Source organism: Prionailurus bengalensis, chromosome A1 (genome assembly GCF_016509475.1).
Source record: "Prionailurus bengalensis isolate Pbe53 chromosome A1, Fcat_Pben_1.1_paternal_pri, whole genome shotgun sequence".
Lineage (NCBI taxonomy): Eukaryota > Metazoa > Chordata > Mammalia > Carnivora > Felidae > Prionailurus > Prionailurus bengalensis.
In genome coordinates, this window is record NC_057343.1 from 9,601,552 (window position 1) to 9,652,698 (window position 51,147).

General features: G+C 48.1%; 1 long non-coding RNA gene across 1 annotated transcript; it reads right to left on the reverse strand.

Annotated features, from left to right (window-relative positions):
- Nucleotides 1-22,515: 22,515 nt before the first annotated feature.
- Nucleotides 22,516-45,684, reverse strand: LOC122481107. Its single transcript, XR_006296753.1, has 2 exons — nucleotides 45,505-45,684; nucleotides 22,516-23,800 (listed from the first exon to the last, which is right to left on the reverse strand). It is a non-coding gene; the product is annotated as an uncharacterized LOC122481107 (long non-coding RNA).
- Nucleotides 45,685-51,147: the final 5,463 nt, after the last annotated feature.

A 51,147-nucleotide genomic window follows, 5' to 3' on the forward strand; every position in this document is an offset into this window, starting at 1 on the left:
AAGAAGCTAGCTGGGATAGCCACTTGGAGTTTCCTCCGTCTCCCATAATTCCGGGGTACGAAAGGAGACAGATGCCACGGGGATCAGCATTTAGAAAGAGCTACCCTTCTTTCCTTTTCTCTGACAACAGAGACAGGGGAGATGAACTCCCCAAATCCCCGGGTAACACCGAATACCCAGCAAAAGGGGTTTCCTTTGAAATTACATCTGCCTGCAGAAGAGGGTCACCGAGCCTGCATTTTAATGCTGAAATAAGTCCAGCTATTAGAGCTGCTCTGATGCTAAAAGATTTTTGAAGAGGACAAAGCAGAAAGCTTCTCCATATGACAAAGAATTTGTCAGAAAGGACCGGGCACAAACAAGGTGCTGATGTATTTTTCCCTATAAAAGGGGTGGGTGCCCTTGAGAAATTGCCTCAAGTCCCTGAGAAGACACAGACAGCCTTTTTAGGTCGAAAAGTTTCTCTGTACCGAGTGGCCACTGAGTCTCTCAGGATCTGTAAGTCAGGGCATTTTCTCTCCACCTTCTGCGTTTTCCCTAGTGCTAGAGAATCTGGAAATCCATATGTAATTGGCAAGTTGTGTAGAGGTCACAGAGGGCAAAATTCAGTGCGGTTTGCTCTTCCTGGGCTGATTTCAAATCACTGGATTACCAAGAGCCCACACTGACTTTTCGCCCCCAATTACACTGTATTTAACTGGTGTTTTAAAAATAACATGGAGATAGATAATTATGTAAGATCTTCTGTTTTCCAAAAATGTTTTCTGGCTGTCACCTTTGGCCGTCCAATCTTATCTCTGCCATATGCACAGCGCAAGCTTTGCCGCTGTGATATCATTTATGCCTTGTCATTATCAATCAAGGCGTCCAGATAAGTTGCTTAACAGAGAAGCAGCAGAGACCCCGCTAAGCCCGTTCAATAACGATCCAGCCGAGAAAAGAATCTTCGTTCACTCACCCCCTTCTGTCCCGGACAGAACTAGGTGGCTTACGTTCGCAAGCAGCACACTTGCAAATAGCTTCTCTTGGCTGAATGTGCCTCTCGCTATTGCATCATCCTATAATGATGAAAGGATAAATACAGAAAAAGAGCAGCATCGCTTCTACGATCCCCCCCCCCCCCCCCCCCCCCCCGGTTGGGCACCGACCGTGTACCTGCCGCGGAGCATGCGTGCTCCCCTCCCCCAACAACTGCACAGGCACGCATTTTTCATCCATTTTTACAGCTATGTAAACTAAACTGCAGGAAGTTAAATAACTTGCCTCGGCTCATACTTCTGGTATGAAGTGGAGGCTGGCTTCAAGCCCAGCTCTATTTGCCTCCAGTGCCTCGTTCTTCCCAATCTTCCACAATGCCTCCCTCAGTAACTAGCCGGGGCTGACCGAGCATTTTCCGTGGCTGTCCCTCAAGCACATTTATTTGCCTCTTTATGTGACCCCTTTCCCACCTCTTTCAAAACTGTTGCTTTTCACTGTAATCGCACAAGGAAGACTTGAAAGAAAAATGTCAAGTTGGGGGTGTCCCTCTCTTCCACCACTGGCTTTAGTTTTTGTATTTTCTTCCAGTCTTCGTCCACGCAGATTGAACTGGTACATCGTTCTCAAATGCGAACAATTTTATCCCCTTTTTGCACTTAACATTACACCATGAACACATTCCTATGTTTGGGCGTCACCATTATAGTTACTAATTTAACAACTGCAGACAATTCCATTAGGTTGATACACCTCAATTTCTTCAACCATTTCTCCTATGTCAAGTCGTTTGTTTCCCTGGTATAAGTAATGTTACAATAATTTTTTTTAATGTTTATTTACTTTTGAGAGAGAGAGAGAGACAGAGCATGATCGGGGGAGGGGCAGAGAGGGAGGGAGACACAGAATCCGAAGCAGGCTCCAGGTTCCGAGCCATCAGCCCAGAGCCCGACGCGGGGCTCGAACTCACAAACCGCGAGATCATGACCTGAGCTGAAGTAGGATGCTTAACCGACTGAGCCACCCAGGCGCCCCTAAATTTTATTTTTTAAGTAATATTTACACCCAGTGTGGGGCTCCGACCCACAACCCCAAGATCAAGAGTCGCACGCTCCACCAACTGAGGCGCCCCTACAATAAGCTTTTTTCACATACATGTGCTTTTTCCTCTTCCTGGGAATTTTCTTTAGGCTAAATTCCCAAAACTATAATTACAAAACCACAGGGGTTGCCTGTTGTACGTTTGACCCTTGTTCCTCCATCTTGAACACGTGAGCTTCGACCTTCTTCTCGTCTTAGGAACACAACCTGCCAGAGCCAGATTCGATTCAGCGTTTCGTTTCCCTCACGCCTGGTGGGTGCTGGGTTAAAGTGGAGCCTGCTGACACTCACAGCTGTGGCCAGTTGGTGACTGTAAGCTGCACTTCAAGAATTCTTATGTTTCCCGTTCAAATACAGGCCAGAAAGATTAAAAAAAAAAAAAAAATTCTCGTGCCGGCAAGGGCAGGAAGAAATAGACACACTAATAAATTTCACTGAGTATCAACCGGTATAGCCTCTCTGGAAGGCAGTTTGGCAATATGTCGAAAAAGCTCTAAAAATGTACAGATGCCTTAATCTAACCGTTCCACCTTAATAATTTATCTTAAAGGGGAAAAGTCAACGACAGGTACAAATATTTAGCTACGTGCTGAATCTATAGCATTTCTTTACAGCATCTCTTTCGTTAGCAAAAATGGAAATAAACGTATATCCAAGAACAAGGAAATGGCTTAAAAAGGCACGACACATAATGGGGTACTGTGCAACCATTTAAAACTATAATTGTAGGTGAGAGGTGCCTGGCCAGCTCAGTCAGTGGAGCCTGCAACTCCTGATCTCGGGGTTGTAAGTTCGAGCCCCACATTGGGTGTAGGGATCGCTTAAAAATAAAATCTTAAAAAAATATATTTAATAAATAAATAAAATTAAAATTGTAGATGATATAATACACTAATGGCATAAACACAGGCTCATACTATACTTAATTAAGAAACAATTTGCAAAACGGCACTCATTATATTACCTGTTTGTGTAACACAGATAGATAGAAATAGTTGTAGAAATGCTCCAGTTGCTAATAGTGTTTATATCCAGATAGTGAAATTACGGGTGTCTGATGGTTTTGCCTTTTTATTTTTTACACCACAGATATCACTGCTTTTGTAATTAAGAAAGCGAGAGAGAGGTTCTTATTTGGACCAGTTTCTAAAGCCTGCGTGTGCACAAAAAATGTTTTCCATGCTCCACCCAGCTAGAACAGGGACAGAAAGAACTGTCTGCGTCATCCTCTAGATTCTATGTGTGCTTTATCATCCATCCATGCAAAGGAACATCATCAAAGGAACAGACAAGGGATTAGAAGTGTACGATGACTGGGGTGCCTGGATGGCTGAGTCAGTTGCGTGTCCAGCTCTTGCTCTCAGCTCAGGTCATGATCTCACAGCTCGTGGGCTCGAGCCCCATGTCAGGCTCCGCACTGACGGTGTGGCGTTGGCTGGGGATTCTCTCTCTCTGCCCCTCCCCCCGCCAGAATAAATAAATAAACTTTAAAAAAAGAAGTGTATGATGATGAGTGTAAGGGAAATATCATTCTAGATCTCATTCAAAACACCAGTACCCCCGGTTCAGCAAAGGAAGCGAAGGGGATTCAACTCCTCTACCAGAGACCTATAGACAGCTGAGATCAGCAGGAGGCAGGCACCATGAGGCGCCATCTTGGAGGTGGCCTACCGCATCCCTCAGTCAAGATGCCGCAATGCTGAAACCCCTCAGCAAGAGAAGCGGGGGCCCCGGAACCTAAAGCCGCCAAAACGAAATGAGGTTGGAGGACCAGGCTCGCAAATGTATCTACAACATTTCTACCAGGTAAATTTTTAATTTTATTAACACGAAATAACAGACAATACAGTAAATAAAGAGCTTACCAATGCCATTAGATTAGAGGTACTTGGTACCATACAATTAATTTCCATTTTGTTAATGCTTTGCTTTACCAGAACCTTTTTCAGGTTTCCTTGCCAGGAGTTTCAAGGAGATTTTCATAAATCTATTTTGCTCAGATGCAAACACTATACACATCAAGAAGGTTTTTTCCTCTGCATCTGGTCCCACGTATGAGGGCCACTCCCGCTGATTTCCTCTGAGTCTTGCTCTGGTCAGTGCCCTACGTTACCTTCCACTACTGCCTTGGCTTCCTCTTCACCTCCTTTTCCATTTCTTGCTTCCGACTCATCGTTTAGATTGTTGCCAACAAGACTGACAATCTCCCTACACCATCCCCTAAATTCTAGACCCTAATCAAAGGTATCAAGGCAAGCGAAGAGTAGAATTTGTACAAGAATTAGTGTGGCCCTTTAAAGTCTTCTAGTGACTTGAATGTAAGCTTGTTGTATACCCTCAGGGCTTAAAGCAGAGTCTTTACCAGCCTTGTTAACAAATAAATGAATTAACAATGGGAGGATTCACGTATGCTTACTGGCCCCAGTTTGGCAAAATAAAAATCAGCAACTCTGTTTTCCCCTACCCCTACCCCATAAGAAAAAAAGGAATTCTACCCGTGAAATTGTGCAGTCTGGGGACCCTTACTGGGCCCGGTACTGCCATCATGTCATTTGTACTGTTAATACCAGGACTGTTCTGCCTCTTGAGGTCAGAAGACTAAGTAATGCATATCAACTCTAAGAGGTCCACATTAGGAGGCTTGAGCCAAGTAAGAAGAAACAGAGAAGAATCTTATGGATGAGATACAGAACGTGCTTAGAAGGGGAAGTAGATGGGAATGCAAGCTGGTGCAACCACTCTGGAAAACAGTATGGCGGTTCCTCCAAAAAAAAAACCAGTATGGCGTTGGGGCGCCTGGGTGGCTCAGTCGGTTGAGCGTCTGACTTTGGCTCAGGTCATGATCTCACAGCTCTGTGAGTTCGAGCCCCACATCGGGCTCTGTGCTGATGGCTTGGAGCCTGGAGCCTGCTTCGGATTCTGTGTCTCCATCTCTCTCTGCCTCTAACCCACTTGCATTCTGTCTCTCTCAAAAATAAATAAGCATTTAAAAAAAAACAAAAAAACAGGATGGTGTAGAACTGCCCTACGACCCAGCAACTGCACTACTAGGTATTTATCCAAGAGATACAGGTGTGCTGTTTCAAAGGGGCACATGCACCCCCATGTTTAGAGCAGCACTATCAACAATAGCCAAAGTATGGAAAGAGCCCAAACGTCCATCAACTGATGAATGGATAAAGAAGATGTGGTATATATATACAATGGAATATTACTCGGCAATCAGAAAGAATGAAATCTTGCCATTTGCAAGTAATGGATGGAACTAGAGGGCATCATGCTAAGTGAAATTAGCCAGAGAAAGACAAATATCATGACTTCACTCCTATGAGGAATTTAAGATACGAAACAGATGCACATAAGGGAAGGGAAGCAAAAATCATATTAAAACAAGGCAGGGGACAAAACAGAAGAGACTCTTAAATACAGAGAACAAACTGAGGGTTGCTGGAGGGGTTGTGGGTGGGGAGATGGGCTAAAGGGGTAAAGCGCATTAGGGGGGACACTTGTTGGGGTGAGCACTGGGTGTTATAGGGGATGAATCACTGGAATCTACTCCTGAAATAATTATAGCACGACATGCTAACTAACTTGGATGTAAATTTAAAAATAAATAAGTAAATAAAAGGCAAAAAGAAGTGGAAGAAAAGTTGTACCATGGGGAGAATTTACCTGCTTACACACCTGGGTAAGTCCAAGGGACCCGATGGTGGGCTCTCCTATCCTGGTAAATATGGTAACGTCTAGCATCAGGATAGCAAGATATACGTGGAATATTACTCGGCAATCAAAAAGAACGAAATCTTGCCATTTGCAACAACGTGGATGGAACTAGAATGTATTAGGCTAAGCAAAATAAGCCAGTCAGAGAAAGATAAATATCATACGATTTCACTCACACGTGGAATTTAAAAAACAAAACAGAAGAACATAGGGAAAGGGAAGGAAAAATAAGAAAAAAAGAGAGAGGGAGGCAAGCCATAAGAGAACAAATACAGAGAACAAACTGAGGGTCACTGGAGGGAAGGTGGGTGGGGCATGGGCTACATGGGTGAGGGGCATTAAGGAGGGCACTCGTTGGGATGAGCACTGGGGTGACGAATCACTAAATTCTATTCCTGACACCATTATTACAACATGATAACGAGCTTGGATTTAAATGTTTTTAAAAATTAAAAATGGATAGCAAGATGTGTAAGCACTATATTGTCCAGAACTCACCCACTGGTCAAGTGACAAAAGCTGAACTCAACCAAATTGGCTTAGATAAGAAAGGCGGGGACTGGGAGGCAAGGATTTGAATGCCCTCCGAATTCTTTCTCCCCCTCCTTGTCTCTGCTTTTCTCTGGAGAGGACTGCATTCTCTCCTCCTACAGAGAGCTCTTCTTCACACAACATGGGAGTCCACCTCACCGGGTTCGCAGTCGAACGACTCCGCGACCAGAGAAGAGACGGTTCTTCGGCGAGGCCCTGCGAGGAACGTCCAGCGTTGGGACTCTGTTGGGTGACATCCATGTCTACACCAGTCATTATAACCAAGAGGCCAGCTGTGCTTACGTAGTCTCCCTAAGCCTCACTTCCCTCATCTGTAAGACAGGGAAAATGTCAACACCGGCCACAAAGTGTTGCTGTGAAGGTTGAAATAAACTAAATGAGAGTGTATATCGAGTCCTGAAGCCTGTACCGGGCACACAGTGACGGTTCACAAGGTCCATTGCCTATTTTGGCAATCGTTAATGCTCTGTGATCTGCTCAACATGGAGACCAAACCACAATGATCTGGTCTTCCATTCTTGCCGACGCTCCCGCAGTCCTCCAGCCAGACTGGAATTCTGTTGAACCACATACACAAAACCATGCATTCTGGAAGGTGTGGGAGGGTCAACAAAGGCCAAAACCAGAATCGCATAGTTTAGGACTTAAAGGAACTCCTTGATATTGCAGATAATAAAACCGTACCCTTACCTGGCTAGGTATAGGCAGCAGGCGCAAATTGGTGCCTAAATCCTGTCATGGAGAGCTTGCCCACGGAATCCGCAGGCTGGAAAGCTAGTTTCAGCAGCTGTGGATTTGCTTCAAGGCCTGTTTCTTCCATCTGTAAAATCAGGATAGTGTTATTCCCCTTCTATTCCCACACGAGGGTGTGGTGGGACTTAATGAGGCGCTGTTGGTAAAATGCTTTGGGCTGGGCTAAAGAAAGTGCTGTGCAAGCGCTCACATTATCACACGGACCTTTGGTGGTCATGCATGTTTGGAATAAGAAGTTGGTTGGCACCACTTCAGAGAACTGCTAAGAAATGGAGATATACTGGGGCGGCTGGGTGGCTCGGTCGGTTAAGCGTCCGACTTTGGCTCAGGTCATGATCTTGTGGTTCACGGGTTCGAGCCCCGCATCAGGCTCTGTGCTGACAGCTCAGAGCCTGGAGCCTGCTTCCGATTCTGTGTCTCCCTCTCTCTCTGCCTCTCTCCCAGTCATTCTCTCTCTCTCTCTCTCTCTCTCTGAAATAAATAAACACTAAAAAAAAAAAAAGAAGAAGAAAGAAATGTAGATATCCTAAATGGTCTTCAAGACTGAAACTAAATCAGAACAGAAAGGTTGGCCAACTCACTACCTTGTCCTAGTAAGACCTCATGCCTAATCGTGTTGACATGACTTCCCTCGGAGTACTACCCATGGGGACTGATGACCTCCCCACACCTTATTTGAGCTTAACTTTTCTTTTTGCCCCTCAAATCAAGCATCATTTCCTTCGAATGAAGTGTCATCCTTTCTTCTGCATGTGAATCCTGCATGGATTACCACTGTGTTAATAATACACGAGTCACATGTCAATAAAACTTGGGGAAAACCCCAGTATATGAGGAAAGGTAATTATGTGCAGGAGAGCAGCTAGTGGCTCGTGAAAACTGATTGTGAAATTTGTAGGAATTCTTTGAGCCGGTTGTGAAATACAGCCAGTTTAAAAACTAAATTACATATGCCTAAAATATTTTAAATTATATTAAAAACAAACCTAACAAACTCTCCGCACTTACTATTCATAGTAATTTTATAATTATCTACTCTGTTGAGGTCATTTAGGTCTACTGTTCACAGCTTTTGTGCCCACACGGCGGAAATACAGAGAGTCCCCAACTGACAACGTTTCGATGTAAGATTTCTTGATGTTATGATGGTGTAAACGCAATTCTCATCTGCTGGAAGCCAGGCTTCAGATTTTGAATTTTGATCTTTTCCTGGCTTAGCGATACGCGGTACAATCCTCTCTCCTGATGTTGGGCAGAAGCTCCCAGTCAACCCCGCGATCACGACAGCCAACAACCCATACGCTGGCAACCATTCGGTCCCCAGACAACCGTTCTGATTTTCACTTTCTGTACAGTATTCAGTAAGTTCCATTATATATTCAATGTTTATTATAAAACAGGCTTTGTGTTCAACGATTTTGCCCACTGTCGGCTAATGTAAGAGTTCTGAGCACATTTAAGGCAGGCTAAGCTATGCTGTGAGGACCAGTAGGTGAGGTGTATTAAATGCATTTTCAACTTACAATGGGTTTACCAGGCTGTAACCCCACTGTAAAGTCAAGGCAGATCTGTATTATATAATGATATGCAACTCTGCATTTCTTCCCATCTGCATGTTCAGCGATGTCCTTTCGGTAGCTTGAAATTAGCCACAGTAGGAGTATTTATACCACAGAAACTGGACTGCTACAAATCAGGGCTCCCCCTCCCCCCAAAAGCCAGTTGCCAAACACTTAGAAGCACACCCTGTCTAGACCCATAAGGACAAGGAGAAGACAGGCACAAAACCGACAGCAAACAAAACATGGCAACAATCTTCTGGAAACGAAAAAAGCAGACGAATAAGAGGTAATTAATTTAGCAGAGAAGACAAAGCCAACACCAAGGCCACAGAAAAGGAAGCCTGTAAGAAGCAAACTAGCTACGCCACAGAACCTCACAAAGAAACAGAAATTGGTTCCCTCTGTTGCCGAACATGGTTCCCCACGGTTTTTCCTGCACCTGTGCAGCCGGACCACTGCCCCTGCCCAGCCCCGGGAGAAAAGGTTGAATCAGAGATCATCTGCGCCGTGGGCACAACGGAGAGCTGGCATGTGACTGACACACTACCGAAACGAGATTAAATGACAGTGTGCATTTTAGATTGTAAGATTCCACAGTCCCCTTCACCCTCTTGGCTCCCAGGACACTGGCAATGAGGCTTATACTCCACAGGCAAAAGAACAGATGATCCGGTTCTGGGGAAGCCAACCAGTCCAAGGGAGAAGACTTACGGAGACCAATCCAGCAGGATTCCCCCAGTGAAGCATCCAGATCACTGCAGAGTCACGGACAGGGAGCCCTCTGGTCCACAAGCTTCGCCCCCACGCACGTCCCTTTAGTGGCAGCAGTATATCGCCAGACATTGGAGGGAAGCCTCTCACATGAAGAAAAATTCTTTCCAAGGTCTAGTAATACATTCAGACAAGCTATCGAGCGCCACGGTAGACTAAAGACATTTACAAGGTCTCCAAACATTTACCTGCCACAGGCCTTTCTCAGGAAGATGTGCTCCAACAAAACAAAGAACAGACCCAGAAAGAAGACGGGAGCTCCGGGGAAACAGGAGATCCAACATAGAAAAGAAGAAAAGAGAAATCCCAGGACGATGTGGAAGGGACACTCTGAGATGGCAAGTGGGGTAGGCCCAGGAGAACCCGGCGCTGAGTTTGGAGCAGGAAGACAGCTCGGGGGGGGGGGGGTCCCCACGGGGAAGGAATTGCAACTGAGAGATTGCCAATGCGTTCACCACACTGGGGAGAGCCTGGGGATGAATTACTCATAAATACCCCCCCCCCCAAAACTACACAGTTAAATAGACCAGGCAGTTATTAGCTCCAAAGGGGAAAAGACGTAATACAAGAGCAGAAATGTAATTATAGTACACTGTGAACAATATTAACACAGTTAGAATGACGTATATACTGATCGGTGATTTAGCCAGACATTGTGATGTCCCCTAATTCACGAGATTCTACAGCGCACATAGTTTTCACATTTGAACATCCTGAAAAGCAAACTGAATCTTGTAGCCAACGCGATAAAGTATTGGACCAGGGGCTCCTGGGTGGTTCAGTGGGTGAAGTGTCTGATTCTTGGTTTCGGCTCACTCGCGATCTCATGGTTTGTGAGATGGAGCCCCAGGTAGGGGTCTATGATGACAGCATGGAGCCCCCTTGGGATTCCCTCTCCCCCTTCTCTCTCTGCCCCTCCCCCATGCACAGGCATGCACTCTCTCTCAAAATAAATAAACAGACATTAATTTGGTTCTGAACTATTGGATCATAGTGTCATTGAAAGCACTTTTGTTCTTTGGTAGTGGCTCATAAATAATGCTCCATCGTATAATGGATGGCATCTAGGATGAGAAGAAATACAGGACCTCTGTTGGGAAGTGAGGGAGAAGTTGGGGTACCTGTGTCTGGGGGGAGGACGAAAGGGCTAAAACCTCATCTTGCACAGAAATAAGTCAGCGGATGATTTCTTTCTGGTTTTGTTTTGTTTTTGGTTTTTTTTTAGTTAATCTGTTCATTTTGAGAGCGAGAAAATGCACAAGAGGGGGAGGGGCACAGAGAGAGGCGGACAGAGAGAGAGGGGCAGAAGATCCGCAGCGGGCTCTAGTGCTGACCGCAGCGAGCCCAACGCGGGGCCTGAACTCACGAGTGTAAGATCCTGACCTGAGCGACATCTGACGCTTAACTGGCTGAGCCACCCAGGTGCCCCAGGCGGCGGGTGATTTCTAAAATTAACAAAGATACAGCTTTATAAGCATATTATCCAGCAATGATCGCTGCGCATACCTGGAGTACAACTAAGATCATAGACAGCTGTTGGCTCCGGGAATCAATAAATGGAGAGAAGAATGGGTAAGGGGGGGGGGGGGGGGAGACTACTGTGTTGTGATTTCTTTATGCGCCTCGTAAACATACGAATTTTAAAACTCTTTATACATGGACCGAAAGTGAAAGTGTAGAAATCAAAGGAATGAGATGAAGCTCTCCATTTCAAGCCTTCCCCCGGCACAAGTTTTCAGACTGGGAACATCAAAAGGGATCTTTAAGGTCTCCCTCTCAGGATGAAGGGTCTAAGGGTCTAATCCGGCCCCCCTCTCGTGCGTGGTCCAGGCTGGTCTGGTTTGCAAGGCGCCTGGGGGGCTGGGGGGGGGGGGAGGTGGAGGGGGACGCGCACCTGGTTTCACAGGCCCCCACTCGCCTCCCGCCTTAGGAAACTCAGCCACCTGATTTTTCACGCTCGGGAGATGAGCTGGCTGGCCTTGGGTGAAAGTGGAAACCGCGGCGCACACGACACATTTGTCACAAGCTCGTGTTACCTCGAGCCCTCGAGAATGAGAAAGGAAGCTGGCGGTTTGGCAGGTGTGGAAGCCCTTTCCCACAGACATCTGTCAGTGGTTCTGGAAGCCCAGGCCCCTCCTCTTTACGCAGGAAGAGCCCCGGATTCCCGGGCTGAGGCATCCGGTCCGCCGGCACGTTGCAGCTGCTTGTCACCCGGGAAGGCGAGGGGGAGAAAGCCGGAGAGAGGTGCCTGCTGGTGAAGCAAGACGTGCCTCCGCTTCCGAGGTCAGACGGGAGCTCCTTCGGGCAGAGGGGGCGCCTGGCCGCGCCCGCGGGACGCTCGGGCACCGCCTGCCTCGGCAGGAGGGAGAACGAACGTGCGCGATTCTGCCAGGCTGCAAGAGGCCACCGGTGCCAGCCGTGATTCGGCACAAGCACGTTGGGGCAGCGCCAGGCGGCGGGGGAGGCGCCCGGGACCACCGGCTCTTTCCCCACCCCCACCGGGACGGCGTCCAGCCGCTGTGAACTGCGGCAGCCACACCACGTGTTCACGTGGGAACGATTCCGCACCGGGTGGTAAACAGCCACGGCCACGGCCCCGGCCCCTCCCCTGGCTGCCCCACCCCCACCCCCACCCCCGCTGCAGCCGAATTGGAACGTATGGACCAGCAGAGGGCCTCCCGGAGCCGGCGCTGGAAGCCGGGCTCTGATTGGTCAGGCCCCCGGTTAAATATTTTAAATAGCACTCCCTGCCACCAGCTCGCCCAGCCAGAGGCCAGAAAGCCGGCTTCCTGCAGAAAGCCCTCCACCTTCCCCTCCCTGCCTCCGTTTCTCCCTAGGCCGGAATCTGCCAGTTTAGGACACCTGGGAGTGTCTTTTGCAGCAAAATGGCTTTTCCTCTGTGCCACCAGAGAAGCCCCTTAACTCATTCCCCTGGGGACCTTGATGCTCCGGACTGCAAGGAAATTTTCCTATGCGCCGCTTCCTTTTACTTCCCTAACTTGTTTACCCCGATGAAATTAGGTTAACATCGTCGGGGAGAGCAGCCTAAAAGGGGAAAATAAAGTTACCATAGGCAGAAAGGCAGCGTCAGGGCCACGTACTGACGGGGAGAAACGGCCAGGGCCAGGGTGACGTGCGCAGCGCTGCTTTGCTGGAGGCCTCTGAATACCCACGTTCTTTAATCCTGGCTGCCCGAGGCCCCCTTTGCCTCTGCCTTCCCACCTCTGTCAGCTGCCATTCTGGTTTCCAGCCCCTGCGGGAGAGGGATCCCCTGGGCCCTGTGTAGGGCCCAGGCTAGGAGACTCCTGGCCCTAAGGATGTTCTGGATCCTCTTACATAGCTAAGGGGAGAGGACTTCCCTTTCCCCAGAGCGGGACGTTTAACTGGTCTCTTACCCGCTGGTGGAGGCAGGTTCAGGTGTTATCAGTCAAAGAAGAAGCCCCAGGTCCCCAGGCTCAGTGAGGGCTCTAGTCCAAGGGTACCCCACAAATAGTCTGGCACTCACCGGTGTGCATTATGAGCTGGAAATAGTCCGGTCTCTTGCATCTATCTCTATAGAAAACATTCTCATCTTTCAAAATGACAAGGCTTGGGACAATTGAGCAAAATGGTCATTTTTGCTTTTGCTTTTCGTTTTGCTTGTTTTTATGTGCAATCAAAGGCAGCCTGCAGAGTGGAAAGGGTCAGCCCGGTAAGGATGACACAGAAGACAGAGTAGGTCCTTAGTCCTTCTGGCTGAGGTCACCTCTTCCTGAAATGAGAAAAATAGTTGCTGACCGCCTTCCTCAAAGAATTGTCGTGAGTGGCACCTTCAATCCAGTTGCAAAATGCCTTAAAAAGTATAAAGGAGCCATGTGAACGTAAGCGATACTGGTTTTCTGTCTTGTTCCAGCAAATTCGTGACTGTGTGTAGGGAACATTCATGCAGTAAAGTCAGGCCATCACACACTTAGCAAAGCTTGCCTTTTCATACGCAGGCTCAGTTCCCTCTTGGTCCATATCCCACTCAAGGTCCTTCCCTCCCCCAGATACCCACTGTGAGATACCCTCACCAGGTAGCCACTATGCTCCCACTGAGTGCTCAGGACAGGGTCTCCCCGGGCAGGGGTGCGTGTCTGGGAGCCCTCTCTCTCAAGCCCCACCCTCCTGCTGCACCTCAGCGGGCGGTTCTGGGTCTGCCGGGAGAAGGGCGCTAAGATGACAGGGGCAGAACCGATGGAAATAAGAGCTTGTTTCACCTGGAGAAGAGGCAACCAGTTTAAGGGGCCTTGCGAGAGGTCTTGAAAGGCCGGCTGCAGCAGAAAAAAGATGAAAGTATTTTGTACAGTTTTAGAGGTAGAACCGGGTGGGCCCTGTCCTAGGATTTAAGAGGTCAGATTTTTTTTTTTTTTTAAGCCATCTTAACCATTTTGAAATGTACAATTCAGTACCATTAAGTATATTCACATTGTTGCACAACAGATCTCGAGAACTTTTTCATCTTGCCAAACTGGCCCTATCCCCACTAAACATGAATTTCCCCTGCCCATTCCCCAGCCCTTGGCAACCATCTTTCTCTTTTCTGTTTTTATCATTTTGACCGCTTTAGACACTTCACATGAGCGGAGTCACACTGTCCCCATCTTTATGTGACCGACTTATTTCTCTTAGCATAACGTGCGTAAGGTTCATCCACGCGGTAGCATGTGTGAGGATTTCCTTCTTTTTTAAGGCTGCGTAATATTTCACTGTGTGTATATACCACATGTCATTTGTTTCATTTGTTCATCGGTGTGTGGGTCATTTCCTGTCGGGCATCGTGAATAATGGTCTAAGGAACATAAACGTACAACTATCTCTTTGAAATCCTGCTTTGAATTCTTTTGGATATATACCCAGAAGTGGGATTGCTAGATCATATGGTAATTTTATTTTTAATTTTTTTAGGAACTTCCATACTGTTTTCCATATGGCTGCACCATTTTACATTCCTACCCACAGTGCACAGGGTTCCAATTTCTCTGCCTCCTTGCCAACAATTGTTATTTTCTTTCCTTTTGATAATGGTCCTCCTAATGGGCCTGCGGTGATGTCTCATTGGAATTTTGATTTACATATTTCTGATGATTAAGGATACTGAGCATGTTTTTATATACTTGTTACCATCTGAATATCTTCTTCAGAGAATAGCCTATTCGGGTCCATTGCCCATTTTTTAATCAGGTTATTTGGGGTTTTTGTTGTTAATGTATGGAAGTTCCTTATACATTTTTGTTTTTAATCCCTTATCACATACATGATTTGCCAATATTTGCTCCCATTCTGTGGGTTGCTTTTCACTCTTGTTTCCTTTGATGCACAGAGGTTTTTAAGCTTGATGTCGTCTCATTTGCCTATTTTTGTTTTTGTTGCCTAAGAAGACATTTTTTTTCTTTTCAAATTTTTATTTAAATTCTAGTTAGTTAACATACGATGCAGTATTGATTTCAGGAGTAGAATCCAGTGATCATCACTTACATACAACACTCCGTGCTCATCACAACAAGTGCCCTCCTTAATGCCCATCCCCCGTCTCTCCCATCCCCCACGCACCTCCCTCCATCAACCCTCAGTTTGTTCTCTGTAAGAAGACCTTTTTTTTTTTTTTAATTTTTTTTTCCAGCGTTTTTATTTATTTTTGGGACAGAGAGAGACAGAGCATGAATGGGGGAGGGGCAGAGAGAGAGAGGGAGACACAGAATCGGAAACAGGCTCCAGGCTCCGAGCCATCAGCCCAGAGCCCGACGCGGGGCTCGAACTCCCGGACCGCGAGAGCGTGACCTGGCTGAAGTCGGACGCTTAACCGACTGCGCCACCCAGGCACCCCAGAAGACCTATTTTTAAAGAAGTTTTTGTGTATAAATATTGATTGATTTTGAGAGAGAGAGGGAGCACACGTGCACACGAGTCGGGGAGGAGTCGTGAGAGGTGGGGAGAGAGAGAGAATCCGCAGCAGGCTCCGTGCTGTCAGCACAGAGCCCAATTCAGGGCTCGATCTCACGAACTGTGAGATGATGACCTGAGCCAAAAATCAAGAGGAGGAGGGTTAACTGACTGAGTCGCCCAGGCGCCCCTTAAAGACGTTTTTTAAGTGATATATTTACAAGGTAAAACCTTTCAAAAGAGAAAGGGAGGCAGGTAGAGATAAGAGACCTGTACATACACATATAAACATACCTAGATATATTCATATACATATGCACATAAAATTCTCCCATCCATCCAACACCCAGCCTCACAATTTTCTCTCTCAAAGGCCACCACAGTTGCCAGTATCTTTCCAGATAAAACCTAAAACCTATATTTGTGTCTACCCTCCTTTTTGAATTATATAAATGTGATCTGTGTTCTTGAGCCCCTTCCTTTTCCTCACGAATCAGCATGGCCGGGGTCAGAAGAACCAATAGAAAGCCTTCCCTGTCAGCATTTGAAAACAGTTTAATTGAAAAAAAAATTTTGTTAATGTTTATTTATAAGAGAGAGACAGACAGAGTGCAAGTGGGGGAGGGGCAGAGAGAGAGGGAGACACAGAATCCGAAGCAGGCTCCAGGCTCCGAGCGGTCAGCACAGAGCCCGACGCGGGGCCTGAACCCACAAACGGTGAGATCAGGACCTGAGCCGAAGTCGGACGCCTAACCGACTGAGCCACCCAGGCGCCCCGAAAATCGTTTCATTTTTTGACAGCTGCCTGATTTTCCACAAAACAGATCCTGCTCCATAATTTGTTTAATCAGTCCCCCGGTCAAACATTTAAATAATTTCCAGCCCTTCGCTCTAATGAGTATCTTTGCACACATGTCTTTGAACCCATGGGGACGGTATCTACAGGATACGGGATACAGGTTAAAAGTAGAATTGGGGCGCCTGGGTGGCGCAGTCGGTTAAGCGTCCGACTCCAGCTCAGGTCACGATCTCGCGGTCCGTGAGTTCGAGCCCCGCGTCAGGCTCTGGGCTGATGGCTCGGAGCCTGGAGCCTGCTTCCGATTCTCTGTCTCCCTCTCTCTGCCCCTCCCCCCGTTCATGCTTTGTCTCTCTCTGTCCCAAGAATAAATAAATGTTAGGGGCGCCTGGGTGGCGCAGTCGGTTAAGCGTCCGACTTCAGCCAGGTCACGATCTCGCGGTCCGTGAGTTCGAGCCCCGCGTCAGGCTCTGGGCTGATGGCTCGGAGCCTGGAGCCTGTTTCCGATTCTGTCTCCCTCTCTCTCTGCCCCTGCCCTGTTCATGCTCTGTCTCTCTCTGTCCCCAAAAAAAATAAATAAACGTTGAAAAAAAAATTTAAAAAAAAAAAAAAAAAGAATAAATAAATGTTAAAAAAAATTAAAAAAAAAAAAAAAGTAGAATTGCGGGTCAGAGGCTTTGTGCATTTTAAATTTGGTTGATATAGTCACAGAGAGGGTAGATCTGACCCCAAAATAATAAAGGATTTTACCAACCAACACTGCCCGAAGCGCTGTGCATTACTCTGTGAGGTTGTGAGTGTCTGAAAAAAAACAAGAACAGGCTATGAACCAACTTGTCTAGAATGCCATTGGATGTACTCAAGCGTTGTAAGCTCATTGACCGCAAAATTCCTTCCAACACTGATATGGTAGCTTCCTAGTAATAGGAATAGCCCAAGAGACTTGATACAGTGTTGTTGAAGATTGTTCAGTGGTAAAGCAAGATGTTGGCTCGATTTGCACTGGGAGGTCCATGAAGGATGCACGTTCATGTTAACTATGGCAAGAAAGGTCCTTGAATGAAGCAAGGCTCTAAATTAAGGCCTCCCTGTGGTATGTCTGTCCCATGTGGCCCCGGGCAAGTGGTTAGAAAGGACATTTGGAGGAGCTCCTGTCCTTTCCATCCATCATTACTCATGCCACACATCCAGAACTCCACATGTGGAAAAGTGCTCTGTAGCAGACGTGGCCAAACAGGAAGTGCTGTGTCATCGACAGCCATTAGGTCGGGGTCCTCAAAAGCAGGAACATAACACACTGGTGTGTTGGAATGCAACGTGAAGGGTGTATTTATTGCTCTTGCTAAAGAACCAAGGTTTCTCAGGGATGGAAAGTTCCCTACCTTACGTCCGCTCATTTCGGTTCCGGGAGTTGGGTTTTTTTTTTTTTTTTTTTTGAAAGATCTTTCCTGAATACCCAGAACTGAAATCTATTCCCATTATTGGTTTTAGTTTCTCCTCTCGGAGCCACCAAATACAAAATTTTTCTTCTTCTGCCTTCCAGGCCCTCAGATAGCCGAGATCAGCCAGTAGAGGCGCACTCCGTCGTCTCTTCTCTGGGTTCCTTCTCCTCGTCTTCCACCCGTTTCTTATGTGTCATGTTTTCCTGTCTTAATTGCTCTTTTTGAACACCTCCCAAGTAGTCAAAGGCCCCTGACGGTGTGCTTCCCAGAACTGGGCCTGATCCTGGCCAGGGAAGAGCAAGATGGAATCATTTCCTTGTTTTTCTACACTCTTTTAACAGTGGAGCCTAAAATCAGCATGCCAGGGATCTCTTGCTTTGGCCTGCCATGCCTTTCCACCTTTTGGGGTAAAAGTACCCAGGTTTCCCAGTAGGGAATTGACTCTCCCCCCATTCTGAGAAGTCCTGAGGGCCTGTCAGTCAAAGATTTTCCATGACCTCTCCTACTAGAAGGATATTGGTGCATAAAACCCAATCTAGGCCATTCAAGCTGGCTCCTAGGGTTTGGAACCTTTGAGAAAATAACAGAAAACACTGGAGCTTAGAAGTTCTCATGGAGGAACATAGAGTCTGTCCATTTATGCCTGCTAACAGCCTTCCTTCTTCCCGAGGCCTGGCTCTTCAGTATCCAACAGCCAACACTTCCATCCCTTTCTAGCAAAGTCCTTTTCCAATTAAGTTCATCAGAATGTCTTTCAAGTGCTTGCCACCAAAAAACTCTGACACCGTCAGGTTACCTTGTTTGGCCACAGTCCCAGCAGGGGGCTCGTTGTGGGCCAGACTCCTAAATCTGTTTCATAGCCTGTTTCTGTTCACGACACTCTGGCACCAAATGAGGGTGGGTTTTTTCCCCCCGCCGAACAGTTCCCCAGCTCTCTGGACACCAACTAGGTGTTCTACAATTTAATTCCGACACTCTGTCTCCAGAGTTAGTACAGACCCCACAACTGAAGGGTTCAGTCCCATAAGCTGCCCCAGTGGAGTTCAGAGAGCTTCCCCACCCTCTCTGGGTGCACCCCCTGCCCTCACCTTGCTGTGTTCACCAGCCTGGAAGCTCTCTGCACTCCACTGTTTGTGGAGGTTCACGGAGGCCGCGTCACAGGAGTGCGGTTGATTAAATCACTGGCCGTTGGTGATTACTTCCGTCTCCAGCCCCCTCGCTCCAATCATCTCATCACAGAGTTGGTTCCTCTGACACCCAGCTCCCATCCTGAAGGGATGACGTCACTTCCTGAGCATAAGCTCAGGTGTGGTTGAGAGGGGCTTGTTGTGACTAACAAAACAAGCTCGGCTCACTCCTATCATTTGGGAAATTTAGGCAAAGGGGTTTAGACGATCTCGTGCCAAGAACCAGGCAAGAAGACGAAGTGCATATTTCTCATCAGATCACACTATGACATTAGTGCTGCCAGTTCTGTCCTTGGAAAGTTGCTTTGGGACCAAAACACAGCCTTTGAGGAGCCGATGATCTCTCTTCTTTGTCCCTTCCCATCGGAAGATAACTGACCGCACGTCGATTTGGTTATCCTGCCGTGAAGGTCCATCGCAGTCTTTGGCAAAAATGTTAAGCCAGCTAATTACAGCCCCTGTGTTTTGGCTCCTTACTCTGTGCCACCTCTCCAGGCAAGAAACTCGGCATTCACGGAGGTTTCCCGGATGGCCAGTAAGTCATGGACCTGAGCTTCAAACCCAAATCTGTCATGCCCAAATCTCCCTCTGCAGCCGGGGAGAAATAAGAGATTCCATCATGATTCACAGCCCACTGGTGATCTGGGGGGGGGGGGGGGGGTAAGGCGTGTGTCCAACTGTTCCCGAAGACCTCGGAGAAGCGGGGTTAAGAAGCACTTGGAGCCAGCACGGGGCTGCAGGAGGTCCCGGACTCCACGTGCTACCGAACAGAATGACACAGCTAGAGACCGTATCACCGAGGGTCCAGGTGGAGGTCTGAGGTGGCCGATTACCAGTGAGACAAAGATCCGGGTGGGGAAGGGTGCTCCCAGCCAGGCTTGCTTCAGCTGGGATCAACACAGTGATGTCCCCCACATGCAAGTGCCTGTGCCAGACGTCACCCTCCTTCTGATTCAGAGGTTGCAGGAAGGACACCCCCGCTTTCTCACTGTGCCTCCTCACCCCAGCTCCCCACCTCGCTCCGACAGAGACCGCGCTTCGGGAAGGAATTAACAGCAGAAGGAATCCGACATGCCCAGAGAAAAGACAAACACTGTGGGAAAATGGGAGTTATATTAAAATAAATTGAGGCATGGCTCTTAACTGGAGCTTTTGCTCTCACCCAGATTTGGTGGTTTTAAGATCCTAATTTTATAACCTCGGTCATGGGGAGAGCCTCGACTGATTCCTATCACTTTAAACAGCCTTTTATAGCCTCGGCGTCTAGGGTACATTTCCTTTGCTTTTTCAACATATCACATTTCTTGGCAAAACCATCTAGCAGAAAGCACCACAATTTTTATAATGAGGATAAAATCAAAATTTCACACATCAGATTTGTCTTGTAGATTATTTCTTCCTGCTACATCGTTCCCTGTTTTAGCTTTATTTTAGTGGCCAACAATTTTAAATTTGAATTCAGCGTTGTTCAATCATCTTATAGGTTTTTGCTGCCAAAGGACAGTTGCTCTTTGCTCTGACTTCAAAGTTGCTAAATTCAAAGACTTTGCCAGTGTAATCACTCAGGAGCTCGGCTGCATTCGGCCAGTTGTTACCTCCCACTCGAGCTCCGGGGGGTGAACTCCGCCACGGCCTCCCCGCTCTTCCGGTCTTAGTTTAACTTGGCTTCTCGCTAAGATTTTTTTTTTTTTTTTCTATTTTAAAATGTGTGCTGTGCTCTGGATTCCAATGTAAAGGTTGTTCGCGATTGCCTCTAGGCGTAAAGATCAAGTTCAAACCCAAAAGACCGCAAGACGCACTGCAGGACCCACAGAAGGACTCTCGCTTAACTACCGAGCGGGGCCAGGAGGCCAAAGTGGCCCTGGCCACTTCAGCTGAGTCACCGTGGTCCCCCAACCTTCTGCTTTTTCCTCTGAAAATGCTTTCCCGTCTCTGCTCGGTGACTAACTCCATCACGAATGTGACCCAGTTTGTTTGGCAAGATGTGATTTTTTTTTTTTTTTTTTTTTTTTTTTTTTTTTTTTTTTTTTTTTTACTCACGTTGCTTTTCCTGGTCACGACTCTCTCACAGGCATTAAGCGGCTCCCTCTCGGCACCCGGCTGGCCCTGCTGCCCGGCTGGATTGATGGCTTGCTCCCCAGCTGTTCCCTTTCCGGCCCGCCCTCCCCTCCCCAGCAAATCCATATTCCATTTGCTTTTCTGCAGCATTTTGATACCTCCAGAGTCTCCTTAAAATAGACAGATAAACACTAATCTCCAAGGGAAAGTTGCAGGGCAGAGCCCACAGATTTGTACCAACTCAATCTGCTCTAGAAGGCAGCTAGATGAAAAGCAGAACAATGGTAGCCACCGTGCACAGGGCTTTTTATCATGTACAAAGCACGTTGGACTCACGTGGTCCCATTTAATAATACGTGTGATCACCCACGGCACGGGTAGAAGTCATCCTTCCATTTTTCAGACAGGAAACGAAGGCTCATAGAGACGAAGGAGTTGTCTGGACAGTAGGAGAGACAATTGCTATACAATTTACATTCGATAAAATGCACGGATCATCGGCGTCTTTGCTGGGTTTGGGCCGATGGATATGCTTATGTAACTACCTCCCGCAAAGGGTATAGAACATTTCTAACCCCTAGAAAATCCACTCCGGCCCTTTCCCAGAACCACTCAACCCTCAACCCTCGACCACTTATCTGGTTTCTACCCCAGCGATTAGTTTGCGTCGAACCTCAGTCTTCTGACTCCGAACTCCACGTCCCCTCTTGTCCCGTGACACCATGTTGTATCTTTGAAATTAATCGAATGGCCACCACCACAGGCGGTACCTCGCCGGACTCTACAGACACAGGACTTGGGGAAGATGGGCCATAGTCTTTCGGCTGAAAAAGCTGGTCGACTGGTAGGGTGGATCTTGGGGCTTGCAGCTTCTGGAGTACGGAGATCGATCCCCAAACAACATACAGGCCCCGCCCTCGGGCCTCAACGGCACTCCTGGTACCCAGGATTACTGAAGGAAGATTGTTATAAGGTTTTTTTTTTTCAACGTTTTTATTTATTTTGGGGACAGAGAGAGACAGAGCATGAACGGGGGAGGGGCAGAGAGAGAGGGAGACACAGAATCGGAAACAGGCTCCAGGCTCCGAGCCATCAGCCCAGAGCGCGACGCGGGGCTCGAACTCCCGAACCGCGAGATCGTGACCTGGCTGAAGTCGGACGCTTAACCGACTGCGCCACCCAGGCGCCCCCTGTTATAAGGTTTAAAAGAGAGGGATAGAAATCCAGCTTTGAGATAAACACACCAGAGTCCAGCCCGCACCTCTGCGACCTCCCCCTAACCCTGAACTCCACTGCTCTATCTGCGGCCACCAGCTGCCGGCAACACCCTGACTTCTCATACCGGACTCTTCCATACCCATCACACACGTGTAATCTGTAAACTGGAAGTTTTGGAACTGGGGGCCTCCACTGTAGGGGGCAAAAAAAACAAACGAAAAGAAATACTGAAAGGCGGGGCGCCTGCGTGGCTCGGTTAAGCGTCCGACTTCGGCTCAGGTCGCGATCTCACTCACAGGTCGTGGGTTCAAGCCCCGCGTTCAAGCCTCGGAGGCTGGAGCCTGCTTGGGATTCTGTGTCTCCCCCTCTCTCTGCCCCTCCCCTGCTTGCACCCTGTCTCTGTCTCTCTCTCTCTCAAAAATAATAAAAAATAATAATAAAAGGCAATTCTATTGCTTCCAAGAATGTACGGCAAATGGGACGAATTGCTGAGTCATGTTAAGGCAGCATTCCCATCAGGCGGTCATTCATGAAGGGATCCATAATACAATTAACCTTATCTGCTTACTTGCCCACAGTTTTGGGCTAAACTCTTTGTTCACTCTAGCTGGTCAACTGGTTCCTCTTGGATCTTGTTTGTACACGGCGGCGTGCTGGTAAATGTTTAACAGCTGATTCTCCAGGAGGGGTGGAAAAAAAAAGGCCACGATTTGATCTGGACAGTGAGTGATTGTGCGTGGCCTTGGCCCCCGTGCCTGCTCTCTTAAGCGCTCCCAGAGTGGTGTTCTCTCTTCAAAAAATGGATCGTACAGTCGAGAGCTGGCAAGGTGTTCCTTTCTCTGCTGGAGTGGAATCCCCAAATAAACCTGTAAAGTCACTCTGAAGTGCAGAATACACAGAAACTAGCCCGCGATGAATTCTTCCATATCCCCGCTCCAGGGAATCTGAAAGGCCGGCCTCCACCTTCCTTTCCTTGCTTCGGTGAACGGCACGCCTTTAAAAGGTTTTAGAATATCTCTAAACATCCAGCTTTCTTTTTTGCTTTGTTTCGTCTCTCTCTTTAGAAGACGAACTGCAGAAAAGCCCAAGCATGCAACCATTTCCTGCTCCCGGATGAGCATCTACAGCCACGCGCAGAAGAAAAGGATGTCAGAAGAGGCGCCAGGAGCTCCTTCTAGGGGTAATCCATGCTGGGACGTCCACCACTCGGCCATCCTACTCACCTATACAGCCACAACGCAACGGGAGGCGAACAGATTTGCGGGAATTTGCTGCTTTATAAAAGGAGTTGTGTGGCGCAAGGATTGCTTTTCTTTCTCACGTTGGGTCCGCCTTGCAGCTGGGCTCCTTGCTCTGCTGGCATTTACTGTTCCACGCTGTTCTCTTTAACCACGTTAATTAGCGCTCACACATCACGCGTGCCTTGCTCCTCCGTCCCCCGGAACTTGACCTCATTCTGCGCGACCTTTCCCAATTTCTTCTCCGTTTCCTGTCCCAACTTGCCCTTGCTCTCTGCTCTCTGCTCTGGGTTCTGTTTTCTGCTGTGCACATTGCTTTTGCAGGAAGGGTTGGCGTTACGTCTTCTAAGCCTTCTGATGACTTTAGACATTTCAAATAATTATCCGAGCTTCCTGTCTTGGCCAGCCCAGTCTCTTTCATGTGCCACGTTCATTAGATTCCTCTTGCTGGCACTTTGCTGACTGGTATGCAGAGATTCAAAGACATCCAAGAAGGGGTCCCAGCCCTCGGTGACTCTGTAATCTAGGAGAGGGGATAATAATAATATCTAAGCTGCATTGACGGCTCTCTGTCAGGCAGTTTCCTTCCATTACCTTAGGCCTCGTAATAATCCTTGAAATAGACACTAATGTGACACCCATTTTGCATATGTGATAACTGAGGCTCAGAGAGGTTAAGTAACCTGCCAAGGCCACAACAGCTGGTAAAATGGTGAAGGTAATTGTGATTTAAGGTTCTGGCCTAAATGATTCCCAAACCTGAGCCCCTTACCAGATAGTGACAAGTAAGTACCCATATAAAAATAAAGTGGGCGCCTGGGCGGCTCAGTCGCTCAAGCCCCAGTTCGGCTCAGGTCATGATCTCACGGTTCATAGGTTCGAGCCCCGCGCCGGGCTCTATGCTGACAGCTCGGAGCCTGGAGCCTGCTTTGGATTCTGTGTCTCCCTCTCTCTCTCTCTCTCTCTCTCTCTCTCTCTCTCGGCCCCTCGACCTCCCCCCGCCTCAAAAATAAAATAAAACATTAAAAAAAAAACAGTTTAAAAAAATACATAAGGGAGAAAGGGCTGATGGCAAAAATGAAGCAGAATTTATGGGTTGGGTGATTTTAGAAGTTGGAGATGGGGACCCAAGCTGCTTCAGGAAAGCCTTTTCTTTGTGAAGTAGTGAGCTCCCCGGCCCTGAAGGTACCCAAGCGGAAATCAGAGCTACCTTCAGTGCTGTGGGCTAGTGCCTGCATCTGGGTGAGGCCTCTCTCTGGGAGACCTTCATCTCTTGGTATGATGATTTCAGCGAACGGCCTGTGAGCTGAGCCTCGAAAGCAAGGATCGAGGGGAGAAGGGCAGGAAGAACCCAGGGGCCGAGTCCCTGGAGCTAGAACACACACAGGGGCTGCTTTTCATTTTGAGTCTGGTTCTCCCATGCCGTAAAGCTCACCCGTCACTTGGGCAAGAATATATGTATCGACACAGTTGGTGTTCGGCAGCGAAGAAAGAAGTGTCATCATTTAAGTCGGTGGTTCCCGAGGACTTACGCCGTAAGCTGGGCTCCGGGGTTCTACAAGTAAAACCTGTCGATGGCAGTTAGTATCAATTTTCCGGGGTGATGGAGTTGTACTGCTGTCCCAAGGCCCCACAGCCTTAGCGTTCTCGACTGAAATTTGTCTCCTGCATTTTTTCTGAAGACTTTGGCGACTGCTAACATTCGTCTGCCAGGGAAGACTTCTACGAGAAAACAAATAAATGAGCATAGCTAACAAAAATTAGCTGAAAAACGCAGAAATCGCCAATTAGGCTTGGTGTGACAGCTTGATTTTTTTTTTTTTTTTCATGGACAGTTGGTGGTAATTTTAGATTGCATACATATATTATAGAGTCGAACTTTCTGCCCGTAAAATTGTCTTGAGTTATTTAATAGAAATAAATAGGTCACTATTTCATGGTATTCTGCAAAGAGCATCGTGGATTCCGGGGCTCCCCCGGCCTTCCTGACGATCCCGGGTGGCTGGGTGACGATTCTATGATGACTGCAGCGGGAGTAAAAGCGTAGAAATTCTAAGTGGTGGGATTGTACCGCTGTTAGGCTGGAGGACATTTTGAAATGCTGGGAGGAAAACGTATAAGAAGGGTCCCAAGACTTCTCCCCAGTTAGCCCCGGGTCCCCCATAGCAGGGAATCTCCACCCACCCGGGGGGAAATCACCCCCAGGAGCTTTTTCAAAACGGCCCCACCCCACCCCCTCCCCAGAGGACAGCTCCCAGGCCTGTCACAAGCCTATGACCGTGAGAATCTGCAGGGAAGAGGGGGGCTTGCACAAGTTGAAGAGGCCTGGGAGGCGATTTCCTCCCCTTCACCTGCCGAAGAACCTCTGCCGAGGCCCCACCGACCAGACCATTTCACGGTGTTTCACCCGTAGTTTCAATGTTCCCATTTAAAAAAAAATTTTTTTTCACGTTTATTTGTTTTTGAGACAGAGAGAGACAGAGCATGAACAGGGGAGGGGCAGAGAGAGAGGGAGACACAGAATCGGAAGCAGGCTCCAGGCTCTGAGCCGTCAGCCCAGAGCCCGACGCGGGGCTCGAACTCACGGACCGCGAGATCGTGACCTGAGTCGAAGTCGGCCGCTTAACCGACTGAGCCACCCAACGCCCCACAATGTTCCCATTTTAAAGAGCCCACTTAGCCAGCAGGGGACTGTGACTCACATCCCCTCCCGAAGCCTACCCTTCTCCCGGGTCCTGAACCAGAACCAGCCCTGGGACACAACGTCCCAAGCCCTGAAACAGGCCTACCATCCCCAGTTCTCCCGTAAAGCCAGCCGAGGCTGCAGCATCTCTGCCCACCGGAGTTTGCTCTATTCCGGAGCCCTTGAACCTCAGAGCAACGGATGCCCTGAGCCGGCGGCCCTGCAGGGCTCCGGCCGCCAGCAGCGCCACAGTCCTTACTCAGAGCACCGGTCAGCTCCCAGCTGAGCCCACCTCTCCTCCAAGATTTCAACAATCCACCAGATGCTCGGGGCGCCTGGGTGGCTCCGTCGCTTAAGTGCCGACTTCGGCTCAGGTCATGATCCCACGGTTAGTGGGTTCAAGCCCCGCGTTGGGCTCTGTGCTGACCGCTCTGAACCTGGAGCCTGCTTCGGAGTCTGTGTCTCCCTCTCTTTCTCTGCTCCTTCCCTACTCGTGCTCTGTCTCTCTTTGTCTCTCAAAAATAAATAAACGTTAAAAAACCATTAAAAAAAAAAAAAGAGTCAGACGCTTAACCTTAACCGACTAAGCCACCCGGGCACCCCTGGCACCCTCTATTTAAATATCCATCAGGCACCTCCGACTCAATGTGTTCAAGACTGACCTCATCATCTCCTGCTCTAGCCCAGCTCTTCTCCTATCGTTTCAAACTCAGTGGCTGTACCACCACCTTCCCAGCCACCCAAGCTAGACCTGGGGGTCCACACTGAATTCTTTCTCCTCCAACCCTCCACCCGTAACCGATCAAACATCAGGTCCTGCTCAGTTTATTTACCTGGCCTTCCTATGATCACAGTCGTGGCTCCAGCTCTTACCATCTCGTCTGGATGCACTGCAGCAGACCTTTCTGGCTCAGCCTCGTCTCTCATGAATTCCACCCTCCATGCTGCTGTCAGAGGGATCCATTTAGAGAGCAACTCCTGTATCTGATGACAGCATCGTTGCTGGAGAGTCAACGAAGCCCGAGATGCTTCCTTTGGTACACACGGCCCTATCTCCCCATCTCTTTCCCCAACCTTGCCTTGCCGAAGACTTGAAGCCCCGTCAAGACAAAACCGCTCAACTCTCGCCTCCCTGTTACCTACACCTGGAATTATGCTTCCACTGCCTTCTGCCTTGGAGGCGGACATTTGGCGGATGTTACCAGCCACCTCTGACCCCACCGCTTCCTTCCCAGGGTTGGATGTCTTTCTCGAAGGTTCCATGACCCCCCCCATGCTTACCTCTGGATTACCCCTATTGATTTATACTTTCTGTTTATGGGTCTGTCTCTTCCCACGAACGTTTGCTGCTTGAGGGCAAAGGCTGTGTTTTCTACTGTCTCTGAATGGCCAGACCCTACAATAGCGATTGGCCAGTCCTGGAGCAGAATTACACAATGGGTAAAACTCTAAAGCAAGCGTCAGCACAGGACGGTTGGCATCGCTAGCCTTCTGGGAGGAAATGCCAGAGTCCCGGCTACCCCAAACCTGTGCATGCCGTCTCATCCTATAGGCATCTCTACTATAAAGTTCTCCATCACCTCCCTAGACACATGCACACAGGTCAAGTGTCTCCTCCCCGACACAGCTCTGCTCCCACGTAACCCCCATCAAGATCACCCCGTGGCCTCCAGTGTCCCACCACTGGCGTGGTCCTATTGGGCAGCAACACGGTGGCATCTCACCAACCCCCCCACTGACGCTGGCTTGACACCTGGCCACACCTCTGGTTTCTCCACCTTCCTGAGGCCACAGAGAAGCGACTTGCCCTTTGAGAAATAAACAGTACTACTAGACCTTTTTTTTTTTTTAAGTTTATTTATTTATTTTGAGAGAGACAGAGCAGAGAGGGGCAGAGAAAGAGGGAAAGAGAGAATCCCAAGCAGGCTCCACGCTGCCAGCATAGAGCCCGATGCGGGGCTCAAACCCACGAAACCGCGAGATCATGACCTAAGCCGAAACCAGGAGTCAGAGGCTTAACAGACTGAGCCACCCAGGCGCCCCCCCCCCTCCCCGGCACCCACCTCCTCAACCACGAAGGCTGTGTGTGCACTGCCTGAATCCCCTCAGCTGCGGAGCCAGCTCTCCATTCCCAAGGGTTACACTGAACAAGATATTCTGCATCCTTGTGTAGATAATGCTTATCTTTTTAGTAGGAAACACGCCCTAAGCTGATTCCAAAAAAGTAGGAAATGTCTCATACCAAAATGCAGTCCTTTTTATGAAAACAAAACAAAACAAAAGCAAACAAACATCCTTGCCAACTAACACCTGAGCAAGCCAGTCCCTGAACAGGAAACTGATACGGTGGCTGAACAACAGCTCAGGGTTCCAAGCTTTGACTGGGTGTTTTCAACGGGCACCTCCACTCCGCCCTGGGAGTATCGGAGAGCTGTGCGCTCAAGGACGGTGGCTGCAGATGGGGCACGGGTATCTTCAGCTGCCAAAGGTCGCCTGGCAGGAAGCACGTTGGTGCCCCGGCGGTTTCTGGGGCCACGTGATCTAACTGCCTGGTTAGACTTCTGCACTTATAGCCCCCAGGGACCCACCTGAAACAGACATTGGTTGCTATAACTGAGAAAGGCTGAAGCTATAGCTCTTCGGCTAGGAGGGAAAACTTGGGAAGGAAAAGTTTACTTTAGCTCAGGTTTTGTGGTGACAAACAGCACGATAAGCAAGACTATTGCAGCCGGATGATTAACGAGGCACAGGAACCTTTGCATTGGGCTTTGAAAGATTATAAACACACGGGGGACAAGCGCAGCCAGTCAGCTACAAATTAGGACTCGTCTTTCAGTTGCTGTCCCTTTGCACCTCCTGTTTTGGACAAGGCGAGGAAACAGCTTTCGATCCGCCAGCCGTGGGGCTCCAAGCAGACGCCACAGGGCCCTGAGACACACGTTCGACCCCGCTGCTCTGCGTGGTTGCAGGTTAACGAGACGCGCGGTCAGGATTCAAACGTTCCTTCCCCTCTTTGGTGTGGATCGAAGGCTCCGTTCTGACTGTTCGCTATTCAGGGATAGTTCCTTCATTAACACCTCTTAGATCCCATTTCGGCACGTCCCTCCAGTCACAGAGGTACATAGCTATGCAGGCCATTACTTCTAAAATGCAGTGGATGGATCTGTGCATGGGGAGGCTTAATGATACACTCAAGACTCCCCGCATTAGAAGTTGTTTGCTTCCGGAAAGAGAACATTATACCAGAAAGATATGTTTGAAGAAAATAACTCCATGGCAGCAATCCCGTGTGCCGCTGCGTTTGTAGGATAATCATGACACCTGCTAACGGAGGCTTCTTTGCGATTTCGGTCTTTGGTGTGAAATACACACACACACACACACACACACACACACACACACAGAGCAACGGTAAGCATATATACTCCGCAGCTTAAAATCTCAATACTCAATAAACCAAAAGACGCTTGAGCCATCTAAGACTCGGCTAGAGTTCACTTCTTCCAACATGAATTCTTTTACCTTTTAAAATTCACCAGGGGCGCCTGGGTGGCTCAGTCGGCTAAGAGTCCGACTCTTAGTTTCGGCTCAGGTCACGATCTCACCGTGTGTGAGTTCGAGCCCCGCATCGGGCTCCGTGCTGACAGCACAGAGCCTGCTTGAGATTCTCTCTCTCCCTCTCGCTCTCTACCCCTCCCCCACTCACTCTCCCTGTCTCCCTCCCAAAAATAAATAAAGAAAACTTTAAAAAATAATAATAAAATAAAATTCACCAAAGTAGATTTTTAGTTTACCTGGGGTCTTTGTTTTTTGTTTTTTTTAATTTTTTTTTCAACGTTTTTTATTTATTTTTGGGACAGAGAGAGACAGAGCATGAACGGGGGAGGGGCAGAGAGAGAGAGGGAGACACAGAATCGGAAACAGGCTCCAGGCTCTGAGCCATCAGCCCAGAGCCCGACGCGGGGCTCGAACTCCCGGACCGCGAGATCGTGACCTGGCTGAAGTCGGACGCTTAACCGACTGCGCCACCCAGGCGCTCCTTACCTGGGGTCTTTGTAACTAAACTTTACATTCATCTTCATTAGGGAAAAAAAAAAAATTTTTTTCTCTCAAACTGAGAAAACACCTTCCTTTCAAGTTCACCCAACTCTCAGAAAAATATAATTTGATTGTTTTTGTTCTCATTTCTCTTCCTTGAATGCACTGGCCAGAAACGTTCCCGTTCTTGAAGCCAGTCAGTTGGGCAAAATCTGGTCAGGCCACCTTTATGGCACATTTCTTTCTCCTGGTTGCATTTCTCCCATAAAAATACAGTATTAAATATTTCATAACCTGGCGGGGGCAGGGGGGGGAGGTTGGTGCCTGGCAAAGCGGCTAAGCCAGAAGCTGTTTTGAGCACTTGCCCAGCAACTGGGCAACCTCCCCATCCGTGCCCAGACTGCCACTCCTACTCTGCTCTCTGTCCTAGCTGTGTAAGTTAACAGCCCATAAATTACCCTGAATTGCTTCCTATTTGGGGGCGGGGGAGGGGGAGCAGAAGGCAAAGACTCATGCCCTTATTCTGTTCTTATCTGTTCTAGTCCCTACTAGTTACCAGACAGAATTGTATTAGAGAAAATGGGACAAGTAAATAAACTCTGGTCACAAAAGTCACCCATAGGAAATCAGAATTACTAAGAACATGCCATGATTTTTGCCGTTGTGTTCAAAGAAAATGTGGCCCAGGGCGCCCGGGGTGGCTCAGTCAGTTAAGCGGTTAAGCATCTGACTTCGGCTTGGGTCGTGATCTGAGTTTGTGAGTTCGAGCCTCCGATCGGGCTTCGCGCTGATGGTGCAAAGCCTGCTTGGGATTCTCTCTCTCCCTCTCTCACTGCCCCTCCCGCGCTCCCCTCTCTCTCAAAATAAATAAATAAATTTGAAGAGAAAGAAAAGAAAAGAAAAAAAAAGAAAACAAAAGAAGAGAAAATGTGGCCCAAAGCACGACCATCCACCCAGTTGCAGAAGCCAGGAACCCTGAAGTCATCGTGTCCTTGCCTCTTGGCTTTATCCTTGCATCCAGTCAGCCCCCTCATCTTGTTGAGCGGCCCTCTCGCCAGCCCTGGGCTCCAGTCCCTTGCCACTGCTCGCCTGGACGGTGGCATTTGTGCCCCTGTCCCTCCAGCCCCAGCTGCAGCAGTGAGGGCTCCAAATGCACACCCAGCCAGCTCTCTCTCTCTCCTAGCGCGGTGCCACCGCCTACAAGAGTCCCACCTCCTTGGTCGGGCGTGCAGGTGCCTGCAGATGGCGCTTGCTGCCCCTCCCCCCCACCCCCACCCCCCACCCCCCACCCCACCCCCCACCCCCAGGCCCTTAGCACCGCGGGCGCATCCCTGCGACTGAACCCATCTCCCTGCCTGTGATCAGAGGTGCGCGATGGCCTCGCCGCCTTGACCGTGAGGTCCGTGAGGTCAGCCGCTGTCTCTCTCAGATCTGCTCAGATCTCTCTCCAGCACCGAACAGGGGAAGAGCTCGCTTTACTCAGTGAGTGTGCAACATAAAAAATAATGTTTATACCTTGCCTTATTCTAGACAGGATGTGAAAGGGCAAATGAATAGAATTTCTAAATACAGTCTCTGTCCCACTAAGACCATACATTTACGGAGACGGTACACGTGTTTGGAAGTACAGGCAAATGAGCCATGGGCCTGTCACCCTCCTCCGTGCTCCCCACTATAAATGTTACTAACGGCTGCCATTCGACACTATGTACCAAGCACTTAATACTAAATCCTCACAAGCCTCCGGTGCAGAGTTTTCTCTTTTCACAGGTGAAGGCGCTGAGGCAAGAAAAGGTTAAGAAATGTGTCCAGGGTCACACAAGGAGTCGATAGGGAGGAAAGAGTCAATTTTGGAGGCCTTCTGTCTCCAAACCCCATGTTCCTTCCGCTGTGTCATGATGCCTCTCTGTTTAAGGCTTGGCTTCCGACGCCACGAGCATTGCCAAAATTTTAAAACAGTTGGCTTATGTCATGGTCGGCAAAGGCTGTGGGTGGCACTGAAGCGTGGCTTTAAAGGAAGAGGCTGTACCTTAAGATGGGAGAAAGTATCGCCTGAACTCTGATCACACCCGTCCTGTGTCCCCAACCCGCACCTCTGGGCTCGGAGGCGGGAGAACCGAGCCAACCTGAGAAGCTGTCTAAGTAACACCTTGACCTGAGCTAGTGGCAGGGAACAGGCACCTTGGCTATTTGCATCTATGGCCCACGGGGTCCACTGGAAACCACCGGAAGGTCTGCAAGCTCCGGGGAGAGAGGATTGGCTCCAAAACGCTTTGCAACTCATTAGGGGAAGGATATCAGATCTTCCTTCCGGGAATGGAGTCGGTCTCAGACCGGTTTGAGGTACCACACCGGGGTTCCAGTCTCTGCCGATGAGCGCTGGGAGGGAAGGAGCTGGAGAGAGAGCCAGGGGTCTTGGTGAGTCAGTGGGTCTTGGAACACCTTCATACGGACCAGGAGGGAAGGAAGACGTTCCTCTTCTGGTCGTTCCTTTGATCTGACCTCTTGTGCTGGAAGCCTGCAAAGAAAGCGCGAACTCCTTGACCTTTACAAGGGGGACACACGCGATCTGTTCTACGAGGCGGGGGTATAGGTCCTAGCTGGAAGAGAAACGGGAAAAGGGGCAAAACAGGCAGTTGTTTCCCAGGCTCCCTTGTCTCACACGGAGGTGGAGATGCTCTGGGGGCCGTCCCCAGCGAGGGTGACAAAGGCACTAACGTGGGTCGGTCTCTAACCCCCCGGGGACCGAGCACAGCCTCCCGGTTCGGCAGCTGTCCCCGCCTGCAGCAGAGGCAGTGTGACTCTGGGGTCAGCAGCAGGTGCACCAGCTATCTGGCCAAGCCAGTTCTGCAGCGAGACTCTGGGGGCTGCGTCTGGAGGCCCAGTGTGGAGCCTCTGTCTCAAGCCCTTGTGACCATTCTGTAACCCACTGGTTCCCAGACGGTGGCCCCTAGACTGGCAGTATCAGCAGCACCTGGGACCTTGCTAGAAACGGAAATTCTCGGGCCCCACGCCAGGCCCACTGAATCAGAAACTCCAGGGTGGGGCCCAGGAAACTGGGCTTTAACAAACCATCCCAGATAGGGGCACCTGGGGGGCTCATTCGGTTAGGCGTCCAACCCTTGATTTCGGCTCAGGCCATGATCTCATGGTTTGTGGGTTCGAACCCTGCCTTGGGCTCCACACTGGCAGTGAGGAGCCTGCTTGGGATTCTCTCTCTCCACCACCACCCCCCGCCCTTCCTCCTCTCCCCCATGCACATGTGCGCGCGCTCTCTCTCTCTCTCCAAAATAGAAAACAAAACACACACACACACTTTCCTGGAGATTCTGATGCATGCTAAAGTTTAAGAAGCTTGCTCGGCCAACTTCTCCTCAGGTCATGATCTCACCACTCAAAGGCTCATGGGTTCGAGCCCCATGTTGGGCTCTGGGCTGCCAGCTGGAGCCTGGAGCCTGCTTCGGATACTGTGTCTCCCTCTCTCTCTCTCTCTGCCCCTTCCCCATGCACGTGCTCTCTCTCTCTCTCCCTCAAAATAAATAAAAGAGAAAAAAAAAGAAGTGCGCAAATCTGTAAGAGCCACTGTGGAGAGTCAGAGAGGAAATTAATTAAGCCCACCCAAAAGGATCTCTGTGTGGCAATGAAGGCATTAAAGATCATGCTGTTTACAAAAGACATTCAAAAGAACAAAGTTGAGAAGCTAACACTTCCTAATTTCAAGACTTACTACAAAGTTATAGCAATCAAGATGGCTGCCGACACCTTTATGCTACCGACATAAAGACAGATAAAACTATCACTAGACTAGACTAAAAAGTCCAAAGATAAACCCATACATATAAAGACAACTAACTGATCTATGACAACAATGCAAAGGCAACTCACTTGAGAAAGAACAAATGGTACTGAAACAATTCAACACCCACATGAAAAAATAAACAAGTAAAAGAATCTTGACCCATACCTCACACCATATACACATATTAACTCAAGCGGGGCTATAAACCCAAATGTAAAACCTAAAACTGAGACACTTTTTGAAGAAAGCATAGGAGAAAATCTTGGTGACAAGAGTAGGCAAAGATTTCTTACATGTGATGCCAAAAGCACAATCTATAAAAAAGTAAAATGAAAAATAAAAATTTTCTAAAAAGTTGATAAATTGGATTTCGTCAGATTTAAAAATTCTCTTCTTTGAAAGATGCTACTAAAAGAGAATGAGAACACAAATCACAGACTAGAAAAAAATATTTGCAAGGTCTATATCTGATAAAAGACCTGTATCTGGAACATATAACAAGCTCTCAAAATTCAATAAGAAGAAAACAAACAACCCAATTAAAAAATAGGCAAAAGAGCTGAGCAGACATGTCATCCAAAAAAAGATACATGGACGGCAGTGATACTCAACATCTTTGGGTGGATGCAAATTAACCTCACAATGATATGCCATTACAATATTCCTTTTAGAATGGCTAGAGTCAAAAAGATCAACTATTCCAAATATTGGCAAAGATGCAGAGGAACCAGAACTCTCATTTACTGCTGGGGATGGGACAAAATGGTACAGCCATTTTGGGAAAAGCTTGGCAATTTTTAAAAAATCAAACACACTGGGGCGCCTGGGTGGCTCAGTCGGTTGAGTGTCCGACTTCGGCTCAGGTCACAATCTCACTGCTCATGGGTTCGAGCCCCGCGTCGGGCTCTTTGCTGACAGCCTGGAGCCTGCTTCGGATTCTGTGTCTCCCTCTCTCTCTGCCCCCGTCCCCCCCACCCCCGCTCACATGCTGTCTGTCTCTCTCAACAATAAATAAACATTAAAAATAAAAAAAAAAACACATTAAACACACCTTCCATATGATCCAACCATCTCACTTCTATGTATTTTCCCAAAAGAAAAGAAAGCATATGTCCACGGAAAGACTTGCGCATGTTTATAGCAACTCTACTCAGAATCTCAAACGATTATAAACAAACACCTGCTTAAATTGGGTGAAAAAGGAGGAAAAAAATCCATTATGATCAAAGATAATAACTGAGAATCAACTAAAATCCAGATCACGGTCTTGAAACCCCTATTCTAGGGCACCCCGATAATTAAGACATTAAACCCTTTTGGGAAAACAATAGAGGCCCTTGGTACCATCAGAAAAGCTATTACAATTATTTTCATATCCTTAAAATAAAATAACCTGGGTAAGACAGTAAATAAAGACAATGTGGTACTTAATCACCTTATATTATTAATCAGTTAAAACTTATTTTTTGTTGGAAAGAAAAGTAAAGCCGGGAAGAGTCCTTTCACATGTAAGTAGATGGACCTTGGCGAATGCGTACCGTGGAATACTACTATTGCTCTACACAACAACCTGGATGAATCTGCAAATAATTAAACAAAGTGAGAGCAATTTGACAAACAAGAATGCAGACTGTGTGATCGACTCCATGTGTGTAAAACACTAGACGTGACAAATTCACCTCTAGTGACAGAACGCGGATTCAGTGGTGGCCTGGAAAATGGGGAAGCGGGGGGCCAGAGAGAGTACGAAGGAGTTCAGGGAAACTTCTGAAGATGACAGGTATGCTCAGTATCTTGCTTGTGGTGATGGTGCTCTGAGTGTAGAGAGGGGTCAACATTTATCAGGTTGTACGCTTAAAGTCCGTCCAGTTTATCGGACGTTAATTATCCCTCAATTAAGCTGCTAAAAAGAAAAGAAGACAGCAAGTACACCCCGTTTACACGGTAATCGCAAAAAATAGGTGCCCGTTAACCTTTGTGAATCGATTGATTAGAACCACAGCGCAGTTATGATTAAACCATGTACTGGTCGGCCCGGCTGCCATAAGAAAGTACCACACACTGGATGGCTTACGCAACAGAGATTTACTGCCTTATGGCTCCGGAGTCTAGAGGCCCAAGATCAAGCGTCAACGGCATTGGTTCTTCTGAGACCCCTCCCCTTGAGTTGTCGATGGCCACCTTCTCCCTGTGTCCTCGCATGGTCTTCCCTCTACACCTGCACCTGTCTGTGTCCTAATATCCTTGAGAGGACACGTGTTGCTATGGGATTAGGTCCCACCCTAAATGCTTCACTTTCACGTAATTACCTCTTTGAAGTCCCTGTCTCCAAATACGGTCACGTTCAGAGGTACTGGGGATTGGGACTTCAACAGGGGGTGGGGGAAGTGACACCATTCAGCCGGTGACAAACATGGTTTTCCATTTATATGACAGCACTTACCACACAGTTCCTTTAGATGTAGCCTAATTTCCTTTAGGATATATTCTGGTTGTGGGCGTAGCGAGACGATTGATAGAAGAGAGAATTTCGTGAATTAGCCCCTCGGCTAAACTACCAAAAGCTGTACCTGGGTCCCTAAAAAAAAAAAAAAAAAAAAAAACAAAAAAAAACGACCCCGCAGACAGGCAAGAGAGAAACCGACAGAAGGAAATGTGAGCTTTGGTGAGATGGTAGGGGAGGAACGGGGGTTGGAGACACAAAGGAAGGCCTGGCAGGCAACAGAACAGGAAGAGAGACAGGACCGTGAAGTAGCTTTTCCTTTATCCTCAGATCCTGTCTTACCATCAGACTACCACCCCGCCCCCCCAAAGGAAAGTCATGACTTTACCATCTAAACAAACGGCCAGGTTTGCACGCAGAGCTCCTCCCTTGCTGTGGGCCCAGGCCTTTCTGAGCCCCCCTCTCTGTGGATGCCAAGGGCAGGAAATCCAAGCCGGAGGTGGGCAAGCGGGGAGATCAGGTGCGATACAAAGCAGGATGCTCCTGGGACAACCCCTGCTGAGCGGGGGCCCAAGTGTGGGCCTCTGAAAAGCCCCAGGTCGCTAGTTCGGCACACGGACCTGAAAGTACTTTTGTTTAGATAATCAAACAAAGCTCGACTTCGAATTTGCATGGGTTTCTAGTTCCAAAGCGTTCTTGCTGTGCCTGTGACGGCAACTTCCTCTTTGGGCCTGAGACTCTTGGCCTTGCGAATGGAGTGGTAGGGGGTTGGGGGGTGGGGAGGAGCAAGTGTCTTAACCTGGGCTTAAGATGGACTGCTTGTCAACAGAATGTAGGCAAGAGCTAAGCATCATCCTTCCAGCCGTCAGATACGCGCCCCTCCTTTGGACTCCACCCAAAAGAGTCACAGTCCTTTTCCAAAGTTTTCATAAATTACTTGCATTCAGTTAAATGTTTGACCATCTTCCCATTACGTCACTGAAACACTGGTGTAAAAGCAGGAGGCCCAGAGGACGCACCTATGCCACCTCTTTGGGAAAGTCACGTGGCCCCGTGAGGCCTCTCTTCGGGAGGAATTGTTCTCTGATTTCTATCTAAACCCAACGGAGTGAATTAAGAGGTAGAATCCTACCTGGTGTTTGAGCTGGACTCAGGGTCAGGTGGACAGCTAGAGGATTATGATCCTTGAGGATTGTGACCTTATTAATAATCATGATGGCGACCGTTTATTGAGTATCTGCTATGTGCCAAGCACTGTCCCAGACTATAGTATATGTGATTTAATTTCCCACCATATCAAGAACTAGATAGCAATCTTCATCATTTTACACCCAGACAATGAGGCTCAGGGAAATTCCTCGACCAGGGGCACGCAAATCTTAAGCAGCAAAGCTGAATTCGGACCTAGGTGTGTCTGATTTCAAAGCCTGCACTCTTTTAACCACCCCTTGCTTTTCTGGAGGATGGCCCCAAAATATATTTTGGACTGTACTTGAGTGTCGTTATTTGGTGAGTTACCTTTGTATGTCTATTTAGAGCAGAGGCTCCTTCGTATGAAAAGATTGAGTCTTTTTCTGGCTTTTGCTGAGCAGAATACGCAAGTTTAAGACACTCAAAAAACGTTGCCTGAAGGTCTGTACCTGACCTTCGTCAGAGTATTATACCAACGTCAAGCTCCTGGTTTTTGACAATGTGCTGTTGTCATCTAAGACTTGACTGTCGGGGGAAACTAAGTGAAGGACACACGGGAACCCTCTTTTCTATTTTTTGGAACTAGTTCAAAATAAAGGATTCGTTAAATGTCATTTGATAACGATAAGGGGCACCGCGCTGGTACAGTAGAAACAAAATTAGGGAAGTCAGGTCCCAGGCTCTAAAACTGTTCTTCCTAACTAGCTATGTGACTTTGTACGAGTCCTGTCCAACTAAGGCCCAACAAAAGTGGTATCCAACCACCATTTGGGCGTTAAGAGGCATGATTTCTGCTATTAAAAAAAAACAAAAACAAAAACAAAAACCGTTCTCAACTTCTTTTTTTAGGATGCAAGAGTGAATATATACATCTAACTTGCTTCCTCCCCAAATGCACTAACGCCACGGTAAAAAGAGACTCTTTAAAGACACACCCCACAAAGACAGGCAGGACAAGAGAGGAGAACACAGCAACAAGATGATAGAAGGCAGGAAGCAGGTGAGTGAGTGATAAAAGGACTTACCAGGCCTTGAGCTGACAGTACATAAAGCCGAGGATGAACCCGTTTGGCACTATAGAATCTTCCAAAAAAGTCAGGAACCAACAGCTCCAGGCAGTGGTGGGTATATACGGGGTGGCTACGGGAAGGACTGGGTGAACACCCCCAAAGACAGATCTCTAGATTCCTGCCCCCCTCCCCGCCCCCCGTATCCCGGGAGACGGCTTTTACCCCCATCTAACCAGAGTCTAGGGATTTCATCCTCCTAAGAGTGGAAAATAGAAGTCTGTGGCCTGGGAACTTGGAAGCGCCTTGTCCAGGCAAAGAAGACTAAACGAGTGTATACACAATGCGTGCCAAGTGCCGAGAGAGACCGCCATCCCCCCAGCTCAGCTCCCAGGACTTTGGCAGCCAGATGTTAAGCTTCCAGGCAGGAGACTAAAATTCTCCTCTGGAGAATCTGACCAGCCCCAGAGAAACCTCCCAAAGATACTGAAGTTAGGGAGTGCTCAACAAATAGCCCACACAGTGAGCTCACCCTGCAGGGAAGCTGACAGTCAGCAAACCCCCACCTTGAGCTCAGAGCTTCCAATTCTGGCTTGTTGGTTCCCAACGCTACCGTGGAGATAGATACACCACAAACCAAAGAAAAAGGCCACCTGGAGTCTATGCAGGGAGACGAAAACTTTCCCCACAATAAATAATATCCTCAGAGCAACGACAGACGATCCAAGCAAAAGAAAATCTAAGCAAAGAATGCTATAAAAGAAGAAGAGGAGGAGGAGGAGGAAGGAGGCGAGGAAGAAGAAGAAGAAACAGAGAGAACAACAGCCAAAGAGCTCTCGGGTACTAAAAACAAGACTGCACAGATGACAAATTAAATATAGAGAGACTGGAAAATGAAGTTGATGGTAAGTATCCCAGAAACGACAGCAAGAAAGACAAAGAGATGGAAAATGAAGGAGAAAAGAAAGTAGAGGATGGGTCCAAGAAGTCTGACATTCAAAGAATGGAAGAGATCTCAGCAAGAGGGGAAAGAGAAATAGAGGGTTAGTCGTCGACAAAATCATTTGAGCAGTTCACCAAGGACAGGACACGCTATTCTAGAACGGAAGGGTCTAGCGCGGACCCGACACAACGGACGAAAATTGCCCAAGGAACATCCCTGGGCAACTTCTAACCACTGGGGACCCACTGGGAACAAAACACGATCCTACGGGCTTCCATGAAGATAAAATAGGTCAATTACAAGGGTCAGGAAACACGTCGACTTCCAGCTTTTCAAAGCCAAGAGACAAAGGACAGAGGGTCCAGTTCTGGGTACGACGGTGAATGTACCCTCCGCCTGGACTCTCCCATGGATTGCCATTCTAAAACCCGGACAGAACGATGCAGCATTTGTTTGGGGAGTCAAAAAAGTCAACGGGAACAGGCAGACTGAGATAGGAGACCAGAATCCAGAGTACGACCAAACCAGCAGTAATTGTATCATTTTTTTTTCTCCTAGAATATCCCGCCGTGCCTCAAGGCAGTGTGACAGCAATGGCAACGGTAGCCTGGGGTGCCTAAAAAGTGGAATATTATTCAGCAATAAAAGGAGCAAATTATCGATTCATGTAATGGAACGACTGACTCTCAGACACATTTTGCTAAGTGAAATAAGCCAGATCAAAAGGCTATTACAGAATTCCGTTCGTTTAACTTCCTGGAAAAGGCCACACTACAGGAACAGAAAACAGATCAGTGATTGCGAGGGAATGAGGTGCAGGGAGGGGTTGACTGCAAAGGAGCAGCGTGAGGGAAATTTTGTGATCGAATTATTCTAGATCATGACTGCGGTGGTGGACACACGACTCTATGCGTTTGTCAAAACCCACAGACCCGTACACCAGCAAGTGTGAAGTTTGCTGTACGTAAATTTAAAAAACCAAATGAATCAGGGTATGGGAGGGAACCCCAGAGGGTTCTAAACCATAACAAATTCACCTAAGTGTATTATAAACGAATAACATAACCACATGAAAGGGGTGAAAAGAATTTTGAAAACAGTAGTGTTTTTGTTTTTGTTTTTTTTAAGTCTATCTATTTATTTTGAGAGAGAGAGAGAGAGCTCAAGCAGGGGAGGGGCAGAGAGAAAGGGAGAAAGAGAGAATCCCAAGCAGGCTCCGCACTGTCAGCACAGAGCCCAACTCAGGCTCAAACTCACAAACAGCAAGATCATGACCTGAGCCGAAACCAAGAGTCGGAGGCTTAATCGACTGAGCCACTCAAGCAACCCTCCCCCCCCCCCCCCGACAACGGTGTTTTAACAGGATACCGTAAGGCTTCGGACAGAAAGAACTCGACACAAATATGCATTCTAGTCAGTACATTTGTTTCTCAGAGGGCTGTGGGTTAGCAATTCTCAAATTACTTACGTGGACGCTAGGGTCGAACGGAATAGTAAATACGGTATTGAGCATGAGAACCAGGCCTCTCACGGTCAGAGAAAGAAGTTACACATAGGGAACGGAGAAAGGCTAGAATAATCCCTGTGGTGTGTGACTGGAGTCAAGGGTATCGACATGAACTCTCATGGTTTTTTAAATATGTACACAGTTCAATAGACAAAGAAATGAACATAAATATGTGTATAGACTTGGCTTGTTATACATACATATATTTCCTAGCTCTGCCTGCTGAGCAGGCCTCGAAGCAATGACACCCCAGTAACAGTGAGCCCACTAGTGCCTCGATGTTGGTCTCTAAATGCTGTGAGCTATTAAAGGGAACCAGGGCTCTTTCAGAAGTGGCTGATCGAGCTCAGAGAGTGGAAATAGGAGATGACCCGGGAGTATCTTGTGAAGCCAGAAGGTAAGAAGTTACCCCCAAGGATGAAGGCCCAGGATGCAAAGAACACAGGGACCAACCTGAAAGCACTTCCAATGGCCAGAGTTGGAACAATCTAAAGTACAATATAAATGATAATATAATTAGATTACAGCCCATAGAGTAAAACAAATACCCATGGGTCCACACTAATATAAATACATGAGTGAATGGATGCATGGATGGATGCATGGATGGATGGATGGATGGATGGATGGATGGAGAAAGGGGTAGCTCTTCCTTATAGAAGAATTCCAATTAACAAATGTAGAAGATAGGGCGCCTGGGTGACTCATTCAGTTAAGCCTCCAACTTCGGCTCAGGTCATGATCTCACAGTTCACGAGTTCGAGCTGTAATGCCCGAAGTTCCGAAACCTCCCACAAAAGTCCACCAGAGTCGTAAGTCAAAGCCAAGCGGCAAGGGTCGTTTATTGCAGGTTCGAACCTGGTCCCCCGCGCGCTCGTCGCCGGTGACGCAAGAGGCCACGATCAGGGTTGGTACAGCGCTTTTATAGACAGAGACAAGTAGCACAGGGGAGGTTTTAAATTATGAGGTGCCTGATTGGTTGATTTTAAAGTAAGGACATTTGTTGTTCTCTGATTGGGCGTCCTTTGTCTGTCCTTTGGCGGGAAGGCTTTATCCGTTACTTGTGGCGGGAGGAAAAAAAGGGGGAAGGGGGAAGGAGGTAGGGTAGGTGAGGAATGTGCTAAGCAAGCAGGTTTACAGAAGCGAGAAATGCCGGTTAGTTTATGTACAATCACTCATTCCATCACATATCGGACCACATTTAGGAAGGTTTACAACCCATTCTACCACACAGCGGGTTACATTCAATGCTCGTAGCAAACAGCAAACAAAACGGACTTCTCAGCAATTGTATATTATTATTTTTTATCAAAAATTTATAATTAAGCAGAAAGGAGACCTTAGTTTTAAACTAAGGCAGGGCTGTTATTTGAATTTAAAGTTGTTCTTTTCAGAAGCTGTATCAGACGGGTTATCTCACCTGCCGGGGAGATGCTACCGCCTGCATGTGGGGCTTTCTCCATCCGGCTAATTAGTGCATTCGCGGATTGTCTGAACGGACAGCCTCCTTTCCCCGGAAACAGCACGTTGGCAAGCCGGTCCACACTCGGAACACTGCCCTGACAAGCTAAGCAAGCGATTCAACAAGGCGACTCTTGTTGCTGCGCGGAGTAAAGGCGGGTGGCGTATTCTAGGGGCGATCGTGGGGTGGCGGGGGGAGGGGCAGCGGGGAGAGAAGTGTGACATTGACAAGGTTAAAGGGGCTTTGACAGGTAAAGCAAGGAAAGAGCATTACCAGCAGAGGGGAAGAGAGGAACTTCAAAGCTGGTCAGGGAATCCTGTTGGCCCCACTCCCTACTTATTTTAGCAGGCGATGAGATCATCCTCCACGAGAGCGGACGCAAAGAAAGGGGAGCTATAACCAGATACCAGATACCGCTGCAAATAAAGTGGGCTTCACTCCAGAACCTAAAACAAGACGCGTGCGGCATTGGCTTCGTGAAAAGTTTTAGGTCAGACTTCTGTCACGAAAGCACCCGCCTGGGGAGTCAGACAGACCTGGTTCCGAGTCCCCACTTTGAAATGTCCTCGCCATGCAACTCCCGGCAGAAAACAATCTCTCCGCACCTTGTGCCTCATCTGCAGAGCAGAGCTACTCGCAAGAGCCACTCGGGGTCGTCCTGGGAAGTACAGGGTGTGATGTGTGTGTGACACGGGCACTTGGTGGTGCGGGGTACAGAAAACCCGCGGGGTAAAGTATACACGGAATAAATGCCCTGACCCAGCCTCTCCCCTCCTCCCTTCCCTGGCACGTGTAGAGAGGGAGGTTGGTTTTCCCCCAAGAGCCTGGTTGGGTGAAGTCGTCGAAGTACAAGGGGCGGAGTCAGAGCCCAACAGAGGCTTTGTATTAATGGAATTTACTTTTACAAGTCATTCCCTCGAGATGTCCAGATAAGCAAGCTTGCACGAAACAAGGATCTTTGACTCTAGGACCCAGAAAAGGACTCCCTGAGATACACTTAGTATGCACCCAGGGTCACTAGAAACAGGTTTACCGTGAAGCTGATGAAAAGGAAGCTCCAGGCCTCTCACCCAGGCAGGAGCCCCAGCAACGCATTCACGGCCATTGGCTTTTGTAAACTTGCCATTGGCTTTTGTAAACTTGGCGGTGGTAAGATACTCTGACCATGACTGCTTAAGATCGCTGCCTCTTTCTACTCTGACTTCCCTTGGGCCACATTTCCCCTTCTTTTGGGTGACTCTGAAAAAAAAAATTTTTTTTATGTTTATTTGTTTTTGATGTTTAATTATTTTAATGTTTATTTTGTTTGAAGCAAACAAATAATGTTTATTTTTGACAGAGCACTAGTGGAGGAGGGGCAGAGGGAGAGGGAGACACAGAATCCGAAGCAGGCTCCAGGCTCTGAGCTGTCAGCGCAGAGCCTGATGGATGCGGGGCTCGAACCCATGAACCACGAGATCACGACCTGAACTGAAGTCAGATGCTCAACCGACTGAGCCACCCAGGTGCCCCTGGGTGACTTTGGAGTGGCCATGGGTATTTTGGGGGATCTGGCTAAGAGGAATTAGGAGCTAGAGATACTGCTACTTTGGGTTCGGGTTATGTTTTCAATTTTATATATTTACAGTTCAGTTACTGCTAATTGTTCCGGAGCAGGGAAGGTTGCCAGCACCATTCCTACGGCCCACTGGGTTGACCCACCCGGCATGGAGATATGAAGGCTCAGATCCAGAGGTCACATGACAAGTTATGTGTCCCGTGGTTTCTGGCACCACGGGTAGCGTGGCCCGGGGGAGGAAAATCAAGATGTGGCATAGACACAACCAAAACAGACTAGTTAGAAGCTGGCCTGGGGAAAACTTTTCCAACCATCAAACTTCACAACTGTAGGCACACTTAAAATTGATAATTGGTCAAGATGAATTTGAGACCACCTAAGAAACACGCCCCCCAAAATACAGGATACAAAGGATATCAGAGGTGACTATCTGATATATGATAAGCAAATATGCTTATATGATAAGCAACTAAGAAGTATGTTTCTGAATTTGTGGATACTTTAATACCTAATTTTGTATTTATAATTTTATATTCCCTTCAAAGGGGCTCTCACATCCTATAAGCTTCGGGCTGTACAAAACCCGGGTCCATCCCTTAGAGTCACGTACTTTTATCTTTTTCAAGAGGGTAGAATGGGGAGTAGGGGGGGAGTGAGAATGGAGACAATAAAACTCCCTCGCTAAGTTTCCTGAAATAATTACAGCCTAGTCAGTGAATCTAGAAAACTGGAAATTCCTTATGTATCCGTTCTATCGGGAAGGATTTAAATAAAGTAAATATACAAGGCTCCAGACTGTTCTGGTGGATTTTCTTGCAAGGCTGAGCACATACCGCACGGCGTTTGGGGGGGAAAGTACTTTTTCATAACGTGAAATAAAACACACCTAGCCTTAAAAAAAAAAAAAAAAAAGTTAGTTTAGTTTCTGCTAAAATCGTTCATCTGTCCTTTATCCTATCCCTTGCCTCCAGCAGAGATTCTAAACTCTATTCACGCTCGCTATTGTCGCTTGTACACCCAAATCAAACAAACTCGGCTGGATCATTCGTTTTTGAAAGCACAGAGTTACACCCCACAAGCTGGAGAAAGTGAAAGAACTTCTTTCTAAATTCAGCCGCCTGAACAAGGAAACATTCAGGTAGGCAGCGTCCTTCCAGTCTCTGTTCCCACCACGTGAAGACTTAAAGGAACCACGCTCTGGAGGCTGGTCTTCCTTTCCCCGAAAACGCCAGAAGTGCCCACGAGCTCGCCCTGCCTTTTCCCACCCCCCTCACCCCTCCCCGCACGCCGTCGGCTCCCAGGAGCACGAGTTTCACAAGGAAGAGAAAATGTAACGTTCTGCTAATTTCAGAACCGCGTCCTCCCCGTTCGCAAACGCCTGGGCCCCGCGCCCGAGCCGCCTGCCCCTCCCTCCGCGCAGCGCCCGGGACGCTGCAGCCCGCGGCTCCTCCAGGTTTGGGAAGCGGGTGACCCCGGGCAAGTTTGTCGAGTCGGAGCGGAACGACACCCGGGAGTACGTGTTGGCTCTTTTCCTTTCCTTGGAAAGCACTTAGCAAGCTTAAGGCACCCCCCCACACACACACCCACCCTGTATACCTTCTCTTGCAGTGCTGCGTGGTTTACAAAAACAGAGCTCGTGTCTTTAAAACCTGCGTTTTCTCCCTGGGAGTAAGCATTAGTTAATGACTGCCAGCCGGTTTCTGTGTCTCGGCACCATGTGACCCGGCCACGTGACTTGGAGCCGGCTGTGGTTGTTCCTTGTATTTGAATAAAAAGATCAAGCTTATTATTGCACTGAAAGCCTGCGGATCTCGCCCGTGCAACGTGATTCCCAGGCGGGTTACACAACGCGCTGCCGCCCTGGGCTCCGGCTCCCAGCGCCCAGCCTGTCTCCGCCCGGCGCAGGGAGCTGTTTGCTAAGGGGCATAAAACAAACACGGTTTTATGGTTTCCAAAGTGAGAGTCCATTTTCCTCTTGGAAGACGCATGATGATCCTGAAAAAAGAAGAGACCCAATTCCTCGGAACCTTCTTACTAGGATAAGGTTAGGATCCCTAGTGCACGCATATAAATAAAGGGAAAAGGAGTCTCTTTTTCAACCGAAGATTCAGGATTTGGTTTGACCTTTCACTATTTTCCTGCCTCCCTCCCTGGAAAGTCTTCAACACACATTCTTGCCTCCTTAGAAAAAAAATACAAACGAAAAGTGACATTTTGAAATTTAAAATGTAAATGGCATGTTCGTTGGGTGGGCTCCCCACCCCCCCCCACCCCCGCCTGGAGATTTCTAGAACATTGGCAGTTAAATTTTGATTCAGCGTATCCTGCAAAGGAGAGAGCGAAGGGATTAGTCTGTTTATAGGTGGGAAGAGCTGGGTGTCCCTTTGTAGGTTAGGGTGGTGGTGAGCACAGGTATGCAAACGTATGCAGATTTGCCTCCAAAGGGACCCAGCCCCCTCAGAAGGTGACATCCTTACTCTCCCCTCCCTTCCCCTCCCCCCCAGTGCAATGTTTTGCTTCCGCCTGTCTCTAAGGGTAGTCTTCAGTGATGACTCAATTACAGAAGGACCCGGGAGGAACAATAACATTGGTTATCTCTAGCCCAAGGCCTTCTCTGAATGGAATTGCAAAGCGCTTCTCCCCAGCAGCCCCCTTTCCAGCCGCGTCTGCCTTCTAGAACACGAGGCCAGCCCACTCTCCAGCACAGACCAGATTTCAGCTGTGGATTCATTCATTCTACCGATACTGACTGAGTGCGTCCTCCGGCTGGCACTATTCCAGGTGCTGAGGAAGCAGGCGTGAACAGGGAGCCTGCTCCCTGCAGCCGGGGCCCTCACTCCGGGAGCGAGAGTTATCTCCAAGAGGCCAAGCCCACGAGGCCTGTCCAGGCTGGGGGAGCAGCCTGTCAGACTCCCTTCTGTGGTCCAGCCATTGCTCAGATGACAGGGCCACTGAAGACTAAATAATTGGCCAGCTGGTGCTTTGGAAACAGTTAAATCTTTGCTGGCGGACACAGGTGTGATCTTGTTTCTTGGACACCTCCTATTCAGCCCCGAAGAGTCCTTGCTCCCCGTTCCTGATCCTGCGCGGACCAGAGTCGTCGTGTAGACGTCTCACTGCAGCCGGTGGCATGGCCAAAGATACAGCAGAAATGCCTGGCAGGGATGCCTCCTTGAGCTGTGATCGAGGCATCGCCCAGAGTTCCAGCCGGAACACCTGCTCCCCTGCTCCCCTGCTTCTCCGCAGCCCCCCTTCAGAGGACACCCCAGCAACTCTGGCAGGAGCTACCCGAAAGGCCAGACCGTCCACAGTGCTGGAGGGGTGAGGTATGGCCTTGGGCAGCCTTCCCAAGGACAAGATGCCCAAGGGCGAGGTATGGGGCAGCCCTGAGGTGGATCAGAGAGTGAAAGTGTTCTGAAATTGGCAGGGCTTCTGACATCCTGAATAAGAACTGGCCAGGGGACAGAAGGGGGGAGACAAAGAGAAAGAATGGAGCTATCAAGGTTTCAACGAAATCTTGATCGGATTTCCATGGTCATTGAGTGGGCACTCTTCTCCGTGGAATTATACAGCACACCAAAAGAGAGGGAATGAGGCAAGTTCAAACAAAAGTCAGAGACGCAGCACGATGGTCTGCCGGCTGAGCGTGGTCCTTTATACCAGGACCTCAGAGAAGGTCCTTGGTATCTGTGTGTGATAAGCAGGACCGATACCAGACCCTCGTCACCCAGACGTGGCCTCCAGCCACCCCCAACCCTGACCTGTGCCATGGAAGGAGGGGCGGCTCACGCCAGAGGAAAGAAGGGCACAGGCACAGGCTCTGGTCCTGGGAACGCTGGGTATTTTGAACCTAATTTGTTCTCCCAGCCGATCTCAATAATGGTTCCCATAGTCCCTTGTTTTCCTGATCGGTCCATTGAGTGTCCAACTCTTGATTTCAGCCCAGGTCATGATCTCAGGGCTGTGGGAGAGCCCCACATTGAACTCCATGCTAAGAGGGAGCTTTCTTGATATTCTCTCTCTCTCCCTCTGCCGCTCCCCCCACCACCCCGCTCATGTGTTCTCTCGCTCTCTCTCTCTCTGTGTAACATAAAACATTTTTAAAAGAAAAGAAAAGAAGACAATATGGCAGGTCCTCAAAAAAATTAAACGTCGAATTGCCATATGATCCAGCAATCCCACTTCTGGGTATATATGCACAAGAATTGAAAGCAGGGACTCAAATATATATTTGTACACTCATGTTCATAGTGGCATTATTCACAATAGCCAAAAGGTGGAAACAGCCCAAGTGTCCATGGACGGATGGATACACGTACGACAGAATATTTTCAGCTTTAAGAACAAACTGAGGGTTGGTGGGGGGTGGGAGGGAGGGGAGGGTGGGTGATGGGTATCGAAGAGGGCATCTTTTGGGATGAGCACTGGGTGTTGTATGGAAACCAATTTGACAATAAATTTCGTATATTAAAAAAATAAGTAAATAAATAAATAAATAGATAAATAAATAAATAATATTTGCAGCTTTAAAAAGGAAGGAGGGAGCGCCCAGGTGGCTCAGTCAGTTAAGCATCTGAATCTTGATTTCAACTGAGGTCATGATCTCCTGGTTCCTGGGATCGAGCCCTCCCCACGCTCTGTGCTGACAGTATGGAGCCTGCTTGGGCTTTTCTCTCTCTTTCCCTCTCTCCCTCCCCCCCCCCCACTCAAATGCATGTACATACATGCTTTCTCTCTCAAAGAAACAAAGAAACAAAGAAATAAATAAAAAGGAAGGAAATTCCAAGGGCATCTGGCTGACTCAGCCGGTGGAGTGTGTGACTCTTGATCTTGGGGTCCGTGAGTTCAAGCCCCACGTCGGGCTCTGTGTTGATAGCTCAGAGCCTGGAGCCTGTTTCCGATTCTGTGTCTCCCTCTCTCTCTCTGCCCCTCCCCGTTCATGCTCTGTCTCTCTCTGTCCCCAAAATAAATAAACGTTGAAAAAAAAAAAAAAGACAAATACTGTATAATTCCAATTATGTGAGAGACCTAGAGTCAAATTCATAGAAACAGAAAACAGAATGGTGGTTGTCAGGGGCTGGGTAGACAGGAAAATGGTGAGTCAGTAGTTAAGGGGGACAGTTTTCAGTTTGGGAAGATGACTAAGTTCTGGAGATGGATGTTGGCGATTTACAACAGGTAAATGTACTTCATGCCACTGAAGAGGATGCTTTAAGATGTTATGAGGTTCAATTTGATATGGCGTGCCATTTGCCAAAATAAAAAAAAAAAAAGGTGAAGGGTGTCAGAGTATCACCTACACATTTTTGGAGTTTCAGTTAGTCTCAAACCACCTTTGCCTTGTGTATTGTGCCCTGTGTATCTGCAGGATCCATGGGATTTACTCACTGGTCCTAACCCTCCTGACGTCCAAGAAGATGAAATTAAAATGCGGCCACGTGGGCCGTGGTGCCATCTTGCTTATCATTTAGCCTCGGTTCTGTGAAGCCCACAGCCCAGAGAGGTGAGGGCTCCTCCTTCATCAGGCCACCCTTTTCCTCACCCAGTCCCTTCAGCCCACTGATCTGATTCACTAGAAAGAGAATCCGTGGCGTGGAAGAAGAAAGGTAACGGATCAAACTCTACTGCCCGACTAGATTTCACTGCCTCCAGTGGAAAACGTTCGAGATTTGGGATAAACTTTTTGCTTGCACTAGTAAATTTTCTCTCGCCTATTAACAGATTTTTCAGGTCATAGGAAATACTTGATGGAGTGTTAGCAAAACAGCTGGGCTTCAGGGGAAGCCCTGGAAGCCTTCCTTCTTCGAGAGAAGACGATCCCAGGAAGCATCAGAAGAGAGAGTAGAGACACCAAGTGTTAAATGTTCCCTGCCTCGTTTTATGACTTAGCATACAATAGGATAGTGCGTGTGACCGGAAACCATAAAGAATATTCTATTCTTACACAAAGCTTGTACTTCCCAACTCTAAGTAAACAAGGTCCGTTGAATTTCTAGAAAAGAAGGATAATCCTCATTTGGAAAAACCCCAGGCCTCCTTGGAAGAAATAAGGCTGGCGGTTAGAATGGCCTTAGATTGGTGTCTATATTAACTGCTAACAGTTGCCATAAGTAATCCATAAACATGAAAACAGGCCTCTATGGGGGACTTCTGTTGCAGCTTTCCAGCAACTTGGTCCCTGCGTCCTCCATCAGTCAGACCCATACTGAGCCCGTGATGAAGAACCTTAAGACGGAGGAAGAGTCTGTAGGGAAAGTGGAAGAAAGACTAAGCTGTAAATAAAGATCCTCGCTGCCTACCCTCTCATCGACCTGGTTCCTTGGTGATCATGACACTTGGAAGAGCGCTTACGTAGCTCCGTGCTGGGCACTTCACAAACGTTCACTTTACTGGGTGGCATCATTATGTTATTGTTGTTATGCTGGATGTCCCACAGGTACAGCAGTCACATTTTTCAAGTCCCAAATTAAGAACTCGGGTATAATAAGATCTGTACAGTATACTCGGGCAGAGGGCAAGATAGATTATTTCAATCCAATGCCGTCTGGAAAATTCCAGGCTGTGCGTAGCGGGTCTCATGGGCTCACCATTGACAGACTGCTCCAGCTAAGCTACGAAAGTCACCCAAGTTCCTAGAGCTTTGGGCTCTCCAAAGGTAGTATCTCATCCAAATACAAATCCTTGGTGGTTGCATTCAATTCAATTCGCAAATATTCGTTGAGCACCTAAGTGTACAATATTGGGGTGAGTGCCACAAAGAATGGAAAAATAAAAAGGGAATGGCCCAGTCTTCTCAGAAGCTCGGGGAGATGAAGGGATGGGCGGACCCGCCCTTGTGCTGAATGCTGGAGACTCAGGGGAGATCAGATTCATTATTTTTTTTTTTTTTCATTTTGAATTGAAGTGTAGTTGACGTGTGATAACTCATTTCAGATGTACCCACATGATTCTACAATTACATCATTGTGAAATGTTCGCCGTCATAAATACAGTTACCAGCGATCTCCATACAAAGTTATTACAATAGTGACTACATTCCATCACTTATTTATTTTGTAATTGGAAATTTGTACCTCTCAAGCCCCTTCCTCTGGTTGATCTACTCTCCCACACGCCTCCCTTCTGGCAACCGCCAGGTTGCCCTCTACAGTTACGAATCTGTTTCCGTTTTTTGTTGTGTGGTTTGTGCATTTGTTCGTTAGGGTTGTTTCTGAGATTCCGAATAGAAGTGACGTCACA